The 72,089-nt window shown below is 45.2% G+C and overlaps 1 long non-coding RNA gene across 1 annotated transcript; it reads right to left on the bottom strand.

Annotated features, from left to right (window-relative positions):
* Positions 1-33,360: 33,360 nt before the first annotated feature.
* On the bottom strand, positions 33,361-47,450 carry LOC120753654 (uncharacterized). Its single transcript, XR_005701202.2, has 3 exons — positions 47,332-47,450; positions 45,608-45,758; positions 33,361-33,428 (listed from the first exon to the last, which is right to left on the bottom strand). It is a non-coding gene; the product is annotated as an uncharacterized LOC120753654 (long non-coding RNA).
* Positions 47,451-72,089: the final 24,639 nt, after the last annotated feature.

The following is a 72,089-nucleotide window of genomic DNA, read 5'->3' as shown; positions in this document are numbered from 1 at the left end:
CCTTTTAATACTATTCTTTCTTTGGTGTGTGTGCTTCATGAATCTAAACATTGATTAAAATGTCTTTTCTTGAAAATTTCTCCCAAGTTTTAGAAGTTTACCACTACTCGGAATATCACCCCTGCAAGTGCCATGTACAAGCACCTGCAAAACCAAAGGTGATCATGTTGCCAGCTGTTCAGTTTCTTGGGACCCTGTGGAAATATTAACTCCTACTTTTGTTGTCCTTTAAGTTTTCTTTCTTAAGAGCTGTGCTTGCCCATAACACATCAGCTGACCTGCCTTCCTTCTGAGCATCTGAAGGACAATCCCTGGCTTGTGTTGTTCTTCTAGTGTGCCTCATGGCAGGAAAGACGCAGAGTCTGTATCTTAACTACTAGTGGATATTACAGCCGGGACAGGATTGTACTTCCATTAGTGAATCGCAAAAACCTCACACTGAAATGTGATGTTTTCCTTCAGAGGCCCACAACAGGTTTCCCTTCTCACAGAGGGAGCATCAATGGGAATTTCCCTGGTCACTGTGAGTACACCATCTTTATTTGAAAGTAACTCAAGATAAATTTTTCCATGGAAAAGTTTTCCCTGTAACCTAGTGAAAGCTGTTAAGTGTCTCGGACAGTCCTGGCTGAACTTTCTTACACTTTCAAGTTCTGTGCTGCTGAAAGAAGCATTTGCAGTTTTGCCACAAGATTAGCTCTGTCCCCTTAGTGTTAAAGATATGTAACTAGCAGGACACTGCTATGCCAGTTAAAAATGAACATATATTATTGCTCACCTCACTCAGAGAATACCAGCTGTTCAGACAATATACAATGAGAAAAAGATGGAAGAAAAGTTGCACAGATATTATGGTTCCTGAGTGCAGAGTAAACAGTCAAAATTTTCTTCAGGTTCAGATGACTTATTGCCCTCCAATTTACAAGCACAGTTAAAAAAATTTTTAAGTCAAAATTAGCGACAACTCTGATTCATAGACAAAAGCCTCTGGCACGAGGCCTTTCTGGAGTTTCCATGCCTCTAAAGATCTATGAGATAGTCTGATAGTACCCTTAAATACCAGAAGGAGTCATAAGGCATGCCACCCATTTTTCTGCCATCTTCTTTTTCACCTGTAAATCCATGCCACATCTAGAAACTCCATGATATGTTTGGGAGTGGACAGAAGGCTCTTTTAGTGAAATCTTATAAATAAATGTTAAGCCTTGTTTATTCCAACCACTCTGTATTTTGGGAGGTGGCACTGGCAAACTCACTGGGTTTGTGGCACAGATTTTTTTGCATAGGTTCTCTGGTTGCAGTCATAAAAACTGACATTAAGCCACTCCTTTTATAACCAGTGCCACTCGTCACCCAGTCCCACCTACTCAAGCAAATGGCAGAACACCAACCGCAGGTTCATCCCAAGTCATCTCTCAGGGCCATGTCATATGATTACACACTGACATTATCTCCTGAGATGGAGCAAACTTTAACCTAATTTTTTAAAAAGTGTGATTTCACCTTGTTAAGAAATGCATCTTCCCCAAAACTGCCATGTTGTATCAATGTACTGTCAATTTTATCTGACACTACCACTGTCATTACCACCCAGTGGTAATGACAGATAAAAAGTGGCAGCTCATGTGCTGCTTGTGGCTTTTGCTGGCCATAGTTTTCTCCCATGGTTTCCTCGCCTCTGGCCAATATGTTTCTGCGGTCACCCACAGGCTCAGCTGCTAAGCCCAGAGGGGCAAGGGCCCTCCACATCTGGAAGCCTTGGCCAGACCAAGCGCTGGGGCCACAGCAGGAGCCACCACAGTCTTTGCCACCACCTCCTCCTCCCAGCCAGCTGGAAGGAGATGAGAATTTCCATCTCTCTTGTCCTTCTTCCTTCTTAAAGTGGAATTTCAAGGAACTGTGTTAAGTCAACAGTCTGGGACAAGGACAAGGACAAAAAAAAAACCCCAAAAAACAAAAAAAAACAAAAAAACCCCAACACCCCAAAACAACAAAAAAAAGCACATCCAGGAACACCCTGGAATTTCCTAGTGATTGCTGATAGCAGATGAAAGCTGCTGAAGAATGGCATCGATGATTACAATGATTAATGTTTCTTTCCATGTGAATACTACCGAAAGAGGACAGATTATGTGCCTTGAGAGGGCAACATTCCTTTGTCTTGCTCATCTGCCCCTTGTGAAGACCTTTATCTGTTTTTCAAATCCAAAAATGGCTCATAAGAAAATAAGTCCTTCCAGCCTCATAGGCTGTGTCATTATTCTAAGCCTGTCCTCTGAAGGTTGGTCAAAATTAAACCAACAATACTTCAGGTCTCTCCCCTCCCATTTATTGCTCTCACTGCTAAGGGGACCCCATTTTAATTATTATTTAGGAAAAGACAGCTGCTTCCTGTTTGTATCATTAATTTATTTTGTTTCCTGAAGGGAAGCTTCGGTGAAAAGAATCTTTGGATAGCTGGAACCTCTTACAAAATATCACTGGCTGCACGAGCCAAGGTTAAATACAATAGCTAGGTTTATTTTTAAATGATTATTATTTTTCTAAAACCATGCCAAAGCAGAGACTAAATTTCTAGCACACATAACTAAGCTTTTACAGTAAATTCTGCCTTTCCTACAAAACTCCCCAGAAGGGAGACAGACATTCTTAGTTACAACAAAAGCTAAAACACCAATTCCCCTCCAACTATTATGAAAACCAAGGCCAGAGGGAGATGAGGTGCGGTTCCCTTTCTCCAGTTTCTCAAAACCTCATGCTCTGGTGAATTTGATATGCTGAAATCATTCCTGGCCATCATGACAGCCTTCCACAATGAGATGAGTGGCTCAGTGTGCAGTGAATGCTATTTATGCCAATTTTAAAAAGGTTTTCAACACTGTCTCCTATAACATCCTTACAGACAAACTGATGGAATATGGATGACATAAAGGGATAGTGAGGTGGCCTGACATCCGGCTGAAGTGCTGGGATCAAAGGGCTGTGGTCAGTGGCATGCAGCCCATCTGTAGGCCAGTCGCTAGCGGTGCATCCCAGGGGCTGATACTGAGGCTGGCACTGTTTAGCTTCCTCATTAATGACCTGGATGACGGGTCTGAGGATCCCCTTGGCAAGTTACGGAAACAGCACAAGGTTGTGGTGCCATTCACAGGGACTTCAGGAGGCTAGAGGTATGGGTCAACAGGAATCTCACAATGTTTAAAGGGGAATGTGGTGTCCTGAACATGGAGAAGGATAACCTCAGACAAAAGTATGGATAGGGTGATGATCAGCCAGCTGGAAAATGGCTCTGCAGAAAAAAACCTTAATGTCCTGACGCACAACAAGCTGACCGTCAATCAGCAACATGGCCTCATGGCAAAGATGCCAAAAACATCCTGGGCTTCATTATGGAGAGCATTGCCAGCAGGTCCAGGGAGGTGATCCAACCCTGGAGAGTTGTGTCCAGTTCTGGGTGTCCCAGGACAAAACATGGATGTGCTGGAACAAGCCCAGCAAAGAGCCCTAAAGATGATTAAGGGATTGCAGCATCTATCATGTGGGGAGGGACTGGGAGAGCTATGACTACTGAGCCCAGAGGAGAGAAAGCTCAGGGGGATCTTATCACTATGTATAAATATCTGATGGGGGGGGGGGGGGGGGGGGGAAGATGGAAACAGACTCTTCCCAGGGATGCCCAGTGGCAGGATAAGAGGCCATGGGCACAAGCTCTTCTAGACCGACAGTGAGACACTAGTCATACCAACAATGCCATCCTTGACTACGTGAAGAGATGTGAGCTCCACTTTGCACCAAATCAGGTCTGTTACAGCATTTTTGGAGGCTGTTAACCTTATTTTGGAGGCTGTCCATTTCTATGCCCTCCTCCCAACCCCCACCCACCGTCTCACTGTTTTGGCCTCATCCCTTCCATTTGTTTTAGCTGAGAGGCACCCACTGGCCCCGGAAGCCTCTCTGATGTCCAGTCTTCCTGCTGGGAGGAATTATTTGGCACCAGCACCATAGATTTTTCACAGGACCAAAGATTATGACAGGTTTTATTTAATGCACATGAAGTAACCCCTTGCTCCCTGCCCTGTTTTTTCTGGTTTCTTTCTTATATTTGGTTCTCTCCTTCACTAGGAGCTTTCACATGCCAAGGTGCTTTGATGGAAACCACTACTTGAGAAAGAAAAATTGTATGAGCTCTTTCTTCTACTCCCTCTTTCTATGCTGAGTATAACTTAAAATTGAATAATGAGCATTTGTTTTCTTAGAAGAGTATTTAACACTACAAATTCAGCCATGAGAGGCCAGATATGATAAGATATACACCAAAGAATGGTGTTGAAAACACTTAATAACGAAGTGGACAAGGTTTTATGTATAAGGAAAGCTACACTTTATTCCTTGCCCATCAAGTGACTAAAATGACTGACAATTTATTGCACCCTTCCCTGGCTAAATAACTTCATTTTGAAGTGAACACTTAGTTTGGCAAAATTAAAAGCTACTGAAAAGCAACCTTTTAGGAAAAGTACCAGATAACTTCTGGTGTAAGCTAAGATTGCTGACAACAAGCCAGTGTGGGATTTCCAGCAGAAAGTGATTGCTGCACATGGGCTTGCATAGAGGAAGAAAGGTGGAATGAGTAATGTGCTGGAGAAGGCACATCCTCCTACGCCACAGAAACGTGGCACCCTTGGGCTGCACATGACGAGCAGCATGAATGAATGAGTGCCACAATCACACTCAGATTTAACTTCTGTCTCATCCCAGGATTTTTTCCCCCAGGAAAGAAATAATATTACAATGTGCATTAATGAGCATTCTGTGCAGGCAAGAGGCAATATTTACAATTGTGAGTGAATCTGAGGTTCGTCCCCCCAGGACTAACTGCAACCAGTTGCGATGGCTCCCAGTGTTGTCTGGAATTCGGTTAACACATGCAATGCTGCTACAACATTTCCCAACTGTGCCCATGACCAAGGCTGGGCTCCCACTCCTCTGCCGCAGGCACAGCCCTGGAATTATAAAAGACTTGAGCTTTATTTTTTTCTTCAGGAGATGGGCGGGAGACTTTTGATGGTACTATTTCCTGCTGGATGGACAGAATTTAGAAGAAAAATAAAACTTTAACCTCTTCACTCAACTATAGTGAGAAGACAATCTCACCATTGGGCAAGGTTTATTCTGCTGGGAAGCTCAAGCTATTCCCATGCTGGGTATAACACAAGGTCAACAGCAGCAGTCTCCAGGAGTATTAATCTTTCACCCCTCAGACTGTGCCATGGGTAATTAATCACTTGATTGCATAACTTCTTGTAAGACAGGAAAAATAAGCTGCCTTTGCCAGCTTTTTGGACAAGCTATTTCACATACATTTGAACTTTCTTCCAGTACTTGTTGGATTTTGATTGCAATGAATGAATTCCATCCAAAGCATTTCCCAGTCGTGGAAGAGCCAGACAGCATGGAGGCGCACAATGTCCCAATGCAACACTGGGGAGTGGGTCACTGCTGTTTTGAGGGGATCTGTCTGGCCTCCCAGTGGGTGGGGAACAGTACAGCATCCAGCAGAGCAGCTCAGCCCAGGGGGAATAGTAGAGCACCATGTTACCCTGCATTTTACATCTGTATGCAATTGAAAGCAGAAACTGGCCAAGTTGCTGCTGACCCCAGAGAGCTGCAACTTGCTTAAGAGCATGGAAACCAGAGTTTAATCCTAGAAAAATCCTAGAATCCTAATCACTAGAAAGTGAAGTTGCGTTTTGCTATGATCACCTGGGACAAACCACTATGATAGGTCCAGCTGCAGGAGGTCTTCAGGCCCTGGAAATCATGTAAGACTGTGAGGGGTGTTGAGCCAAGTGCATTGCTGGAATGGTCGAATATCAGCTAATCCCATCTCCCCAACATGCTGCAGGACTCTCTTTTCCTTTCTACAGCTTTATTAAATGGCTGTGAGAAACCAAGGTTTTCTTTAAAAACATTTTATATGAGGTGGTAATGAAATGGGAAACAGGGATCCAAGGCTATCTCGTGCCTCACGCTCACAAGAACCACTCTCATAACCGGCTTGCTTCTAATTCTGAGCCTCTAATACTGGGTGAAAGTGAAGGCATTCTGACTGCCTCAATACTGGGGCACCCTTCAGCAGCTCTGAGCATTTCACCACCCCACTGCTGCCTCCCTAAGCAGGCGGTGGCCATCCTTTGGCTCTTTGGATTGCCCCTGATAAATACTTGGTGAATCTTCTCACTGACCATCTGAGTGGCTCAGAACATTTTCTTTCGTTACTGCGTTGACTGACTGGTGATGCATGGTGACATGGAAGCAGCCATGAGTTAAGTGCTCTCCTGAGTCCTAAAATGGAGGGTTCTCAGTCACACACTGAAAAAATATTTAGTGGCCACAAGAACCAGAACTACATGAGACTGATGCAAGCACTATTCCTTAACAGGTCCTCGAAAAGCATTCAGGGAGCTTGGTTTGAGAGTGCTTCTGTAAAAGATCACTTTGTCCTTTGACTCTAGGCAGCCCTTTGGCAAAAACTGAGAAAATCTCCCTGTATTAAGTGTTTTGAGATCCTTGCAGGAAAGATAAGTTAATAAAGTGGGTGCCTTAGATATGGCTGCATAAAACTACTTCTTGCTTCAAGTGCTGCAGATGACACATGGGGAACAGGCACAGTGAAATGCAGTTTTCCCAAGTCACAATGATTGGGGACAGGAGAGTACAGCATAAATCCCATGCACATGCAGTCACACTGCGGATGCTGCCGTAGAGGGTCATGCTTGCAGCTCATCTGCTTAACCTAGGGCCCCCTAAGCATCTCTGGAAGAAAGGAGGCAGAGAGCAGCTCCTCACTTGATCAGGGTGCCAGAGAGCTCCAAGAAACATCCTACATCTTTTTAGCTCATTGCTCTGCCTTATGCTTCATGGAAAAAAAGCCCATCCATTAAGTAAGCTGTGATGAGAGTTCTGATATATTCCCAGCCACGCACAGTAACTTTTGCTCCTCACTGTGCAATGTGTGGCCACCAGTGGGTCACGCTCCATCTGGCCACACTTAAAGGGTTATCAAGAATAGGTCACCCACATGAATTTCCTCCAGCTCTGATGTTGCACCAATGTAATGACATGATGCTGCTGAAATACAGACAAATTAAAACCAAGGCCAGGCACAGCTATTCCCCAGGTACCTTTCACAAGAATAAACAAGATAAAGTCTGGAAAGAAAAGCACAGGAAATGGTTCTATTTACAGCATGATCACACATCTTCCAAAAGCAACTGAGCCAGCTGGACAACTTACTATCTTGAACCACTCTCCTGCTGCAGGATGCTGCCCCTTCAGATTGGTTGGCAAGGAACTGAAAGTAGCTTAGAAAGCAACCGCCCAGGCAGTTCAGACATCAAAACGGATAATAACTTCCAGCAGGCTGCAGTGAGACACAGGTGAGGACAGAATGGAGGGGCTGATGCCTTCAGCCAAATGGGGAATAACACAGCAGGCAACTAGATGATTTTGAGACAGGAGCAAAAGAACCAGTAGGAACCAGTTCACCCAAATATCTAATGGCTCATGGACCATGAAGCATCCCGGTTTCCATCTGTGGAAACCTTGCTGCCAGCTCAGTTTCCTGGAAGGAGAATGCTCTTTAACCACGGTTTAGCTACTCCCATGATGGGCGATGCAGAACCAGCTTAGGCCAGAACTTAGGAGGTTCAAAGTAACTGCAAAACTCCTCAAGAAATAGTACTTCATATTCATTTGAGAAGAGCAAGAAAGCCTTACCCATCATCTTCCTCACTTTCTCCACTACTAATAGAGGAGAAGAAAAGAGGAACAGCATAGTCTGATCACTTGGGGGGATCAGCTTATCGTGACCAGCTACAGAGACTTTGGGATAATATGCCATAGATGAGTACAAATCAGCTAATTTACATTAAAAGAAATGAGGCATCTAAGCTGAGCAAACCAAGGATTTTGTTTTCGTAAGCAAAATTCAAATAGACAGCTGAAGATGAGGTCACTGGTCACTGCTGAGTGGCATTCTTACACTGAATCTTGACCAGTGGTGGACAAAGCTGGTTTTCAGCAAGGTGTCCACCAACACCAGGCCCCTCTGCCTCTTCTCTGAGAGACTGAATATCAGAGTCCCATGATCTGGGTTTGAAGTAATTGATATGGTAAGGAGCAGGTTAAATCACCCCGGATATTGCACATGTGCAAGAGTGTTCAGATGTGTAGGCAGGAATAATTGAGGGCAGCAGGGAAAACTTCAGGTTGTATAATATCTGGAGTCTGTGTGTTAACAGGAGACTGCTCTTGCCTCTTGCAAGTTTTCCTGAGCAACTTTGGTTGCTTTGGTGGGGTAGAGGAAGATTTTGCATTCCTCATTTACAGGACAGCCCAGCCAATGAGGCAACTGAATCAATGGCTTTGGTGGGACACTTGCTGCCCATAGCAGTGTCCCAGAAAGAGAAATATCTGTGGGGTCCATTTTGGATGTGAGAAGAGAAACCTGTGAGTGTAACGCTTGTAGCTAAAGTAGATGATGCAGTGCTGACTTTTCTGACTTTTTTTTTTCTCACCTCTCCCCTCCAAGATGGTTACAAAGAAATTCCAAACTCCTTGCTGAAAATAGTAAGGCACATGGGGAACAGGAAGGTGATTCAAGACAGCCAGCATGGCTTCTCCAAGGGGAAGCCCTGCCTGACCAACATAGTGGCTTCTCTGATGGAGTGCAGTGGACAAGGGAAGGGATACAGGCGTCATTTATCTGGACTGCTCTAAAGCCTTTGACTCGGTCCCCTACAGCATCCTTCTCTTTAAACTGGAGAGAGATAGATTTGATGAGTGGACTGTTAGATGGATAAGAAGATAATTTTATGGTCACATCAATGGCTCAGACTCCCAGTGGACGTGGTAGCAAGTAACATCCCTCAGGGGTTTATGTTATTTAATATCTTCATTAATGACACAGGTGATGGGATTGTGTTCTGGGATTCATCAAGATAATCATGGCCAGGAGGTTGAGGCAGGTGATTTTTCCCCTCCACTCTGGTGGTATCCCACCTGGAGTGCTGCATCCAGCTCTGGGGTACCCAGCACAGAAAAGACATGGACTTACTGGAACAAGTCCAAAGGAGGGCCACCAAGTTAATTAGAGGGATGGAACACCTCTCCTGTGAGGAAAGGCTGAGAAAATTTGGGTTGTTCAACCCAAAAAGGAGAAGGCTTCGGGTTGAATTAATTTCAGCCTTCCAGTACCTGAAGGGAGTCCACAGGAGAGATGGAAAGGGACTTTCTAGAAGAGAATGTAGGGGGAGGACAAGGGGCAATGGCTTCAAACTTAAAGAGAGTAGGTTTACATTATATATTAGCAAAAATTTGTTTACTTAGATGATGGTGAGACACTGGAACAGGTTGCACAGGGAAGTTGTGGAGAAGTTGTTGATGGGGCTTCACTTCTAGCCCCATCCCTAGAAGTATTTTAGGCCAGGTTGGATGGATTCTGAGCAACCTGCTCTAGTGGAAAGAGTCCCTGTCCACAGCAGGGGGGTTTGGAACTAGATGATCTTTAAGGTCTCTTCCAACCCAAACCATTCTACAATTCTATTATTCCCTAGGTTATTAATGTGTAAATACCTCCAAAACATTCCCATTGCTACCTGTTTACTAGGGAATGGAGAAGAAACATCTCAACATTGTTCCTAACTCAGACAAGATGAAGATGGGTAGCCCCTTTTCAGGACAGTGTTTTAACTGGGTTTTCAGATGGTATTTACTTTCTATACTAATTTGCTTGCTTTGTTTGGTCTTCTAACAGGCACTTTTCCCACTCCTCCTAGAATTCTGGCATTTTGTGAAGGATTTGACATAAAAACTAAGGAGGATATGAAGACTCATCAGCTACCTGCTATAACTAGACTGCATGGCATCGTAAAAGTTCTCCTCTCCCATGGATTGCCCAGAGTGGAGAAGTGAGTTATGTAGCTGGACAGCAAAACCTTCAAGAAAGTGAATGTCCCCATGAAACAAACACGCAGATAATTTAAAAGACCTAAATAAATTGTTCCTTCAGCATGACCTTTAAGGTGTTACTATACCAGCAAAGGAGTGTCCGGGTCATGATTGTCACTGTTAGTTTCCTTTTTTTAGGCAAAACTTACCACTAGCAGTGGAATTCATGAAGGTAGAAGAGGATTTCCACAAACAAACACATCTTTCCAGAGATCCAATAATTTTTTTAACCACCTATATATTCTAGGCCAGACAGTTGAAAATAATAATAAAAAAGCCCCTCAAGGAACTTTGCTCAAAATGAGACAGTTGCTGTGAAGATGTCAATGTACTGGGCTGGGTGGATGAGCTGTGAATTTGGCTGCAAAAATTTAATAACCAAGAAGAACCAATATTTTGGTTAGGAAATATTGAAGTCACACACTTCATCGGAAACACCATCCCTCCAATTTTTCTGCTAGGTACTGTTAACCCTGTCACTCTTCAGACCCCAGTCCATGTCCATTTGAACTGGAGGCCAAGTCTGCAAGTTGAATGGAGCATAGCTGTGCAACAGTATGAGGGATTGGCCAGGATGCAGTGTCCTCTGCTAGCTTGGCCATGTGTTCCTAGTTTATACGTCTCAGCTATAAGTGACTCCACTGGCTTTAGCAATGCAATCTTCTGAAAAAGGAAACGTATTTAGCCCACCATCATGACCTTTACAGTGCAGCTGCTTCCAATCTCCACTGCTTGCTGCTCACTAAAGGGCTCCAGGATGAAAAGAAACCAACACCTGTTTCTTGGCCCAGGGCTTTGGATGTTCATAAGAAAAAGTTTGTCACAAAATCATTGTGATGCCAATCAAGGGAGACCTAGAATCTAATTGTAACCCTGGCACGTGTTCCCACTGTAATAGCCCTCACCACACCAGGGTGCGGTGTTTTTGCTTTCAGCCATTCATGTGCCAGGAAAAATTGAGGCAAGAAGAGTAAAAATAAGCATTAAACATAGGACAATTGCTGTCAACGCACGTTAGCAACTTTACTTCCCTGCTGCTGTGGAGATGGCACATGGAGGAGACTTGGACTGTCCAGCAGCCAGTTTTGGATCACTCTGTAGATGTATTTTCGCTAGATTGACACCCATGATTTTTCAATGAGACAATTTCTGTTTGTCAAAATGCTTCTGGAGCCTGTGCAGACCATCCTGTCTGCCCCAGTGCCCACATATGTGCTCACACTGCTACTCAAAACACCTTGCAGGCAGCACAGCTCCTGTAGCACCAGGGAGAACTTGGTGTGATGGGCTCCCAAAACATGAAACCCAATCTGAGCAGCCTGCCTGCCAGCAATTAGTCTTTGACACAAATGACTATGGGTTGTCCTATTCAGTCAGCCATTTTCTGCCTATCAGTGCACAGTGTATCTGCAGCCACTGAAAGAAAGAAGCTCTGAATTCTTTTCGGCAACTGCAAGGAGTTGGAGTGGCCAGCAAATGATGAAATCTCTCAGTAATTTTTTTTTTTTTCTTTTTGCAAATCATATTAAAAATGCTTTCCTGCCCAAGGAGACTTCATCTGAGGGAAAAGTAAAGCTAAGTTACAACTTCTTAAAAATAGGACACAGCATTTTATATTTTCTTCACTCCCCTAATACTGTGCAAAGCCACCCCACCCACATGAAACTGTTGTCTGATTCACTCTCGTGTCTCACTTGGGGAGAGACTTTCCACCAATGGGGGCACCTGGTGAAGAACATGACATTCAGGGTGGTGCTGCCTCTTTACACTTCAAATCATTTCAAATGGCTTTATATCTACGACTACGGGGACCTTTGCATACACATAAGCATTGCCAATGGGAGAGACATGTTGTCACGTCTTTGCAGTAAATAAAGAGATCAGATCTGGAAAATTAGTCTTCTTGGGCCAAGCTGACACAGTGGCCCAAACAATCAGACTTCTCTCCCATATCAGTTCATTTGCAGTGTGACGCTCCTCAGGCAGCAAGTTACCCTCTGCTATTCTGGGAACACACATTTGACCTCTGTTACAGGGAATTATTGTCAACATCTGTCCACTGGGAGCCTCAGCAACTTCTCCCATTGTCTATTGTCTTATAAACAGGCTTATAAAAGCACTGCAGCAAAGTCAATAATGCACCAAAGTGGAAATTGCTGGTAACTCAAAAGCTTAACTTTCAACCTCTGTGTCTTGCAGTGCTAGGAGAGGCGAGCCAAGGGGGAGGAACGTGCAGCTTGCTTTTCCTGATGTCCCTATGCCTTCACAGTTGACTGTCAGGACGTAGAGCTGCCATGCTGCTGCAGGGTTGCTTGATGTATGGCAAGGAGGAGTACATTGATGCCAAAAGCATTCTGTGAACTGGGGTACTTGGTCTTCAATAGCTTCAAGGGGAAAAACTGGAAAAAGAGGAAAGCTGGTGGCAAAGAAGCTTTTCTGGCTGATCCTAAGCGAAGTGTAATTTCTTCTTTTCAAAACTCCCAGTCTGTGGCTGAGCTATTGTAGTAAGCCCAGAAAAAAATTGTATTTTTGCAGTTAACAAGAGTGAAGTCACTCAATTTAATGCATGAATGAAACAAACCCTTGGGATCGTGTTCACCCAAGGGAAGGCAATCTCCCATGAGATCAATTTAGTCATCTGCAGTTTCATAATCCTCAAGCCCCAAACTTTGCTGTGCAAAGGCAAAATTCCCTCTGATTTTTGAGAGGGCCCCACCACTTCCAATTTGGTGCTGTGGCCAAGCAAACAAAGGACATGCACAGTCATTTTGGGAAAAAGAGCTAAGCTCTTCCCCATGCAGAGCAGCATCTGGCATCCGAGCAAGACACAGCTTATTTCTTTTTCTGGGCCACCAGATATGACAGAGAGAGCAGGAAAGGACAAAATGGGAAAACCAAAGACTTACATTACTGTTGCTGCCAGAGGCATCCTCTCCACTCTGGTGACAGTGAAGGGGACATTACATCCCTCAAAAGCCATCAGTTCCAGGGCCAACCATACACCAGTGGTGGGACACGCTGTGCTGTAAACCACTAACGCTCAACCATGGGCAAAGGGAAGCTATCCGTGTAACAGGGCTACACAAGCATGAGAAGGGCAGAATAATAATTAAGAAAAAAAAAAAAAAAATCACTTAACAAAGAGGAAGATAGAGTGGGAAGATGAAAGAGACAGACAAGACATTGTGGACTCCACTAGACACCCCTGTTGCACCTCTTCCCACATGCCACCAAAGGTGATGAGGTCAAGGGAGAGTTTTGAGTCCATCTTTATATTTTTAATGCACTTTCGCTGTGTCCTCTCAACTCCTCCAGAACTGTTTACCACCCATGGACATGCCTCTTTCACCAGGAAAACAAAGGCTCCCATCCCAACTGAGAACATTCAGAAGTTGCTCAACTGTCTGCAAAGGTTATGCTGCCCTGTTTTCTGAAGGCAAAGCAGTTTTATCTGGAAAAGGAAGAAAAACATTTAACAGCAGCAGCAGAAAAACTGAGCAACCCATGGCGTTTGTTCACAAGAGCTCATTCATTGGTGTCTGAGGGGCTGACTCAGTCCAAAATGAAAAGGGGTGGCACCAGGCAAACTCTGCTCATAAACAAGTCCACCTCCCACCATGAGGTGGTCCGAGAGCTGGCTTTCCTCACCTTGCCAGGCAGCCTTAGCCTTCTCCCTCAAGGGACCCTTCCCTTCCATGAAACCTTGTAGAAGGATGGCTTTGGGGTACTGACGGGTGAGCAGCTGCCACCCTTCACTGCGTAGGTCCTGCAAGGTAGAGAAGGGTCTTGGCAGGAAAATCTGGAGTCCCTGCCTGCTTGGGCATCCCTGTAGAGGAAATGGAAAGGTCTCACACCCACATCCTCCTTGCTCTGCAAGGACTGTGTCCCTCCTTGGATCCTTGCATACCCGGACTACAAGAAGGAGACCTTAGCTTGTCTTACTTGGCACACAGGAAGAGCAGAAACTCCCACAAAGGATGCCAGTTATCATCCAACTCAATCTGCAGCCATCTCACCAACCACAACTGTCTAGGCAAGACAGAAATGTTGTGCTTGAACTGCTCCTGGTACATAACACGTAATCAGATCGTGCAGCCTGATTCAGTGATCAAAAGGACACAGTAAAGCCATCATGATATGTGCTAAGATGGGTGCAACATATGTATAAGGGCTAAGTCTAAGTAAGGCTAAGTAAAAGTCTCAGAAATAGAATCTGTGATTCACTGGCCATCCCAACCCAAGTTGTAAAGTACAACTCACCCAGCAAATGCACACCCAAAACACCTCCAAAAGATTATCAGTCACGCACTTTCACAAGTGTCATTTTTATCTGTGATTAATACCTGAATTTTGGAGTTACTAATACTATATTGCTTCTCAAAAGCAGGGTCAACTTCCTTAAATTGAGCAAATTTGAGATTTGCTCTGAGCTCTGGAAAGGAATACTTTTAAAGGTGCAGAGTCTCAGTGTTGTAAAAAAAAAAAAAAAAAATCAAATAAAAGGATCAACTCTTTAGAGCCATCAGCATCTTCACATCTCACTGTACATACAGAGAGGAGGAGAGAGGAGTCCATTTCCTCCTTAAGCCCAGAGAGTGGGAGTGTACTTTGCTTATACGCTGTCCTCTAGAAAAATGTTTTCTCCACATCCAGGCCAACAGAATCTGTGTCCATGTCATAATGCAGGTGAGAAGGGCTTTTGGAGGGGAGATATTGCTCGGTTTCGGGACTACCCAACTATGCATGACCCTCCAGTAAATGGGTATCCAGCTTTGGTTCTACAACTGCATTACTCAGCTGATCCTCCTTAAGCTCTGATTTCACTTTTCCTTAAAAGTGTTTTGCTATTAAACATGGAAGTAAAGCAGCTGTTTGGATCCTAAAGCTTAAAAACCTCAGGAGTCACAAATCTTCCATTTATGCCTTTCTTATGTGGTCCAGACACATTTTTCAAGCTTGTAGCATCGTCTGAACCCTATTTTCCTTCATTTCGCCTCTGAAATTGGCACTGAAGTCTGTTTGCACTATGTAATCAAAAGGTATATTTGTCGCCACAGTACTACATCTCGTATGGAAAATGGTCTCTCTCATTTCTTCCCCCTGTAATTCTCAGAGTGTCTTGGCACTGTCAGGGACAGGTGCTTAGGAAGTGCTGATATACAGCAATTTTATGTTACTGCATGAAGCTGAAACTTGTTTGCAATACTGATATAACAGAGAACCCTGCTTCATCTAAATTTTGAATTTATTAACAGAGCATGTAGGCTGGGAACATGAATAGCTGGCAAACCTGCATCCTCTAGCATCTGTAGAAAGACATTATGAATTGGAAACCCCTTATTCCATTAAGAAATTATTTCAGAAACCCAGAGCACAAGTGGCAAGTGCTGATTGGCTATTGGCGATGTCAGACACGTCAATAATATTACTTAATGAGTTTTCCTTGTCTTTATTCATAAGTTCCATTTCATGTAGCCATTGCCCCAAAGGGTAATTATGACACTTTTTGGGTGGCTTTGCTCTTTTGGCCTTTGGCCTCATGCCTCAGAAAACCACCCAGGGTATCCAATCTCATAGAAAGCCCTTGTGGCCAGTTGTGTTTTCTGGAGTAAGTACCCTTTTCTTTTTTTCCCCCCAACTTAAATAAGCCATGTAAATGTTTCAAAATATCCTTAGTTTCCATCAGTCCTATGACATCATTGCCCACCCCAAAGGAAGAGCTACACCCCACACCTCTGGCCAGCTGAGGAAAACACCACTGGTAGGATGCTCATTTTTCTTGGACCAAAATAACACATACGAGAGCATGTTCTACGTGAAAGGACATTTTGGAGCAACTGTTTTACTTAATGTTTTATATTTACACAGTTCTCGTGTAAATATGTCTTCAAACATATGACGCAGTTGGGAGCCTCAGAGCTGATATTTACCCATTTTAATATATCTCAGGATATATTTGGCTTTGGATATTTTTTTGAAGATGAGTGACAAGACTCTTTACCCATGCACTTTCAGTTTGCTTCAAATTTGAAGTTGATTTTTATACCATATTATAACCATATTTATTTAAGTTTCCCACATTCTGTCAAAATCTGTTTACACAAAGAACATTTGTTTTCACTACTGCTTGTGAGGAATGAATATAATAAGTGCCAAGGGATTTTAAGAAGTTGAGAGAATTAGTGTTTGGAAACAATACATTCAGATATTTCTTAGGGGAAGATTCATGGAGCACAGACACATTCTCCACTAAATCTATCAGAATGAAGTAGTTCTCATGGAGACAAAGCATATCCAGTCTCTTCTCAAGTTTCAAACATATTATAAAATAGAGAGTTTCTGGGAAAAAAAATGAACAGGATTTTTCTTTTTTTTTTTTTTTTTTTTTTTTTTTTTCCTTTTCTTTTTTTTTTTTTTTTTCCAGGGGGGGAAAAAAGCATAAAGTAGGTTAAGATCATCTTGCTTGTTGAAATTGAAATCTGGAGTCTGGCACTGAAAGCTGGTGTCCACTTCTACCCAATAGCATCCTTTTCCACTTACATTGCTTCACAATAATGTGTACTGAAATAAGAGTTATGACAAAATTATTTGTCTGAGGTTGTTTGTCACAGCTTTAATGCACCATTGTAAAATTCAGCATGTACTGGACTGGGTAATTCTGGTTTTAAGACTATCATAAAGAATATTTTAGCCCATCAAATGCTGCTTGCATGTAGGGATTTGCTTCAGCATTTCTGTATGTCAGGGGCTGATGTTGATAAATATCAGGGATAATTCTGAAGCTTTGATTTGCAAATAAGGAAAGGTAAAAAGGAGGCATCAATCTATACCATATTTTGTAGTATTATTTAGAAAATGAACAGAGCAGCTTCTTATAAGGCAATCCTTCTCTCATTTGCTACTGAGATGCAGATCGAGTAATGGCTCCCCAAAAATCAGCATTAGCATTACCAGTTGCAAATGCTGACAATTTTTCAAAATTGATGTAATTTGATTTTAGATATTATACTAGCCTCTACATTTTAAATATTCCTAGGAGATTTCCTCTACTCTCTGGAAAATAATGAAGCGTGCAATGGGTTATTCCCTTCTCGACTGTGTCCGAACAAGCTAGAAACATGGGGGTGTTTCCAATGAAGCATAAAACAAAAACAAAAAACAAAACAAAATAAAACAAAATAAAACAACAACAGCAAACAAACAAACAAAACATCCAGAAAGAAGACAAGCCCTTTTTACCAAGCCTTTGATTACAGATTTACTTGGATGCAAATACATAGTTGAACTGATGTATTCAAGGTATGCATGAGTACCAGACAGTACCCTATTTTCTGTATACTCTGTGGAGGTCTTTAAACACAGCTGTAAAATAGTTTGATTCATTTGCATGCCTTCTGAAGGAGACATCTCAGTTATTTTGTCTTTTGAAGTCCCTAAGCACCAATCACCCAAAAGTTGTTTCTGGAGGTTTGTTGTTAGAGGGTCAGCTAGGATATATTTACGATCTACTTAGTTTCCCTGTTGCCTTAAACCTGGCCGTCCATCATGAGCTGACAACGTTTTCCTGCACAAAAAGCTTTCTAGCAATTATAATTTTCCTTACTGCTCAATAACAAATTATTTGCTTAATTACTAAAAGCCCTGCAGCCCTCTCTTGCCCTGCAGAACACTAATTCCTACCACTCCATCCAGTGCCAGGTTCTCCCATCTAGAGAAGCTTTCAACTTGGACTGCACTGACCATGAAGCACAAGAGCTTGCAGGAGACAGGCAGTGCGTCCCAAATAAAGCACCTGCAGAAAAGTAAATTGTTATCTTTTATCCATGGCTTTTCATGGTTAGAGACTTTTCCCTTCCTTTTGCCAGAGCAGCTTCCTGTTCTTGCTGTCAGCCTTAAACCCGTGGAAAAATATGTCATCCCTGTGGGGTAGCCTCCAGGAACACAGGTACTGCTAGGGAACTTCACAGTGTAAGATGGCAACAAGAGTCCTCAGCTGTCCAGAGAAAAGTCACCAGAGAGAGGGCCAAGTCCACAGATCTTCCCATTTGAGATATGCTATGATGCTGGACATCATATTAAATATTCAGTGATCATTGCTACTGATGGAAGACTGTTCCTCTCTGTGCTCAAGACTTGGCCTCTCTCATAATCAACTTTCCTGAGGCAAGAAATTGGCAACAGTGCATGTGTTCCATATTCTTCGTAGAGAAGAACATGGAAGTTTCAAGGGTTCCTCCCTTCACTGGCAGGGTAAGACGCCAAGTAGATCCTGCTAAAGCCTTCACCAGGATGTCTTACAAATCTTGGCAATAAGCTTGCTCCATGCTGTCCTTATCCTGGCATTAGGTCTGCAGCTTATTTGCTTTTTGTTTCTGGAAACCATCTCTTTTAAGAGGCCTGGGCAGATATCTTTGACTTTTTCCACCACATATTCAGCACAAGACACATGAGGGAGAAAGCCTTTTGAGATTACAGATGGTGCACAGAAAAATAGTGCAACCTGTGTGAAGTGTCGACTGAATTGGAACTTGCTGGGACTTGGGACTTTGGGTCCCAAAAGCGACCACCAACCCTTGGAAAGACAGTGGAGAGCCCCATTACTTAAGCCAAGTCACAACATATTTGTCTCATGACTAGATTGACATGATCCAAATTCAGGGATTTTTTTTTCCAGGTCGCAAGCTGGTGAAAAGCAAACATAATTGTTCTATGAACAGTTTCCTGCATTTGTTTAGGGTTTGTCATTTCCATGTGCCTCTCATTAATAAATGAGTACACAGGAATATTCGTGTAACATTAATGGCCAGGGGGCATTTCACGGAAGATTTGAAGTGACTGGTCACAGAAATATCATGTGAAGTCTTTCCATGGGTTAAGCAATGAGCCTGCTGGCTCCATGAGGTGGCTCTAGTTTGTTCTGCTACCTTGCTTGAAATGAACAGCTGTGCCTAACCATGACAGCCACAGGAATAAAGCTGGGCAGATGCTGCATGTCCTGGATCAGGCATAAAGCTCCATGAGGTAGCATTAGGGAAGGCTCCTACCACGCTCTCCGAGCTCCATGCACACATCCCTGCCCTCCCTGATAGCCACAGCCCTATCTCATCTGCTGTTTATTTTTCCTAGATTTTATAGTGTAAAAGCCATAGAATAAATAGCTCATGTGGGGGGAAAGCAAAGCACCAAGCTAAAATAGGAAAAGTAGTCTCAACGAGGAGAGGAGATTGGCAGACTCCTGCAGCTAATAATTCTCTGCATGGCCTAGAATAAGCTAAATCAGGACTGTTGGGAGGCGTCCCCAGGGATCTGCACTGCCTGGCTCTCCAGATGAAGAGCTGGTCTGGCTGGGCAGATCCCATCACTTCATTAAAGGACAAGGCCCGACACTGCCAGAGATCCTGCATTGAAAAAAGGAAAGAGATTTGGGAAATCCCCTGGTGATCTTCGAACCTTTCAGCACCTGAAGACTTCAGGATCTTTGGCAGCCTAAACCAGGACAGCCACAGCAGAAATGTACATTTGTACATTTCCCTGGACTCAGCAACCCCACCCCTACCTGCCACATTTCATCAGCTGCAACTCTGTCCCCCACAATGCCTGTTTCTGCAGGGCCAGTCCTGGTTGAAATGCCTTGGGTTACTCAGGTAGTAAGTGAAGCAACAGTGCCGGAGGCAGCAAGGCAGATGCCAAGGGGAGTGCACACTGCGATTGGGGCAGGTCATGACACTGGTGTTCCTCGAAATTGGAGGCAGCCACACCTCTTCCCACATGCGGCTGGACCACGGGGCAGGCAGGGCGCCACTTCCTGTTATTAGAAAACCTCAGGATGCTCTCGCAAGAGGAGAGCTTGTCAGCAAGCGAGTCAGGAGAAAAGGAAAGAGCAGTGCCCTGTGCAGCCCCGGCAGTGGGCAGTGACCTGGAGCTGCCCAACTCATCACACTTGTGGGTTCTTGCCCAAGGAGCCGAGAGAAAGACAGCATGGGCAAAGAGCACTGGAACCACCACAGCTAAGCGTGGCGAGTATCTATCTTCATGAATCCATCTAAAATTCCCAAGAATAACAGGAAACACAGCCGTTAATTTTCTGTTTCACTTGCTTTGGGGAGAGCCCACATCCCACAAGGCTCAGAGCCAAGGAGCCCCACAGAGCCTTGGGGCAAGGGACATTCAGATGAGATAATCATCCACTCTTGAGTCGTGAGCAAAGAAAATAATAATGATAATTACAAAAGGAAGCAGCCACCATGGCAAACAAAAGCAGGGAGGACAAGCAGACACTCAGCAGCCACAGGGAGGGACACTGCAACCCTGTCCTCACTGGAAGGGACTGGGCAGGCAGGAAGCACCTCGGCTGCTGCCGTGCTCATCGCGCGCTCACTGTGCTCGCTTCTCCCTGCAGCCACGCATTATCATCATTTATTCATTCCATGACCTTGAAATCCCTCTCCCCTACCAGAAAAACAACGAATCCCCATCAGAAAAGTGGGCTCTACAAAAAGTAGGGAAAAAGGAAAAAAAAAAAAAAAAAGAAAAAGGCTTAAAAAAAAAAAATCACACAACCTCCCATGTTGCTTGTATTAGGTCAGATGGGAGAACTTATTTAATTAGTGACTTTTATAGGGCTTTATTTTTCGATGCCCAGTGGAATAGTTAAGATTGGTAATAAGAAAGAAGTCTGGTCCCGTGCCAGCCCTGCTAAGACAATGGTGCAGGGAGGAAAGAGCTGAGCAATATATTTGAATGTTTTCAATGCCTTGGGTATTTGGTGTTTTTTTTAAAACCTTATTTTTCAGTGCCATATTCTAAAACCATTTGAAGGGTGTACATGGAGGGGAGGAGAAGGAAATTGTTCAGGGTGGCCTGAGGGGAGAATAACAATGAATAATGGAACAAACCCAGGGAAACTGCTTCTCTCTCTGGTTTCTACAGGGGCGGGGAATTTTCCCCTGAATGAGACCAGCTCCAGCACAGAAAGAGGATGGCTGGCAGGTGGCCAAGAGCCAAATTTTTGTTGTACATGGAGGTGGATGCATCAGGTGCAAAGTTATGAGGGATAACTAGGAAGACGGAGTAAAAGACAAGTGTAATCGGCTGCTCTGTTCATGCTACTGTCCCTTCTCACAACCTGTTTCTGTTGCTCATCCCCATCCCAAGAAAATACTGCTGGCTTTCTCCTCCCATGCTTTCCACTGAGGGAACAGGGAAGGGGTTCAGCTTTACAATCTTCCCATCAAAGGACTATGCATTTCTCAGCCTGCGGGACAAGCTGACAATGCCAGGGAAAGGGGCACCTTCCCCAACAGCCCTGGCCCATGCACCGCGCATCCTGAGCAGCCACTCTCCGAGGCTGAAATCCAGTACACAGAGTGTAAACCAAAGCAGATGTTGTGTTACAGATTTTATGGTGGTAGTCTTTTGCTTTCCTTGCGCCCAGAATCTGTGCTACCCACTCACCTCCCACTGATAGGGGAACTTCCAGAGGCTGATGGCAAAGCTCTTCAATGCCAAGTGTTTGAAGGACATTCATAGACCACCATCTAAGACAGTAGCCTCACCAGTGGCCAAAAAATTCCATGCAGCCTAGTTGCTCAGTAGCCAAACTTTGGGAGGGCAGTCAGCCTGTTTCCTGACAGCAAGAAGAATAACGTAACAGCGTTCAATAAATTCCTAGCAAGCATTAAAAAAAAAAAAAAAAAAAAAAATAAATTAAGCCCTGTTGAGCTTTGTCCTTTGCAAAATGAAAAATATGGTTGTTTTGTTGCATGGGAGAAACAGCAGAATCAGCTTTAAAATGGACATCAGATTTGGCCAGATTCCACAGCCCTTTTGGCTTCAGCTTCCCTCCAATAGTCGTCTCCCTTCTAATTTGGAGTGCTCAGGACACAGCTACACACCTGATGATACGCTGAGAAATGGCGTTGGCTTGCAGCTATCTGGTCCATGCAGCAGGGAAGTGGGAGGGTGAATAATTATCAGAGGCCTTCATCTGAGCAGTCCTGCTACCACACGGCAGCTCCCTGGTGTGAGGGCCAGTGCTGCATCACACCAGAAGGGATGTAACTGATGGTACCTGAAGGGTGTGTGGTGGTCCCCAGGGTTCAGCAGGTGACTGGTTGCAGAGAAATAAGCTCAAATTGTTCATGGCTCTACCAGCATCATTCAACTTCAGAGTAAAGCAAAATAGATGTTCTGGAATTTAAAAGTTAGGTGAATTCGCAATGTAGAGATGGTGTTTGGAGGACACATCTGCAGAGTGCCAGCTGAAGTGTCCAGGCTTCCAGCACCCAGCCTGCCTTTTCCTGGTTTTCTGCAAACCCTCATCTTCTCTTACCTACCTCTCACTCCATCCTCACCGACAGCAGTTCTGTTGTGAAGCAGCGCCCTCCATGCCATCTCCTGGTTCATAGGGAAAGGATTTTCTCAGTAGGAATGTCAGGAGCACTGCGCTGCAGCAGCAGCTGAGAGGCCAGAAGGGCCCTTGCGCAATGACAGAAACTTTAGGAGCATGTCCTGGTATCTATATGGTTATTTGTATCAGTGCTGACAAGAAGGAGCTTTCAGCACCGCAGCTTGGGTGACAATATTTCTTTCCTCACTGTTCCTGCCTTGACATCAGTGAGGGAGTAGGGGCTCCACAAGGGCATTGTAAGATAGAAAAGACAATTAAAAGAAGTTAGAAACGGGAAAGGATATGTCATAAAAATCATTATTAAGCCTTGTCTTCAGTCCCTCCACATTTTTCATGGGGATAAATGTTCCCTCTGCAAAAAGAAATTTGGAAAATTTCCACCAATTCTACTGACTGCATCCATGAGAGATTTTCTGCCTCTGGCAATAGATTCTGCTCAAGTCTCACTATGCCGATGAGGCATACGGCTCCGACGTATGGCTCCAGTATATTTCTTGAGTGAGGAGGGCTGGTGTGAGCAATACAGCAGGAGGTGCTACAAATAGGCAGAAAGTTTTGCAAAAACACGGAGTGGGAAGAGTGTGCTGTTGCAGCTAGAACCTGTGCTTTCTACATCTAATGCAAACAGTCCTCTGCTTCCAAAATTGCACAAAGCCGGCTGCTAAAATAACTGCTTTTTGACCTTTTTATCTTCTCCCATCTCTCTGAGCCTTGCCAATCTCCTTCTGCTGTCCCCAGCCACCTGCCTTTGTCATTAGCAATAATCAGTAGCAATAAATAGGAGGCATTTCATTGCTGAGGAAGCAGCCTGAGATATTTTGGGCCAAGCCATCCGGGCTTGAGCTTACAGACCACACTGGCCAGCAGAAAAAGACACCGCTAAACTTACCTTGCTTCCTATTGTGGAGTTACAGGTTCCGCTGTGAGCAATGTGCCCACACACAGCAGTTGAGAGGGTTGGGTCCCAGCTGGAAGCTGGCTGGGCTGGGGAGGAATTACCACCTGGCAGATGTTTCTGCAAAAGCCAATAGAAGAAGGGCAGCACAGCTGGAAGCAAAACCAAAGTAGAATGTATCTCTGGTGGGACTGCTGGAAGGAAAGAGAGGAGATCTCTGATGTGGGATGGACAGAGAAGTCTGTGCAGGTCCCTATAGGACTTGCAGAAGAGACAGCCTCCTGTTGGGTGTGAGAGTCTGAAATGATGTGACTGAGAGGGGATAGGACCCCAGACTGGGGAGGATGGGTCATCAGGGCAGTGGGATGGAGGTGCTCTTTTAGGTGCCCAGCTCTGAAGAGCTATCTGCAGAGGTACCTTTAAAGCTCTGGGTCTCACGTGCTTCAGTCACATCTTAAAAATAGGACAGGAGGCTTCCACGTCACTTAGGTATTTTGGAAAATTTTACTCAGCCTTTCTGCAGCTCCTGTCAATCCTTCTCAGTGTGGTGCTGAGATGCATTCATGGCAGTATACAAATAGCACACTTTCCTGGCCTCTCTCGGCCACGGCTGGAGACACCTTGAAGGACTTGATAGTTGTATTTGATGACCTTAAAGGTCTTTTCTGACCTTAATGATTCACTGATTCTATGGCTCCCCCAGCTCTCCTTCACACCTCACCAAGAAGTGTTGGGGGGAGGTACGATGCATCTGCCTCTCCTGGCAGCAGTGCCCCCCTCTCCTTGTGGAGTGGGACAAGACATCAAATAGCATGAACACCACAGTAGCCAGAACAAAGGCCATTTCAGCAAGGAGATGCTTTTACCTCCAGGGCAGAGGCGATGTTCGGGTAAAACTTCCTCCTTGCTTCCAGGGACTTTGACACCATGGCCAGGGGGGAAGCTGACCCAACACAGAGCCTCTGAGGTCTCTGCTGCAACCCCGTAGAAAGATGACAGCACATGACATTTGCAGACCCCTTCACCTGCCCTGCAGTCACTGCTGGACAAAAATATCGATAAAGAAGCAGATCAGGGTAAGGACACTGCCCAGTATGCTGCCAATTACAGGAGTTAGCAGTGGGGAAGGATATTTCCTATTTGGGCTTTTTCAGATTGGAAAACTCTACAAAGTTCAGCTCAGACAGTCTGATCAAGATTGTAGGGACTGTTTGTTCCCAGTTTTGGCAGGGTCATGAATGATGCATGAATAACAGCATCCCTTAATTAGTGTAATATGCTGTACCAGGTTAGAAAGCATTCTCTAGTTCTGTTTTTCCTCTGTGTGTGTGTGTGCGTATTTCTCTTTAAAGGAAAAGGGAAAAAACTGAAAACATTGCAGTTGTGTTTTTGTTGGTTGGGGCACTGATGAACCCTGCTCCGATTGGGCTGGTTATGAATCACTGGAGAGCCATATCCACACCAAACAGTGCTGCAGCCAACCTGATGTCTGCTTGGCAGTTGTACTGAGCAAAAGCTCCTTAATTACTGGGTTTTTTTGCTGTCTGAATCCTAGTGGAATAAAGAGAAATGAGCAAAATGCCTTTGAACTTAGGAGACTGGGTGCATAGGAGGGTGTTCATGTGTGCACCTGCATATGTACACACGTACTAATACACCCACTGTTCTCTTTGACTCTTGGGATAAAGAAGAAACTTCCCTCACTGATTTTATTTGCCTTTGTCTATCTAACTCCCTTTTTTCCCTTCCCTGGCTGATTTTGTTTGGGGCATTTGCAACATGCCCATCTCATCCCAGCCATCAGGAACAGTGTTTTCCTTACTGTGACCACAAAGGATACCACCTGCCCTTCCACAGTTCCTCCTGTGGCACATCCCCCCAGTGCTGCCATACCCAGGAGCTGCTCTGTCACTCCCCAGCCACCACCTCTGCCCACTCTTTGAGAAGGAAGGCTTCATTCACGTGGCAGCAGCACCTGTCCTCTGCCCTGAGCATTTCTCCCATTCCCACAGCAAGAAAAGTGCTGACACCCTCCCTGAAATCCTGGGTTTACCCCCTTCTCCTCTGACTCATGCTTTTTCCAGAAAGAGATGCTTTGAAATCCCCCTCCATTTTCTCCGTTCCTCCAAGGCTTGTGGGAGCCACCAGAAAGGTGCCACAGGATGATGCTGAGCTTCAGCTCTGGCCAGCACCACCACTGCTTTTTCCCACAGGACTCTCTTGGCACGGGGGAACTCGCTGGCATCGAAGGCCACGGAGCAGAGCAACACCAGGATCTCGGACCGGTGTGGTAAGAGAGAGCTCTCTCCCACTGGGTAACCCGGCAGCAACTGCTATTTCAGTAAACATATCATTTTGTGCTCAGTAAACACACATTCCAGAGGAATGCTCTCATTGTTTTTTTGCTCTGTAATGCATTAATGAAGAAATAAAGTTTAGGTTGTGTAATGGTGACAGCTTGAAGTCATTTTGCCTAGTGTTATTTCTCAGCAAAGGCTCAGCTCTCCCTGGAATGGGAGAAAGAAAAGACAACCAGATTCACTTCAAACTCACCAACATGTGCAAAAAACCAATCAAAAAATGACAGCAATTAACTCGCTTCCACATACCCCAATAAAACTACCTCTCTCACTCACTCCGAGCTTTGTCACGTATAGGGTTGTTTATGGAGGAGACAATACAAAGTGGGTTTATACAAGGCTCTTGTTTTAATTTTTGTTTTATATCCACTGGAACCCTCAAGTAGTGAATTCATTTCCTGATGTAGTAAACATTTCTGATGGCCAGGATTCTTTCTGTTTTCCCAAATGAACACAAACCCCTGGTCTAACTCACCAGCAGTGCAGTCTATACAAACAGACCTATCAGCTAAATTTTCAAAGAATGCATCTTAAGCACACAGCTAGGAAAATAAACAAACAGCAACACCTCCATGAGAGCCCAGCAGACCCTGTTGCAAGCGGGAAGCTTTTCTTCCCCAGAATTGCTTAAGCCCTCAACTACATGTGGAAAAACTATCAGCTTTTCCCCATTACTACAGAAAACAACCTCGTCCTCATAGCTGCACACCGATGGGTGCTGGCTCACTGCTACATGATCTCCACAGCCCCTCTGATTTGTGACCCTATTTGCACTATGCAAATGTCTTCTGACAGCTCTCTTTTCCGGTCATTAAAACAAACAATGGCCCCTGAAACCAAAGAGGAAATCAGTAACAGGCAAAACTCTTTTTTTCTGTTTTTGTTTGCCTTTTTTTTTTTTCTTTTTTTTTTTTTTTTTTTTTTCTTTTTAATATCTTTTTTCCTGGGTCTGGGACTAACTGTTTGTAATTATCCTGAAATATTCACAAACCTTGTCTTCTCCCAAGCTGTTTTACTCATCCTAGTGGCCAGCCCAGCATGTCTAATATAATTGCACTTCCAAAAGACTTAGAATGAAAAAAAACCAAAACAATGATCAATCAGGTAAAAAACACCTCCTGTCTTTCTTTGGGTTTATGTATCTCTATACTCGTGCACATATGAAAAAAAAAAAAAAAAAAAAATTCTATTACTAATTTGAGAAGCTTTAAAAATAGATCCTAGTGTATGAAGTAATGAGATATAAGAAGGTATTTAGAACTGGGGGAGGAGCTTCTCAGGGAGGAAGACACACCTTTCTCTTTAGTCATCTCTCTACTTTCCAGAGCATCTATCCTGTCCTACACTCTACATCCAGCCCCAAAAAGTGCATTGTTGATGGCCATACCTTGCCAATGGCAGGTAAAGGACATTTGATTCTACTCCTCCCAGTGCACAGATGCTCTGCTTTTGATTTCAGTGGGAAAAGCCTACATTCAGAGACTTCAGCATACTTACACACTCCTGGGATTTGTTTCTTTGTCTTTTAAATAATACGATATACATAATCCTAAACTGGGCCAATTTCCCACCCCATCACACAAGCTTTCTGCCTGTAGGGCTCAGCTGAAGTCAATGGTGTTAATGTTGACATAAAATAATGGTGACCAAGTGGGAAATTAGTCCTGTAACACTTGATTGTCTTTTGCAAAAATTTTCTAAATGGTCTTAATGGTTTTGTTTGTGGTATGTGTTGCTCACTCCTGATTGTACTTCTGCCAAGTTGTACTTTTAACTATAAACACTGGCCTCTCAGAAAATCTGAAGTAAAGCAAACCAGAAAAGATGTTCAAAATAATGCTACAATCTAATTTAGTTTATCCCGTGGTAATTACATTTTTTTAGATAATGAACAATGCAAACAAAACAGAACCCAAGCCCTTCCAGCCTTGCAATTGCTTTCACATGTGGACATACCAGTTACAGCCAGCATATGGTTAAGTCTCCGTCTGCATCAAGAGAAGTGTTTGGAATATGGGGGTCAATTTGAGGTGACACCAGCCTTGGATGTCTGCTTGTAGGTGCCACCTATTGAACATTAGTCCATCTGCCCACCTTGGTGAGCCCACATGGTCAGCTCCTCCTTTTTCTGCAATCCCCATCCTTAATTCTTCCAGTATCAATCAATCCTGGAGGAAACATAGCTGGGTGACTGCTTGCCAAATTCAATTAACCATGCACTTGTAGTCCTGTCTCCTGGCACTGTTCCAGTAAGATATTTGCATGCTCACTTGATTTTGGTCTCATGAAGTGCTCCAAGTAAATCCAGTTGAATTTAGGCTGCTGTTTGCAAATGCTACAGGAACTTCACAGATGTGTTTGACATGCCGTTATTATGTGAATGGTTTCTTTGGCTGTTTCTCAGTCTTTGGGCTGCTTATAAACTATGCAGCCTGACTGTAGTTCAACTATTTGTTGTTGCCTTTTTTTTTTTTTTTTTTTTAATTTTCATTTTTACTCTTCTTGGTGAGTTTCTGTGTGTGTCCCTGTTTACTTCTGTCATGTGGCAGAGCTCCCTCTCCACTTTAATTCGAGGAGTCTGGAACCCACAAGCAGCAATCAAAACCCATTATTCAAACCCTTCACTGCATGGATTTGCACAAGAGTTTGTCTCACAGTTCACGTTTACACAAGTATCTTCAACATGTCCCCATCCTGTGAATATTTCAGCAAGTGTTGTTGTACCTGCCTGAGCACTTGCCAGAAGCAATCACAAGGATAATCACTGCCAGTGCCAAAATAAACTCAGGGTTTTTATTTGAGGGAGGACTTGTAAATAGTATTTTTCTAGCATTCACCCATTTCTAAGTGGAACTCCCTGTGTGATGAATGCTGTTTACAGCGCAGCTCTGTTGTGAAACAGGAAAAAAAAGGCAGATTCTTGCACTTGCTGGCAGGACGCCAACGCAGCGGAGGAAGATACATCCCCTCCTGCTGTCACTCTGTATCTTGCCCCATTTCTTTCTCCGCTTTGCACTCAAAGCCCACATAGATACACAGATTTTCATGCTCTGAGAATGGCAAATTTTAAGAAAGATGAATGGGGAAGTCCTAATCTGGGTGGAGAAATTTTGACATTTTCCCTACAAGCCCGGCCCTGTTTTCACCACTCAGAGAGCCGTTAATGGAAATGCATGGTACGTCCTGCAAAGAATGATGAGCCAAGTGGAAGACAGGGAAAACTCCTCCCTAAATAGGGGAAATTCAGGTAGCAGGTGAATTTCTGATAAGCATATCTTCCTAGGTCAATAGTGAAGCTGCAGTTACAGGAGGGGCTCAGGAGTGGGTCAGGACCTGGTGCAGTACAGGAGGAAAGCAGGCCAGAGAGCCAGAAGCCCCATCTACACCACTTTGTCTCTCCAGGTAATTGTGGATTCTCATACACACCCCAAGAAACCCACACTTTGCAGTGATGAAATCACACATTTCTCCCACAAGTAAAAAATTTTCTTTCCACTTTTTCCCATTTTTACTGTGTTTACAGTGAAAGGGAAGTCTCTTTGCAGATGGAGCGTAGGAATGGGAGAATTGTGTGTCTCTGCAAGAGACATACAGTCCTTCTGAAACCCTGCACCTTCCACCATTCAAGACCTGCTGTTTTTCTCGCTATACCATCCTCAGGAAGGATGAAAAAAACATCTGGAAGCTACTGGTGGCTCCAGGGTGGTTTGGAAAGTTAAAGGATGGGAAGGATTATACAGGAATGCAAGCCCAATTAAGGCCAACACTGAAATCGAGAGCAACTCTGGCAGTGTGAATGGCATCACTTCATATTTCTAAGACTTGAAGCTGCTTTTAGTCCAAGGTCTGATCACTCCCCATGCTCCCTCCATCAGTCTTAAATGAGAGCTAGGTGCAAGTGTCTTTTTCTCCATGGATTCCATTGGTCCCCAGGCTGGAGAGTAATTGCAAGCTTCAGAGAAACTTTAACACTCTTTTTCCATTCAAGGTATGTCCTCTCTTTACCCACACTTCTTTGCTTTGCTTTTGGGTTTTTTCATTCCCATATTTAAAGCTGATTACTCCACTTGCTGCATTAGCTGTTCACCTGTTCCTCTGACTGAGGAATGGCTTAAACACTCTTCTGACACAGACCCTTGAAAATGGGTTGCACGGCTGCGGTCAATGAACATAGCGTGGGAAAAATGCATTAATACTTTCACCAGTAACACTGAGGATGGCTATAAATAAACATTTCATTACAGTATTTATATATTATTACATCATATAGCCACTTAAAACAGAGAGCAATTGGAAGTGTTGAATAATGTAAGGATAATCGCCTCTACATTAGTTCCACTGTCATTGGCATTATGTATTTCCTGGTGACATTGCCATGCTCATTGCTTCACCCAGTGTTGCGTGACATTGGTGCTGACGTTAGAGCATCAACGGGCCCTCTGCAAATGACAGACAGCACTTTGCACGACACATGTAGCCTGGTATTATATAATAAGGGTGCTTCACTGGAGAGTTTTGGCAGCACATGCTCTTTTTCAGAGTGTTTCATTCAAACCAAGCGTCTGTTTCTCAAAGCTCTTCTTTAAAGCAATGGCCCCGTGGTGCAAGGGTCCAGAACCCTCCATGCATAAAGGAGGGAAATTCTGCATCACAGTGATCAACCATGCATCTTATGAATCACCCCATGCTGTGCTGATGAGACATGTTGTGTCCCAGGTGGGTCCCGCCCACTCTGATGCCTTCTCCATCTAGAGCCAGAGGTATAGCCGAGAGAGACAGCGGGAGCAGGAAACTGGAGATGCTCAGAGCCTGGCAAGAAGGAATTCCAGTGGTGATACTCACACTCATATCATCATAACTGAATCCAGTTATGGCGTATACAGAGTATTTCCTCCCAGAACGAATCAGATTACTTAGATGTGTTATTAAATGGCACAGAAGTATCATAATTCTTCTGAGATCTTTGTGTTTTTGTTGTTGCTCTTCTTCCTTTTCCAGAGCAGGGGAGTGGGGTGGATACATGGTTGGTGCGACTTTGCTTAGACCATGGCTGTGTAAGCTTGCTTGCTGACTATGGATTTCAGATTTCAGTTTCCTCAGTTTTGACATGCTTCCCCTTAAGGAAGCCCACAGCAAAACAAAACCCATTTCTCTTGACTTGAATGTCTCACTGGTGGTTTTCATGGCAGGGATGCTCATCTCAATTACACTGTGGTCAGCAGCATTCAGTGCCTCAGTGATCATCACTTGTCAAACAAGCTCCTGTGTGGCACAGAAGACTAAGTCTGGAGTAGGATCTCCACCACGGCGCTTGGAAGGGGCTGCTTCCAGAAGAAGTCATTTCAGATGTTGAGAAATCTCATCTCCGAACCTTGTCCTCACATGACACATGACCAATTTCTGCACAAAGATCTGCAGTTGACTTTTATTACAGCTCTGATTTAGCTGCTTCTTTGATTTATCGCAACAATACACATTCAATATCTTTCTTCTGATGTGGAGGCCAGAAATATAACTCTATTCATATGTTTGTATTCTCAGGACTTTGGATTTTGCAGATTCAGAAACTCATTCATAGAATCACAGGATTTAAGACCAGAAGGAACCATGAGAACATCTGGTATGACTTCCTATATTTCAAAGCCATTCAGTTGCAGTCAATTAGCCCAGAACTGAGCCCAGTAGTTTTGCTGCATCTTCCAGAAAAACATCCAGCTCCGGACATACCAATATATGGGAATATGAATGCATCAGAAGCTGGAGACTCGTCAAATTACTTGATTTCCAGGTTCACATTAATTTAAAAATGTGCTTCATTTCTAATCCACTTTTGTTTGGCTTCTCATGTAGCCATCAGCTTTACACTTTTCTCTGCTTCAAAACTGAGCGGCATTGCCTGGCACGCTACATTCTTCAAAGTTTGGAGTTGGGTTTTTTTTTCAATCCTGGCATCTGGACAAAAAGCTGATATATCAGAAGTATTTGTGAGTCAACTTTACTGCAGTTTTAGCTATTTAAAAACTTTTTGCGCTGTTGTTTGCATTATCATTTGTCCTTAACTAATACAGTAAAAATTCACTTGGGATATTTAAAAAAAATATTTTTCAAAATACTTTCAGTTAGAAAAATGAATAGAAATTGAACTTGCTGATGTAAAAAACAGACAGACATTTCTTGCTGAAACAAGGGCTCTGACCAGCCTTGCCAAAGGACTTCTGGACACCTCACCCATCTCTCTGCACAGATGCGTTTACATTATTACATTCTCCCCAGCCCCTTTTGACCTGGAGATGGAGATAAATCTGTGTTTCACACCATGAAGACATATCTTCCATCTTTGAAACTATTTTTACAGCCTTATTCTGCATCCTTTCTATTTTTCAGTAGCTACACCATTCACTGAAACCCCTGATCCTGAAGGGCTTGATCATGGCAGTAGCTTGTCCTTCTGGCTATTTGTCAAGGACATACTTTTCTCACCATTGAAAATTTACACCAGAAGCTTTTAAGTTTTGCTTCCTTCCCCTTTCTGAGTGGGCAGAAATTTTAATGATATACAAATGGTCTTCTGAAAGAGGCTTATTGCAATTTTTATTTTCTGAACTTTATGACTTTCTGCACTCCATTCAAGTGTCTTTGGCTTTCATTAATTTTAGTATACTCAATAAATAGCAGTGGAAGAGCTGGGAAGCATCAGATACTTGTCTTACATAGATTTCTCCATCTTTTGCAGTACAAGAAATTCAAGAAAGCTGCTGTTTGGGCTGAGGAATGCAATAGCTGGATAATGGCAGGGAGAAATGCAAGTGGAATGTGGGTACCACCTATCCACTGTGTTACTAATACTGTAGGTTTTACCTCTGGGCCTGAAGAGCTGCGTCATCTGTGTCATGTCAAGTCATGTTCTGAACTTGTTTTGGAGAGGTGGTGGGTGATTCTGGAGACTTACAGCTAAGGAATGTGGCTGTGTCTCACACAGCACTGTTTAAAGCATCCAGGCTGGGGCTGTTCACCCCCCAGGAACCACAGAGCATGGAAGGGAGAGAAAAGAATTAATATTAATACCACCAGCCTTGGAGGAGCACCCCAGGGCTCCATCAGTGAGCACAATACCAGCATGCAAGGTGTGGAGCAAACCAGAACACTGTCCCTTTGCTTGAGGACAGCCATGACATAGACCTGCCTGAACACACAGGCATGGCAGTTACTGCACCTTTTGAAGGCTTCTGGAAACGAGTTATCACTTCTGTGGGGTCATTTTGGCAACTGAGGGTATCCAAAAGGCTTTCTCTGAGATTATATTTTTGCTGGTAGGAGCAGAACATTTGGACAGAGGCAGTATAGCTGCTTGCAGAAAAAAATAGAAGGATGTAAAGTCTGTGGAAAAACCTGTCATTTCTGGAAGATTCTGACTTCCTTCTTTCTGGGTCTTAACACCGATCTATCATTTATGAAATAGTTACACATCCCATGCTGCTGATATATGACACCCCCCATGGATTCTGACAGTTTTACTGGGAAGGAGCTGAAGTCCAAAAGAAAATTAAAGGAGCTGGAGGATTAAGCCACCGGGAAAGCCTCTGCTAAAGTAAGGAGTTACCCTGCTTCCCTCTAGCCACACTTACTGTCTCTTCGAGTCTTGCAGCAGCCATGGTAGACAACAGCAAGCTGGCCAGAGTAGCAGCCCGCTCCTGCAGATCTCCAAATGTCAAAAGCATCTTGGTGTGGGTGTGCAGGCTCAGCTTCTCCTTCACTAAAAAAAAAAAAAAAAAAAAAAAAAAAGGGAAAAAGGTATAACAAATACTGTGAGGGAGCCAAAGGTGATTTTTCTTTTTTTCCTGGCCCTCTTGCTATTTCTGTGGGAACCCAGCAGTATTGTTTCCAGAAGGCTTGGTCTCTGTCACCCAAGAGTTTGGCATGTTTGGGGACACCCTTACTACTTCCCTTTCCTCCCCTACAGAAGAGTCCAACTCAGCTTTGACCACAAAGCCCAGGAGGCCTTGAGTTTGTCTGAAACAAAAGAAAAAGATTGCGAAAGGCAGTGGTGTCAAATAATGCTTCCATTTAGTAGGAATTTTGCTCCCCTTGCATTCCCAGGCAGCACCTGCTGTGTGAGGCTCTTGGCCAGCTCCTCTGAGCCTCTGTGGTAAAACAAACAAAAACAGCAGGGAAAAAAATTCCTCTTTATAACGCCTGTTATCCTCAGGCTACCTTCCAACACTGCCTTGCCTCCCCATGTTGACTGTACTCTCCAGGGAAACAGGCTACTACGGGGCCAGAAAGCCTTGTGCAAATGGGCAGTTGAGCAACGGAGGAAGAGACCCTGTCTTACTGAAAACAAGACTGTTTTCCTCATCTTCCTTCATGTCTAAATACAGAAGGGTCCTGATTGCTGTCTCTGCCAAAAGAAAAAAGGAAAACACCCCAACATGTCATTACTTCCATAGTAAAAGCAATTAGGAATCATCCTGCATTAGTGGAAAATAGGGCTGGGAAGGGAAGGGATAGGTATCCCGGCTGAAGGGGCAGGGGAACGTATCTTTGTAGAGGTTTATAGTCCTCTGTTCAGCCCTTTTTATCCACTATTCCTTCTTGCATGTCTTAGCATTCCAAGGCTCTTCAGAAGTTGTTTTCTGTTTTGAAGCATGGTGGAACTGGCTGTGCTGGAGGTTATTCACGTTTGTCTGGGGACTGGCACAAATGGCTCACCTGCCTTTTACCTGCTCACCCTTCAGCTCTACCATACCACCTGTGTTGCTGGTAGGGGCTTGTGCAACCTTCAGGAACCAGGTTAATCTCTCACAAGGGTTTGACATCACCTTTCTCACCTCACACTTCCCCTGCAGCCCCAGCCTGCTCTGCATGTGCTCAGCTGAGGAAAGAAAAAGACTTTCAGGACTTTAGGGTTGATCCTACATTAAGGCAACATCTTGCAGATAATTCTCCCGAAGCTAAATAGCCCTGGGACAGAGATTTCACAGGCTGTTGTGATCCCCTGGCCTGACCTTAAGAGTTTTAGGCATCACTTCAATTTCTGTAGCAGAAAGCTTACCTCTCTCTTTAATACTGGAATTTCCATGAGTGCCACTGCTGAAGAAAGTCCCAAGCCACCTGCCATAGTCCACTGCTCGTGCTCACAGAGGCAAACATCTCAGCCCTAGAGCATGTCCCCAGCACTGGGGTCTTCACTAACAACCCCCTGGTTGTGATTCCTTCTCCCAACCCCCTCCCTCCCTCTATACCCCTAAAGCTGAGCACAGCACATCGGCTTTTCCCGGTGACTTTGTGATTTCAGGCCAGAGCTAGCATTTAACTGGCCAGAATGGTGCAAGGAGCCTGGATAATTACTGCTGGAATTGTGCTGCTTAGGCTCCGTGTAACAAACTTGCCTCAAATAACCCAGCTTGAATGTCAGAGTCCGTGCTGTATTGTGTTTCACATTGTGGCTCTGGGAGCGCTTCCCCAGCAGGAATCAGGGTAACAAATCCCTTGCTCTCGCAGGAGGGCCCCATAAAATGAATGATTCTGGATCTCACGCTCCTGAGGAGGTCTCGGTTACTCCAGCAGTTGCCGCTCTTAGCGGGAACGACCATAGGGGACAGAATGAGGGAAGGGTGGTTTGGCAGGCTTTGCTGTATCATCAGCCCAGTGTCAGAGCAGGAAAGAGCACCAGGGATCCGCTCTCCCCTCCAATCTATACTTTTGCATAGATGTTAAATTTAAAAGAAATTAAAAGAAACCCAAAAAAACAAACGGAGAGTGGATAAACCCTGAGACTTAGATTGAATCAAATATATCTGCATAAAATCCTGCACAGCTGCTGGTGCAGGAGGCTCCTAATTCCTCTCAGCCCAGACTTCCCTGCGAGCAGCACCAACGTCAGTATGTTCATGTGGTGGCAAAAAATGAGACATGCTTGCTCCATGTGCACTATCCAAACCCCCCACTCCCTCTTGGAGTAGCTTATGGCATCCCCTATGCCAAGTCCTGTGTCTCAACATCCAGCAGTCACCTCTCCATCCATATCAGAGAGCTGAGCTCCCCCACTTCTCCTTGGGAGAGGGAGGTTGTTCCTTGAACTGTCTCCAGTCTCTTCTTATCTTTCTTTCCTTGTCAGCCAGTGAACTGTGAAGCGACAGCAGAGAAAAAAATGAACTCTGACCTCATTTTCCCCCCTACAATTAGCCAGAACCTTGCCTTTTATTTTTTTTCCTCCCCACTTTTTAAATGATTAATAAGACAACTTGGTCCTTAGCTTCTGCAGTGAGGCGAGTGTGCTGACAAAGCACTGCAATGCCTCTTCCAGGTCACCCGGCAGCAGGCCATGCCTTTATGAAAACATAAAAATTGGAGGGACTATTTGAAGAATTTGGAGACTGAGACACAGGAATTTCACCCTTCAAACCCTGGCATCTACACGTCTGTGGTGTCTGAGCCCCAGCAACTGCCATTGAAAGGAGTCACTACTCAACAGCAACCTGCAAGCCATGAAAAACAGACTTTTTTCTCCTTTTATTGTGGTTCCTTTGAACATGCAGCCACTGCCCTTTACCTGTTTCATGTGGTGATGGCCTCTGGCTGTGCAGCAAGCTGGATGCAGTGGCAGAACACAGATCTGTAAACACCATCAATAGCAATGCACAGTGAGATCCTCACTCCTGCTCGCTCTGCACCTGAACAGTGCTCTTCCATGTGTGCTCCTCTCTTCAGCTTCTAAAGCTCTTGTTGCAGTGGGGAGTAGGGAATTAAGGCCAGGTGGAGTTTATCCTTTTAGATCATCCTTCCTATGTTTGTGCCTTCTTTATGCCACATGTTACACCTGGACACAGAAAAAGCCTCTGTGCACTCCCAGGATAGGAAGAACTTATCCCAGAAGGATTCTCCTGAGGGGGCAGGCAGGCAGGGGAAGGACCTTCACCAGCATAGGCATAAATGGACAAAGCATTGGAAAGCAACACTGGGGGGAACAATTCTGCATTGGCCTCTTGATGGATTAACAACGGGATTGGCTTTCTCCCCTAACAGCAGGTAGTGCCTGCCCTCCAGTCCTGTCAACTGAAAAGCATCACTGTCTTGGTTTGAGAGACAGGTATCTGCTAGGGAGGGGCGGGGCCTCTCTAGGAATGGGGAATTCCAATCCCTTCCCTCCAAGTTATTATAATTTAGAAGATTAAACAGGCTTTTCACTCAGAGCTATGGGGAAAGGAATAACAGTCCTTTACTAGTAAGTATAACAAGGCAAACAAACAACAACAACTACAGCATTAATAATAAACAGAACCAGGAACCTCAAGGGGCTTTGTTTCACAAAGCCTGGGGCAGTCTGATCCCTTGGGACCCTGAGAGCACCAAGCTGGAACGGTGGAAAACTCCCGGGCTGGTGGCTGGAGTGGTGGGTGTCCCCAGCAGGCAAAGGGGGAATGTCCTGGCAGGCAGGGGAGTGTCCCAGCAAAGTGAGCAGTACTGAAGAAGCCGTGATGGCTGGACAGGGCTGGCCCAGCTCCAGCAGGACAGGCGAAGGAGCTCAGAATTCCTAGGCACATGAGCAGATGATGGATGATGGTAGAATTCCCAGGACCATTAACAGTGGATTCCTCCCGCAGCAAGCAGAAGCCTGACCATCCTCTCTGATGCCAAGAGCAGGAAGCGAACCCTCAACTCCCCCAGCCCTGTCCTTTTCCCTACCCAAGACTTTGTGTGATCTACTCCCTCCCAGCCACGTCTTTTGTGTGGATCAAGCACCATCTAAGCACCAGCACTTTTTTTCCTAGTAATTCATGGGGAAAAATTCTTAAGGACAAAACCCCCCAACATTATCCACCCCGAATTTTTTCCCATACCATACCTTACATTGAATTTAAACCTTTAAATTATATACATATATACATGTGGATATGGATACAGACATAGTCGCAGTGTTCACCGAAAAACAAGGTCCCCTTGGGGTATGCAGCGGGTCTCTCCATCCTTTTGCATCACCCACCATGTGCAACCAGGTCCCTGAGCGAAAACAACCCCACGGGTAGGATTGTCTTTGCTGGAGGCAGAATTAATCCAGTTTTTCCCAGCATACCTCTCATGTGTACCACTGGAACTTTATCTCCATCTCTTGTTCCCAGGGGCTCAGATTGGGCGGGGCCTGCTCGGTTGGTGGAACCTCGAGTGTTCACTAACCAGGTGGCCTTTGCTAAATTAATCTCCCAGTTCTTAAAAGTCCCCCCACCCATTGCCTTCAAGGTGGTTTTAAGCAGGCCATTGCACCGTTCAACTTTCCCAGCTGCTGGTGCATGATAAGGAATATGGTACACCCACTCAATGCCATGTTCTCTAGCCCAGGTGTTAATAAGGCTGTTCTTGAAATGAGTCCCGTTGTCGGACTCAATCCTCTCAGGGGTACCATGTCTCCACAGGATTTGCTTTTCAAGGCCCAGGATGGTGTTCCGGGCAGTAGCATGGGGCACAGGGTAGGTCTCCAGCCATCCAGTGGTGGCTTCCACCATGGTCAGCACATAGCGCTTGCCTTGGCGGGTTTGGGGAAGGGTGATGTAGTCAATCTGCCAGGCTTCCCCGTACTTATACTTGGACCATCGCCCGCCATACCACAGGGGCTTCACCCGCTTGGCCTGCTTGATGGCAGCACACGTCTCACAGTCATGGATAACCTGAGAAATACTGTCCATGGTTAGATCCACCCCTCGGTCTCGGGCCCACTTATAGGTGGCATCTCTACCCTGGTGACCTGAGGCATCATGGGCCCATCGAGCTAGGAACAACTCTCCCTTGTGTTGCCAATCTAAGTCTATCTTTGACACCTCTATCTTTGCAGCCTGACCTACCAGCTCATTGTTTCGATGCTCCTTATTTGCCCAACTCCTGGGGACATGGGCATCTACATGGTGGACTTTCACATGTAGCTTCTCTACCCGAGTGGTAATGTCCTTCCACTCATCTGCAGCCCAGATTGGCTTTCCCCTATGCTGCCAGTTGGCCTTTTTTACCTGTCCAGCCAACCCCACAGAGCATTGGCCACCATCCACGAATCAGTGTAGAGGTAGAGCTTTGGCCACTTCTCTCTTTCAGCAATGTCCAGGGCCATTTGAACAGCTTTGAGTTCAGCAAGTTGGTTTGACCCACCTTCTCCTTCAGTGGGTTGTGCAACCTGTCATGTGGGGCTCCATACAGCTGCTTTCCACTTCCGGTTTATACTTACGATGCGGCAGGAACCGTCAGTGAAAAGAGCATAGCGTGTTTCTTCTGCTGGCAGTTGGTTGTATGGTGGAGCTTCTTCAGCATGTGTCACTTGTTCCTGTTCCTCTTCATCAGAGACCAAAGTTTTCACCTTCCAGCCGGTTTGTAATTATCTCCAAAATCCTAGTGCAATTTGGGTTTCCAATGCAGGCGCACTGAGTGATGAGGGCAATGCATTTGCTCCATGTGGCGTCGGTGGCGTGATGGGTGGAGGGAACCTTTCCTTTAAACATCCACCCCAGCACCGGTAGTCGGGGTGCCAGGAGGAGTTGTGCTTCTGTGCTAATCACCTCTGAGGCAGATTGAACTCCTTCAGAGGCGGCCAAGATTTTCCTCTCTGTTGGAGTGTAGTTGGCTTCGGACCCTCTGTAGCTTCGGCTCCAGAATCCCAGTGGTCAGCCCCAAGTCTCCCCAGGCACCTTCTGCCAAAGGCTCCAGGACAGGCCATTGTTCCCGGCTGCTGAGTAGAGAACGTTCTTCACATCTGGTCCCGTCCTCACTGGGCCAAGGGCTACCGCATGAGCGATCTCCTGCTTGATCTGGGCAAAGGCTTGCTGCTGTTCAGGGCCCCAGTGGAAATCGTTCTTCTTGCGGGTGACCAGGTAGAGAGGGCTCACAATCTGGCTGTACTCAGGAATGTGCATCCTCCAGAAACCTATGGCACCTAGGAAAGCTTGTGTTTCCTTCTTGCTGGTCGGTGGGAACATTGAGGTGATCTTATTGATGACCTCAGTGGGAATCTGCCGCCGTCCATCTTGCCACTTTACTCCCAGGAAGTAGGTCACTTGCCTTTGCTCTTCTTGATGGCAAAACCAGCTCCCAGGAGAATCTGGATGATCTTCTCTCCTTTCTCAAACACTTCTATTGCTGTGCTCCTGTCGGGGGCTTACCCCAACATTGAGGTGGTTTCAGGGTCCTTGCTCCCCTGCACAGCTCCGAGCCGAGCCGAAGGAAGAGACGGAGTTCTCAGGTTTAGATTTCTCAAGGTTGCATACTTCGTTTATTGTTTCTTATCTTACAATTTTCTCGGAGTCCGACAAGATGTTCGCAGCTGCATGGATTCCTCACGTCTCCCCCCGAGCTGGGCTGTCCTTATCTTTTATACTAATTACTACGTATTTCTTATTTACTATTTCTTACCAATGTCTATCACTATTACTAAAAAGGTCATCTTTACTTTGACCCAATCCTCACTAACTACTTTGTGCCACGTCAATGCAGCAATGGAGTGAGGGAAGAAGAAGGAGAAGGAGAAGGAGACAACGCCCCAGATTCTCCATCTTGTCCCCATTCACTTCAATGCTAGAAACCTAAAACTATTATTTTCTCATTCTGTGATAAGCTAAACAACTATTTCTCACATTCTTGTGGCATGTAAACCTTCTCTCAGTGTAGGAAGTTTTTCCCATGGACAGAAATCAAAGCCAGTGTCTCTCTGAGCCCTGGGCTGGGGTCCCAGACCCCCCTGCCCAGGTCCCTGACCCTCCAGGGCAACCAAAGGAATGCCCTGGACTCCAACATGCTCCCCCACACAATGATGTCATCAATGTACTGTAGATGTTCTGAAGCCTCACCCTTTTCCAGTGCAGCCTGGATCAGTCCATGGCAGATGGTGGGGCTGTGTTTCCACCCCTGGGGCAGTCGGTTCCAGGTGTACTGCACGCCCCTCCAGGTGAAAGCAAACTGAGGCCTGCATTCTGCAGCCAGAGGAATGGAGAAAAAGGCATTAGCAATGTCAATTGTGGCGTACCATTTTGCTGCCTTGGACTCCAGCTCGTACTGGAGTTCCAGCATGTCCGGCACAGCAGTGCTCAATATTGGAGTCACTTCGTTTAAGGCACGGTAGTCCACAGTCAATCTCCATTCTCCGCCAGACTTGCGCACATGCTAGATGGGGCTGTTGAAGGGTGAGTGGGTTTTGCTGACTACCCCTTGGGTCTCCAGCTCACAGATCATCTTGTGGATGGGGATCACGGCATCTCGATTTGTCCGATACTGTCGGTGGTGCACCGTCGAGGTGGCAACTGGAACTCGTTGCTCTTCTACCTTTAAGAGTCCTACTGCAGATGGGTCCTCCGACAGTCCAGGCAAGCTATTCAATTTCTTAATGCCCTCCGCCTCCACAGCTGCTATTCCAAAAGCCCACCTGAGTCCCTTAGAGTCTTTGTAATAACCATTCTGGAGGAAGTCTATGCCCAAAATACACGGGGCCCCTGAGCCAGTCACAATTGGATGTTTCTGCCACTCCTTCCCGGTCAGGCTCACCTCGGCTTCTAACAGAGTCAATTCCTGTGATCCCCCCCGTCACCCTGGCAATGGAAATAGGTTCTGTCCCCACATATTCCGGTGGTATCAGGGTACACTGAGAACCAGTATCAACTAAAGCTTCATATTTCTGTGGCTCTGATGTGCCAGGCCATCGGATCCACACCATCCAAAAGACTCGGTTTTCCCGTGCCTCTTCCTCCTGGCTAGAAGCAGGGCCCCTCTAGCACTGGTCATTATTCCCCTCCTGGGCATACATGATAGAGGTTCCTTCACAGGGATCTGACATATCCTCACTTCTATAATACCTGGCAGCTTGGTCATGGCATGCTGAGCTACCTTCATCTTAGTGGGAGCCCCTCGGTTAGTGTTTCTCTCCTTGAGCTCACGCACCCGTGCTACCAGGGCAGAAGTGGTTTCCCATCCCACCTTCCCATGTCCTCCCTATGGTTATGCTGAGAAAACCACAGGTCAGCTCGTGGGGTGTACCCTCTCTCTCTAGCTGGGGGCTGTTGAGCTCTGACTCTGGGGCCTGTGACTCGCACCAGTGCCACATGGGAACTGTTCCTCCTTATTTCCTCCTTCACCTCCCTCATCTCCTCTCTGAGTTCCTTAATCACAGCAGAGACCTGAGCCTGCATTGGGCCACTGATCATACTCTCATAATTTCTGAGCTTGTTGGCTACAGAACCCACCGTCTCTCAGTTGTTATTGGCATAATTGTTGCAATGAATGTGGCATATTGAGATGGTCCTAGAGTTGCCAGATTCCACAGCATTTGCCCTGTGCACCTGACTTTGTCGGGGTCATTATCATGCTGTCCACCCCTCCCAAAGAGTACCTCCAGTACTGCCACTTCTCTCAGCTGTTGGATCCCTTCCTCAAGGGTCTTCCAGCGCATTCTATGATGGTGCTCCTGCATTCTGTCTCTGTGGACAAACCTCTCCCGTACACCCATTAAAAGCCGCTCCCAAAGGGAAAGGGGCCCTGGCTCCCTTACGAATACCTGATTCACACCTGAGTCCTGGGTCAAGGGTCCCAAATTCCTTGCCTCACTACTATCTAGCTGCACGCCTGTACCTATAAGGTCCCAGACCCGAAGTAACCAGGCTGTATAAGCCTCACGTCCCCGCCGTGCAAGATCTTTTTGCAGATTACGGAGACTTTCATATGTCAGGGACTCAGTGATGATTTCAACCTCTGACTCCTCCCCGGGTTGTGAGGGCCCTCCTTTCTTATCCTTGTTGCCTGGGTGCTCTGATTTCACCTTATACTTCTTTGTTTCCACAGGGGCCACTGCTGCTGGCTGTGGCTGCCCCTGTGGTTCAGCTGGAACCTGGACGGTTGTAACGTCTGTGGGTTCTGCTGCTGCACCATCAGACTCTCCTTTGTCGGGGCAGGGGGAGGGTTTCCCAGCAGCTGGGGCTAATGAGGCTACTACAGGGGAAAGGTACTCCCTCAGCAGCTGGCCCATCTCATGGATCTCCTTCACCCAGTCTGGGTGGTTTACTCCTGAGGCAGTCTGTGGGACAGGGTCAGGCTGTGGGGCAGTATCCTTATTCTCTAGGGTAGGTATCAGGGTGGTTATCCAGGTCAATCTCCCCTTATCTCTAAATGCTAAACAGAACAGGCATACCAGCAACACCAGCTACTGTATGATATCATCAGCATTCAGAGATTTGAGCCCTTCAAAAACTGGTGGGGTAGACCCAAAGAGCTTGGTGAAGGGTTGGGAAAAAATTTCCACCGGTGTCATTTCCTCACAGTAGGTATCACTGTTAAAGTAACCCGAAAAACACACAGTTTGTGTATGATAGTTCTGGATCCATGTGACTGCCTTCCAGAGGAAATTAAAACTCCACGAATTCCTCACGTTGTTAACCCATATAGCAAACTGGATGACAGCCACAGTAGCCTTAGTTATAGGGCCCATGTTTAGGTAAGGGCCTGCAAATGGGAGAAATACGGCCACACCCACATGCCACCCAAACCAGGGTAAGCCAGACCATATGCTATCCAGTACACAAGAATGTAGGCACTGAAGAACTGTTACTCCTTTTTTCTCTCAATGCCTCACACTTGGGCAGAAAAATCTGTCTTGGTTTGAGAGACAGGTATCTGCTAGGGAGGGGCGGGGCCTCTCTAGGAATGGGGAATTCCAATCCCTTCCCTCCAAGTTATTATAATTTAGAAGATTAAACAGGCTTTTCAGTCAGAGCTATGGGGAAAGGAATAACAGTCCTTTACTAGTAAGTATAACAAGGCAAACAAACAACAACAACTACAGCATTAATAATAAACAGAACCAGGAACCTCAAGGGGCTTTGTTTCACAAAGCCTGGGGCAGTCTGATCCCTTGGGACCCTGAGAGCACCAAGCTGGAATGGTGGAAAACTCCTGGGCTGGTGGCTGGAGTGGTGGGTGTCCCCAGCAGGCAAAGGGGGAATGTCCTGGCAGGCAGGGGAGTGTCCCAGCAAAGTGAGCAGTACTGAAGAAGCCGTGACGGCTGGACAGGGCTGGCCCAGCTCCAGCAGGACAGGCGAAGGAGCTCAGAATTCCTGGGCACACGAGCAGATAATGGATGATGGTAGAATTCCCAGGACCGGATCCTTTGTCAACAGTGGACTCCTCCCGCAGCAAGCAGAAGCCCGACCATCCTCTCCGATGCTGAGAGCAGGAAGTGAACCCTCAGCTCCCCCAGCCCTGTCCTTTTCCCTCCCCCAGACTTTATGTGGTCTTCTCCCTCCTGGCCACATATTTTGTGTGGATCAAGCACCATCTAAGCACTTTATTTCCTAGTAACTCATGGGGAAAAATTCTTTAAGACGAAAAGAAACAAACCTAACCCCCAAAAATCACTTAAGGAGCTGCTTCCACACAGCTCCCAGCAGACCCCTCTGCATCTCAGGGGCTTGAAAAAACTAATGACAGGCCAATACATGCAATACATTCAAGATATTTTAAAAGCAGACAAGCGTTCCAGTGGAGTTTGTCAAGCTGCAGGGCTGCTGCCGAAGGGGTAGTGGGGTAAGAGGTTTTTTGAAAACATCCTTGGCATGTTAGAGAAACAATTTGCTCTTAGCTATATCTGTGTAGTGGCGTGTAGCACAAGCGATGTGATCCTTGCCCTATCATGATGTCCTTGTGTACCAGTTGTGGATGACTTAGCAGGAAGAGAAGGCCATGGTCTTGGCTGAAGGACAGCAGTGGCACTGCCAGGGGGACTCTGAGCGGAGTAGAAGCCAGTGGGTGAGCATGGAGTCTCCTCAGGGGCCATGAATGCAATGCCAAGCCCTTCATTACACCTTTTGATATGGTCCAGAGGGTAAAATGGATTTCAAAGCTGCAGCACCTGCCTGAAAGAGGTGTATTCTGGAATTAAGGCTCATGCGGTTGTACCTAAAGATGATCTGCCCCTTAGGCATTTGGTGGCCTTGGTTTTGTCTGTTTCATCTCTGACTTCTGGGTGACAGAGCCTGTGTTAGCCCCCGCAGCCTCTCACCAGCTTTCTGCCCTTGGTTCTAACCAGCTCCAAAGTGGAGCATTTCCCTGCCCTTTCCAGGAGGCCTCCCCAGCTCTTTCAACCTTTCTCACGAGAGCTGTTATCTATCCAGATGTTTGCAAGGGGGAGGACTCCAAGAGAAGCCTTCTTCATTACCTCCAACAAACATTCCCTTTTCTTTGGCAGATGCTTCCCACTCCTCCCACTGTACAGCTGGGATAGGGAGAAGATGTCAATATTTATGGGGCTGGTAGATATGATCTTCACTGTGGTCATGGGAAAGAAACAAAAACAGTTGTTGTCCCTGGACAAGCTCTCTGAACTGTCAGAGATGTTCTGCTATGTATGCCACTTAATAAGCAAAAACTCTCATACAATTGTTTAGCAAATGCTAGTTTCTAGTCATCATTATGAACTTTTTTACTGTGGTACCTCCCAGAAACAAGTCTGATTGGGCTCTTGTCATGCTATGCAATCTTCAAGCTGCCACAGAGGCTGAATTCCTTTCTCTAGGAGTTGACAGTCCATATAAACAAGGCAGACAAAGGAGAGGAGGGGAAACAGAAGCTCAGAGGAGGTGAAGTGAGTTGTCCAAGGTCATGCAGCAGGTCAGTGCCAAAGCTGGGAGCAAAACCCATGCTGCCAGCTCTTGGTCTCAAGTCCTGTCTCCTGGGGAAAGACTGGGCCAAAATAATTTATGAGACAAAGAACTTCTATCACATCCCTCCTGGCACCGTGAAGTTCTTCAGCTTGTGAAAATAAAGCACAGCCAGATAAAGAGGCAGCTGGGCACTAGTTATATTTTGGTTTGCTAGGTCTTTGTTTCTTCGTTACGTTAGAAAAATTCTTTACCAGCTAAAATGATCACCTGGGTAGAAGTATCGGAGCCAAGGCGGAACTTGCTTTGGAGCACTGACCTGTAGATCTGGATGGTGGAGGTCAAGGTTGGATGGTATCTGCTGTAGAAATGTGCTGACTCCCACCTCCTAATCCAGCATTGTTCAGAGATGAGATCCCCTTCTGCTGCACACTGGCACTGACACTACGGTGGAGGTACCAACGAACAACCTGGGCAGTTGCAGGGAGGGAGAAGGGAGAAAAAGAAGTCAGTTGAGATAAAGAAACAGCTGTGCTCCATCACGATTTTCCTACAGAGTGAGATGAATAAACTGATGAGGCTTCTATGAGGCATCTTCTGTGAGGGCAACCAGGCAATGGACCTGGAATCTTCATCTGGTTTCAGAGCATGGTGGAGGTGATGTAGCTACTGCTTACAGGGAGATGATAATCTTGGGACTCACCTCACCCTGTCTCCCCTGAGAAGTAGGAAAAGGAAACAACAAGGAAGTAAAGTAGCCTCCTTAAGACTCACTTGCTCTTTGCCTGTGGCAGAGCTGTGGAATCTAGTGCTCTCTCAGCCTCACGAGAGAAATCACTACTTTCACGCCCCCTAATTGATCCTTCATCTCTTTCTCAGGAAAGAGAGGGCCCTGCATCCATACAGATGCATGTACTTCAGCATCAAAATGGTATCAGCCAGCTCTCACTTTAAGCAATAACTCTGGCTCGTTTGTTCTTATGCTGTTCTGGTAGGAAAGGAGGGCTGGAGGCTGGACTAGGACATCTGACATGTGTAAGGGGAGCTGTCAAGCCCAGACTCAAGCCCTGAATTCCTTGTATCCCCTGTGCTATAAAGCAATAATCTGCTTGAAACTAAACTGTTCTTTCACCCTGGCAGTGTTGTCCGACAGGGAGCGCAATTCTGAGAAGTGCTGTGGCACCATGAGTTTGGGAAGCTGAAGTGGTGACCATTCTTGCTTTTGCAGTTGCTTACATGATCTTTCATTAACAGATGTTAAACACAAGAACATTCACTGCCATTTCCCTCTTGCCCCTCAATTACTTTTCCTCCCATGCATGAAGAGCCTTATCCCAGTGGCAGGGCTGGGACAGTGGAAGCTGCTCAAGCCATTCTGGCTGGCTGAAATGTCATGGGCTGATTTTTTTTAATTGTCTGCAAAAGGTTCATTATCTCCTGCACAATGTTTTGGTGCTCAGATGTTTGAGTGCTATAAGGACATGTGCCAGCCATGCACTGGGTGGTCCTCATGCCCTCATACCTCTCTCAGCCCATCCAAGGCTCAGTAAATTCTCAGGGCAAGACAAGGACCATTGCAGATTTTGCAGGAGCATACGGTAGTAGATAAGCAATGGAATAGGAAAGGCAGCCCAAGAGAAAATATTGCTTGTCTTTGCATGGAAGAGTACTCATATCAGCCCACCTTCCCAGCATACTGTTCTGTGAACCACGCTGACTGTCAGATAAAAGAGCAAGAAGGAGGGGGGAAAAAAAAAAAAAAAAAGCAGCACAAAGCTATTTACGTGTCAACCATTTAGCAATGCACTCCCAGACATTCTCAGTGTTGTCCTCTGTCTCAGAGGACAGGTTATTGAGTCCCACATCTGACAGAGGGGTTGTCACATCTGTCCAACATCACCTCACCTCCGGAAGAGCTCATCACAAAACCTCTGCATGCTGCCAAATTCAGGCGGTGAAAAGTGGCAGGATTTGCTCATTACGTCCCACTTCAGGCTTTACAGTGGTGATGTCAGTGTGGTCATGTAATGAAAAATGCTGTACCTTTGATGTCAGAGCCACCAAATTCAACAGAGATATTTCTGACTGATCACTTGTAAAAGAGATCATTTGAAACTGCTGGCCTGGATGTTTGTTTGAATCTTGACCAAGCCGGGTTTTTGGCCTGTAAATGATCAGAGTTAACCTGAATCAGAAAGACTGATTAATCAGCAGGTGAGAAATTACTATAAGACAGTATTACCCAGGGTATTTTGGTGCCTCTACGTCTAGTTAAATCCCAAAGAGGGCAGAGGAACGTGAAAGTTGAAAAAAATGTTGACAGAACTTTTTAAACACAACTGAAGAGTCAAGTTAAGTTTGGTTGGTTCAAGTCTGAGGCAAAGGTTGGGTATGGGTCTTCACCTACCAAAGGAGGTTCATCCCTGGTTCAAACAGGATGTCATTGCCACTGGGCAGGAGTAGGAAGTGAGGAAGTAAGAAAGGCAGTAGATTCGGCTTAATCCTTACTAAACATCTGTTTGCAAGAGGAAAAGTACGTGGTTTAGCAGATCTTCTACTCTTAGCAGTTTCAGTTTGGCGAAGGACCAAGACATCAGTGGGTGAGCAGGGCCATGAGTTACCTGCCACAGCCCCGTGGCCAAGGAAAGCCCGCATGACCTCAGCTGCGCCCTGCATGGGCAGCCACAGGGCACCCAGACCGAGGGCCTGAGGCCAGCGCAGCCTCAACCCCTCCCGTGCACAAAGGGCAGGGGCCCAAGGACAAAGGGCTGCTGTGACATTTGAGGTGCTCTAGAAGGACTTCATGGTCACCCACCTGCCATGCCAACAAATCATCAATCCTCTATGCTGCCACCAGTTTCTTGTGTGGCTTTGGACAAGTTAATCAGATTTCATTCTTTTAAGAAGTCCTCAGGACACCGTGGAGATAAATAAGCAGAAAACTGAAGCTCTCTGATACTGTGGAGATAAGGGAAAGATAACACACAAGTACTAAGGATGTGAGTTAGGCACAATACGCATTCACCAGTCTCAAGGCAAGGTTAAGAACTCTGCTCGTTCATTCCTTTCTGAATTGTAATAAATGTCCCATAACAGGAAAGAAAATGACTTATGGGTAACCTGAGGGGCCATTTAATTGGGTGTCTTGTAAAATACAAAAAGCAGGCCTTTGGTGTTGGTTTCCCTCCACGCTTCACTCTTCCTCCCACTTGAAAGAGTTTGAATTGGCCAGAAACAGCAAACAATGGCACAGAGAGTGTTTAACCATTAATAAGGGTGAAGAATGGTTAGGGAAGTAGCTAAATACACTACTTACAACTAACCAGCTGTCTTCTTGTCTCTATGTTATTGAGCTTGGGTTGGGGTTTTTTTGCAAGCTGTGTCTGGTTAAAGTCTTTTCAGGAGTTAATGAGCCAGAGGAGAATCATCTTCCCCATGGGCATGTTTCAAGCCTATGGTTCTTGCAGGTTTTCTTGGCTATTGTGTGCAGGAGCATGGCTGTGGTCAGGATTGCAAATGCTGGCTCTCTGTTGAAGGGCTGCACAGCTGGGCACAACCCTGCCTCTTCTCTCAGCCTGGCCTCAAGACACGCCTTAGATCTTGGCCAAACCAACTGGTGCCTGGGCAAAGGCAGTGTCTGGTCCAGTGCACCACCAGCTCCAGCAGTCAGCAGAAAGAGACATTTCAGGGCTACTGCAATGCACAGTAATCCAGCTGCATAGCTGAACTCAGCTGAGGACTGCTGGGGACACAGGCACATTGCAGCCTCTTCTGCCATTCTCTGCCTCCACCTGGTCAGTCCCTCCTGGGAAAAGGACTCAGAGTGCTCACGGCTGATCCTTTAGCTGCCTGTGTGTGGCTGCACAGGAAGGACAGCCAGCAGAACTGCTCACAGCAGAACCATCCCTGAGACTTCCCTCATTTCTCAAAGAAACCAGTTCAGGAACATCCCAGGGTCCACATAGTAAAACTCAGCACTAAAGCTTGGAGCCTGGGTTTGTTCTTCACTAATCTGTTTAGGAACATCAGCCTGTTAGTAAAAGAAAAGTAAAGAGGGTACTCTGAGGTGCTTCTGGATTGTACGTGTATTGATAGTTACATAACAACAAGAGAGATTATTGCATAAATTGATTTAAAAATAAGAAAAAGAGTTGCAATATCTACATTTGTCAAAGAGCAGGGGTAGGGATAGGGGAGCTGAGCAACCCTTTTTGGGTTGGCACTAGAAATTAGCATTTTGGGGAGGGATCAAAGTTTGTGGTCAGAGAAGTGACTTTAACCAGCTGGAGCGTACTGCCTCTCTGCCCCTTGAGTAACAAGCAAGCAGCTTTGAATACTGATAAAAACAAGTTTTCACTAAAGTCAGCACTCCTAAGCTCAGGCAAAGTTAAAATAGGGAAGTTCAGGCCAGTTTTTGCTTCTCCCACCAGCCAGGCCACCAGCTGAATCCTGACCTTAGCATGTTTTTGGCAGGTGACAGTTTAAAACCAGGAAGGACAAGGACAGGAATATGAATGCACCAAATGCACCAAGAGTCATCTGAATCCTCCTCTCCAATGTGAACTGAAACCCATAATCAACCATTTCAGAAATTCCAGCAGAGTTCAGAGCTCTGATATGGTCCATATAGTTTAGAAAGTTAAATAAACATCCTGACTTCTGAACTGCGTAGAAGACTGGAAGCAATCTCACTTCTTGCTCAGATACCCATGTGACACTTTCAGTAGTGCCAGACAGGGGGAAAGAAGCTACTTTGATTTAACCTGTAAGCAGTGTTCAATCTGGGAAAAGCAGGAATCATTCAAAAGAAATATACATGTGAGGCAAAATAGTTTTGATGAGGTCCCCTTTACTGATTCTGATCTGCCATGAGGGATGTTTCAGGTACCAGCCCAAACCAGTTGCTATGAGAATTGTTTTCTAAACTTCTGAAAATTTTATTCCCAGCTTTTCTGTAAGCACTTCAGCTCTGCTCCTACTCTTGCCAGTGTTGCTGGACACGGTTGTTTCCTAATGAAGCAATGGAACTTGGGAAGTTGTGCATAAAATGCAAAGGGGGCGGTAGGAAAAATCCCAAACTGGACTGAGAAAGAAGAACGAGCAAGCCACGTTACACAGGTGGAATGGTAGTTTTGTTTCATCACCTTCCCATAAAACACTTAAGATACCTGCAAAACCTAGAAAAGAACACTCAGATGATTTATTAATAGGGTCTCAGGGTCCTTTTACTGCATGTTCTCTATATTCATAATACTGTTACTGAACCTAAAATATTTTTGGTGCAGGATTCCCCAGAGTTGAAACCACTGACAAAGGACTATTTGCATTAACTGACATTGAAACTCTTTTTTCCCCCCCACAGACAGTTTTATTTTGGAGAAAGTGGTATTTTCAAGTTACAAACCTGAAACTCTTTCAAAGGAAAACTTCTGATCACATTGAAGAATGAGCTCATAAAAGGGCCCTGTAGCCTGCACACTGAATTAACCTGACCCTCTGGCATCTGCTGGCACCCAGGCAAGCCTTGGCAGGTGGCTCCCTCTCCCACACCAGTGTGCCCCTGGAAACTTTCATTTGCTCTCTCTCCCTCTGCTAGCTGTACTTTGGGACATAGAGCAGGAGCTGGGGAATGTGCTGGAATCCATCTTTCCCCAAACCACAATGTTTGCTGATGCTGTTTGGTTCTATCTGATAAAACACAAACAGCAAGACCTGCTCCGCTCTCTTCCTGCCTGTGACGGAGGAATGAGCTCAGCACACCCTGGCATCTCAGCCAAATCCCGCAGGGGTCATATAATTGCATTCCTGCTCCGTCTGCCTCAGTTACCCCACTTGGACATGTTATGTCTCCGTGTTTCCTGTTGTGGCATCCTCGGCATTCCCCACCACACTCCCAGCCACATTGCTCCTCCGAGTACGTCACAGCCCAGGACTCACTGCTGGTGCACATGCAGGCTGGCAGAGGCAGTGGGATGCATTCCTGGGATAGACAGGTAAAAGCTCCTTCAGATCTATTCTGAATCCAGGACTTCTCAGTCATGGCATATCTGGGGATGTGAATGCGTTTGATTCTTGCCTTGGCACCACACTGACAGACGGAAACCACAGGGGAGTCTGGATTTAGGGCTGATTTTAGGGTATCAATGGGATCTACCGAGAGGGCATTCGACTCCTCATGCAGTTTGCTATTGGAAGTTTTGTGAGTGTTTTAGAAAGAGCACAAAACTCATGAGTGCTGAAAGCCATTGTGAAAACACCTCCTAATGAGCAAATTAACACCAGATTCCCAGACCTCATCAGCCAGGGTGCTGAATGAGACCCTAAATGATGGGAAAATCTATTTTGAGAATGTTTAGGGAACGTCTCAAGATGTGATAATTTTAATTTTTTTAGTGTGCTGAATATAATATTTTGTGCACAGCTGCAAGTACAGCCTCTATTCAGTACAGAGTACCTGTGCAGACACACAAGGTGGTGAAATATGGTGGGTAGGGGTCTCTTCTTTGGGGAACTGTGAGAGAGGAAACTCACTGTGGAAGCATCCACTTTCAGCCAATATCGCTGTCTTGTTTCACAGGGGAAAATATAATAAATATAAACCCCTTGATTTTCAAGGTCCAGCTGATCTGTATCCTTATCCATTCAAATTTGCGGCTGAATGAATGAGCAATTAATGAGTGATTGGGATAAGAGATGGGAAATGATGCAAATAAGGACATTGCACAGAGTACAAAGAATACGATCAATAATGTGATATAATTGCCTGCCTTGCACATAAAGTCACATAGATAAAATGCAATATTACCAACTTGCAGAGTATCAAATATTATTTTCCATTAGAACTTAAAAATGTTTTCAGGTCTGTCTGCAAAATAGTAATGAATTGTTGGTTTTTTACTTGCCTGGTTGCAGCCTGTCCTGGGGCCACATACTTCAGGCAGAGAGGGCTGTTTGTGGATGGGTAGGCTGTTGCCTCATCCCATTCCCATGCAGAACTCTGGTCCTGTTTCTGTGCTTCTGGTCCTGTTTTTGTGCTGCACAGATGATGGGAGGTGTAGTGATATTAGCCTGGAAACAGGCAGCAGTGTTCTGTGTTGCAGCAGCAGTGATGCTCCTTGTGTCGTCTTCCACCATGGAAAATCTGACAAATGAATTTAAAAAGGGGAAAAATAGTCAAATAGAGTGGATAGAGGAGGTCTGGCAAGGAAGGTGCAGCTCAACTATACCTGCCACGGACATGCCTGAGGGTTGCCAGGGACAGACACATGAAAATCACAATAAATATTGGGCAGAAAGAAGGGAGACTCCATTGTTTGGCTTCTCCTCCCTCCCACCCTGCTCTTATTTGTACAGTCCCCATAATGACACATGTATCTTGGCCTGCTGGACTTTAGACTCTGGTGTATGTGTGTTTTGGGCACTGAGTTCAGAGCCCAAAATTAGAAAGAGGATGAAAACACTTTCCTAACACCACTTAGCTGGAACGAAAGCATTCCTGCTACCCTGCCTTATGCCCTGACTGGCAGGAGCACCCACTGGGTCCCAGCCCCACTGCTCAGGCATACAGCCAGTCTCTCCTCACCAAGGAGAGCAGTAAGTTATTACTTGTATAGCACAGCAGGGACCCAGTCCCACCATGCACACTGGAAGAAGCAGACCCTAGCCCTCCTACTGGCCATGCAGAGTGGCTGGGAGACCTGGAAATATAAAAGCAAGCTAGAGGCAGGCAGAATAACCTTCTCCCAAAACCACAGTGAGATGCTCAGCCTCAAGAATGTGCAAACTTTAACAGTCTCAGAGCTGTAAAGTGCTGGAAGAGAAAGGCTTACCTAGACTGCGGGTTCACCAGCTCCTCAGTGCTGCCCCAGCAAAGCCCTGCCATGCAGTGAGAGCTGGCCATAGGGAACCTCACAGTAGGTGAGGAGGGTCTTTGGGAGGCTGTGGGACCTGGGAGAAGCTTCTAACTAGCTGCCATGCATTAAGAGTAGCAGAAGTCATTGCTCAGAACTTCATTTGTACCTTGAAAGTGTTCTGATGCCCAAACTGATCATCAGTGAAAACCTGTGCCAAAAGCTGAACCAGAAAGGAGGACTTTGGTAGGAAGGAAAAATTAAAACCAAGTCTGTCCCTTCCACCAATGTCTCCTGGAAGTGGAAGTGAGAAGCTGCTAAAGGGCTCAAGTAGAAGTGTAGCTATTGCAGAGAAGTTTGACTGGACCCAGCAGCGTGATGAGGCAGGGACCATCCTCCTGTCCCATCTCTTCAGCCTGCAAACTCCCAGCAGATGGCTGAGGCTGAGGACACATGCAGATGGAGAAGGCTGTAAGAACTACATGGATTTTGCTGACTTGGGCTCCAGCAGCTCTGGTTTTGCTCATCTAAAACCTTGAGAAGAGAAAACACATTGCTCCACAGTTGCATTGCATGGGTAGCACTGGAACAATCTGTGTGTTTTGTGGAAGGTGAGGGAGACGTAGGTACAATTTAATCTGATATTTCTTTGATATATTCCTTTGATATAGCCAGTGATTATAAATCTTTCAAGATAGTGTAGTGGCCTAATTAGCCTTACCACAGGAGTCTTTGAAAAGAACACTGCAGGGGTGATGTCAGCTTTACTTTAAACTGAAGTGTTATACTGAATATCTGTGGCATGAACAGAAGCATCAGGACATCAAAAAGGCAATGTCAAGCCCTCACAGGTTAGGGAGTTAGAGCTTTGAAATGTCTGTTGCATATCTCTCATTTCAAGTTGCCAAGCGCAAGACGTGAGAGATTGGATGTGCCAAGGTTGTCAGCCTTTTGGACTGGATCTGGGGCCAGCCAGAGCCATGCTGAATATGCATAAAGAGCCACAAAAAAGCAAATCAGGAAAATTGAAACATATATGGTTCTTACTAGGTAACACAAGGAGTGGTTACACTTTGCTGCTAATCTCTTGGTGCCTTATATCCCTCGCTCTGAAATTAGGATGATGGTTTACCCTTATCTCACAGGTGAGCCATAAGGATACATTCATTAAAGTCTGTGTAATATTTGTAAAGGATGAAGACTCTGGGATGAGACCCTCACAGAAACACCCAGAAACGAAAGCCTCAGTTAAGACAATATTTTCTAAGTGGACGACATCCATCTCGTGACAGTGTTTAATTACAGTGACTTTTATCTCTTCAACGCCAGTCAAGACACTAAATCATCGCATTTGATGGATGCTGGGGCAGCACGGCCAGCCGCAATTGCTCATTGTCAGGCTGATACAAAGGTCACAGCTTTGCTAAGCTTTGGATCAAAATCCAAAACAGTCCCTGTCATGTCCCCTAGGTTTGAAAGAACAATAAATTTACTCATTCAGCTTTAGTGTTGGGTAATAGCTGGTGCCACCTTTATCTGTTTCTCCTGAGAAAATAAACCCAGCATCACTACCCCCAAAGGAGCAACATGACACTGCAACATGCTGTATACCTTCACAGACTAAGACAAAGGCTTTGGGGGCAGGGCGGAGGTGAAGGAGGGCAGGAGTTTGTGGAATGACTCAAAGGCTCTGCAACACCTCCCCTGCTGAATGGCTTCATGGAAGTGGCTGTGTGCCCCTGAGCTTCGTGAGGAGTGATGGTGCTTGTGAATCAGACCCTGGATGCCCACTGGAATCTGCCACAGCTGTGGCTCAGTGGCAAGGACACTGTTATTGAAAGAATAGAATAAGAAGGGATCACTCTTTTGGGGTGATCACGGTAGAGGGGATCACCCACTATTGTGGCTCACCCTCAATCCTTTAAAAACTAGTATACAGTCTCCAGCATTCTAATTAGCCCAGATGGTTTCAAGAAAGATATAAGTAGGCACGAACAAACCTTCTCTGATTCTAGCTTTTAATGCCAAAATACCTTTTTTGTTGTTGTTTATTTCCTTTCCCAACTTGGTTAACAGGTGCTACTATGAGGTTTTTGACACCACTGTCACCTAAACACACACAATCCCCCATTTCCTGTTGAATCTAGATGTATTCTTGGAGAAGTCCAAGGGAATCAGTGAACCACATAACACACCCAGATTGGAGATGGGCAGAGGGGGTGAGAATGAAGCCAGAGGAGGAGTGGATAGGATGGGGGTGATATGAGACTGAGGCCTATGAGAAGGTACAAGTGTGGCAGAAATGGAGGAAGCGGAAGCACTGTGGACTTTATTCTCTGTCTGCAGGAACACCAGCATTGAAATCTCTGCTTGGATCTGGATTTGTTGACACAAAATCCACTGCCCAAATGGGGGGCGGGGGCTGGAAACAATTTACCTATTACATTCCCAGAGCTGTCTCAGGAACACAACTGCACGGGCTGGAGCAGTTGTAGTATATCTGTCTGTCTCTTATCTAGTGTGTAACCTCCTGGACTGAAGACATAATGTACTGTCTATCCTTTCTGTGATAAAAATAAAGCATATAAAACACACACACATACACACACACACACACAATCCCAGGCCAAAAATTCCCTTAGGGGAACATACTGTGACTAGATAAGAAGGTACTAGCTGGCACGTAGTTACCTCTTTGCTTCCTAACTGGGACATTCAGGGAAGGGTGGAGTTGGTTCTGGTGTGGGGCCACAAGAGAAGGGGGAGAGAGATGTCATGGGATGGATAGCAAGATAAAGAGCCAGCTCAAAGAAAAAGAAATCAAAAGCAGACTGGACTTATTCCAGGTTTTCATAACCCCTCCAGCCAGCTGTAAAATCTGAGAATTTTGGAGCCACGGGCAGCAAACCCATGTCCTGAGGAACTGAAGAGGAGGTCTTTGGGGCTCAGAGCATCAACTTCTATATGAGATAAAAACGGGAAAGCCTCCTGAAAACTGGAAATGCTCCTGGAAAACTCCTGGAGAGTTGGCATGTGTATCGTGCATGACACCACATGTTGCTGGTGCTTTACACACCACATCCCCTGAAGGTCAGTTTTACTGCTGGGAGAAATCTGGTCTCTTCTGGGGGCTGATTTTTCCATCTCTCCTCTACTACTGGTTCCCTTCAGGGGTCCTGGTAAATTTGTGGGCAATATCTTCTGAATGACAGGTGTGACTGGCATCACTTCCAGGGGACATGGGGAGGCTCTGCTGCCAGGTCCTGAGAGCTGTGTCCAACACATCAGAGGCTGGTGGGATTTGGGAACCACTGAAGGAAAGAGAACTTTGAAGGAATGACAGAAGTGAAAGAGAGGGAAGACCAGAGGCTCAACATGTTTATGAAACAAACCTTGCTGGAGATCCTGAGCCCAACTCAGCATCCAAGGTCACCAAACTCAAACCCACTGCTGAAATTTTTCACTCATTCTGGGTTCTCTTTGTAGATCCAAAGTAATTAAAATGGATGAAGGAGAATTGCAGTTATAATCAATCCTTATCACCAGTGTTTACACAGTGTTTAAAAACTGTCAGAACCACACCAGTGCTTCCCTTCCTGTCAACAACTTCTGCTGGCTCCATGACTTGGCAACCAGCAAGGCAGTGGCAGCTCCCACATTGTACTTTTGTATCATTCTTCATCCAGGAACTGCCCCCTCTGCTTCAAATATCTCCCTTCCTCAACATCCCTTGCCCTCAAGCACCTTCAGGGGAAGAAATTTTTAGAAATCCAGCTGCTGGATGAGATTTTTGATTTATCTTTCTTTTGGACAAGGTGCTAGCCTAAGTTGTAACCTGCTTCTGCCTTGACACTCCCTGCAAGGGAAGGGCAATTGTGCTGGTGCCCTGCCAACGATGCATTTTACAGGTGTCTCCTGGCTGGAGGGCCAGCAGCCCACAAGATCACCAGTCATGGGCAGGGCTCTTTGGAAACATTTTCACAACTAACTGGCTTAGATAGTGGAGTAAAACATGCATTTCCCAAAAGAGGGCATCTCATTTTCACTTTGATGGATGGGCTCAAGTGTTGAGTCAGAATGAAAAGATAATATTTGTGGAAAGCCCACATACTTCAGAAGAACTTAAACTTTCTTTTTCCTTTGGTCTCTTTGTAGTATTTTTAAGAAAAAGTTAACTCAAATTTTAAGAACTGTGCTAGGATGGAATAGGAAAACATTTGGTTCTGAAAATGTCAATATTACATATTTGGACATTTTCTGTGTTTGTTTTTTTAAAACAAACAAAACAAAACATTGAAATTTGTACTGGCTTTGCTAAAAATGTCAGTTCCATCAAAATGACATTTTGCAAAGAGAAACTGGTTTATGCTTCCCCCCTTTTTTTGCTGACTGCTTGCACTTTCTTCAGAAAAAGTGTCTGTCTGGGTTTTACTGGGAGCAAACACTTTGTGTGCATCCAGGGGCGTTTGCACATGCAAAAGTGCCTTTGGTTGTTGGTGCCTGCATGGCAATCCACGCACCAGGAAAACATTCCTGCTCATGGAGCTTTCGCCTGCAACTTGCTTGGATTGAGGGAAGAATTGAGCTGCGGCCAGCTCATGAAATAAATTCCAGCATCCTCTGCCTCAGCCTTCCCAGGAGGGAGATGCAGCCCTTTATTCCTGTGCTGCCAGATCCAGCACTGGTGCCAGCCAGGCCCTCCTGCTGCCCTGCAAATAAAGCCACTTGGCCTGCACCCTTGGGCATGGCCAAATCTGCACTGGCCCTGGGCACCCCAGCAGGAGGCTGTGAGAAAGGACAGCTCAGGAGCCATCATAAACACAGGTTGCACTGTGAACACCAGTCAGTCTGCAAAGCGTTTGAGTCAGTGAGGCGTACTTCCCATGGGAGCTCTTAGTCCTGGCTAACTTCAGGCAGGACCAATTAGAGCAGGGAGTAAATACACTTAGCATGCTCAGGAAAATACATCTAAAGCTGTTTATACACATTCCTTTGGACCAGTCAGCAACAAAAATGTCCTTACAGCTGTTTCCTCCTTCCTTTCTTCCCTCTCTCTCTCTGTGCTGCTTCAAAAATAAAGCTCGTTGGCCTCACCTAACCCTTGCTGGGTTTACTCCTATTCACTCCCAAGTCTGTCAGGTCCTGTGTGCCACCAGCCCCTCAGCTGGTGAGCTTCCAGCTGACTTCTAACTGTGGCATTTTTCTGGCTCCCCTCAAGGAGTCAAGAGGAAAATGCAGTGCAATGGAAGCCAAGAGTAAAAAGGTTTGCACGTTTCCTTTATAATCAAGGAGCTGATAGCCAGCACCAAATCACCTTCATCACCTCGGGCCACCTTCGTCATCAGGCTGGGGCTTTGCGCACACGGTGCACTTGATAGGTCCTAATGGCACATTGAGAGCCACTGCCAAAGCCATAATCGCTATCTAACAAGGATGATCTCAGGTGATGGGGCCACGGCTGAAGAGACTGCCTCCAGGGAACGGGGATTCCGGATCTCCTGTCTGAGACTACTGTCCTACCCACAGGGCCATTCTTTTTTCCTCATTGCTACCATGCTTGACTCGATGTGCGTGTTTCATGATCGGTCACATTAACTACATTAACACAATTAACTACATGGGGCTTTTCCTGCTTTCCAGGTGAGGGACTGAGGCTTTTGTAAGAGAACTCCAACGGAATGATTCAGTTTTGCAGCATAAATAGGGCTTGATCCTTCAGAAAATTCTTCCCATTAAGTTTTACCTGAACCAATGTTTTGTTTCACAAAAGAAGCAGGGTACTGTAATTTGGACTCATTCAAGATCAGAAGAGCTTTCTCTTCAAAGCCAGGATAAAACCCGAATATGACTAAATTCTCTATGATAAAAAAAGAAAACACCTTACTTTTTTTTTTTTTTTTTTTTTTTTTAAATCTGGACAAGACTTGTTGGACTTACTTTATATTTCATATAACCCATTACACAACATTTTAAAAAGTTGTTTCAAGATTTTAAAAATAGCACTTTTCATACTAAAAATGTTTCAAGATATTTGGAGTTTTGACATTCTCCAAAGAAAAACCCGCTCTTCCTGTGTATGGCCTACCAGCTGTTAGGTGATTTTTTATGTGGTACAACTGAGGTGTCAGAGTGACAACACCTCCAAAGCTGGGCAGGCAAGAGGGAAAGATTGATTTCCCCCAGCCAACAAGGATGGGCAAGGCTGTTTGGTTTCCAAAGCTTTCTCTTACCAATCCAGCTGTGGTTAAATGGCCAGCCAGTATGTGCCAGACAAACTGGAGGCCAGCTCAGAGGAATCCACTAGGCACTGAAGTCACAAGTCCAAGTTTCTGGAAAGAGCTGTCTGCCAAGCTCAAGGAGGCTGAGCTTGAACACCTGGCTGAAACACACACGTGTGCATGCACACACACAGAGCAATTCTCAGAGCTCAGCTAACACAGCATTTAGACAGAGTACTTTAAAGCTTAATTCTGGTGATCACAGTGGCTTTGTGAGCACATCTCACTAATGGAGCAGTTCCAGGATTTATCTGCTCAACACTCTCCACCTTCCCTCATGCTTGTACAGCAGAGCAAAGCCTAATGAGCTGGATGTGATGCAATGCCTCACTTTCTGGTCCACAATGTAGGAAGCCCATGGCCTGGATAGAAACAAAAACATGATCCCGTGTGTGTGTTTAGGTCTGGAAGGTTAACGGTAGGTAAATATCTGATGGGAGGGGAAGGCAGGACCAGGTGTGTTCAGATGAACAAGAGAGGATCATGTAGTCATCAAAATGCAAGATACCTGTGTAAACTGCTTGGTTTTGTCAGAGATTTCTACACATCTAAAGACTAAGTGAAGTGAAACCCCGTCTTGGGTCTGAAGTGTCTAGGAGAGCTCCCCCTCCATTCACACATGACCTCCCAAACACAAAGGAATGAGGAAGACTCTGGTTATAGCTTATATGACTACACCTAGGGCACACAGGAAGAAAGAAATGGTAACAAGATCAAGATCTTCACCATGCAAAGAATTTAAGCCACACAATTACACCTCTCTTCCAAACAAAAAACACTCCTTCTGAAACAATGCCTGAAAGCCATCTAGATGATCAGACAGCCAGCAGATTTCATCAAGAAAAAAAGATCATTTTTGTCTGTCAAGTCAACCAGCAATGCAGGACAATAACGGGGGTGGTGAGAGGTAGCTAACACTGCCCCAAAGAGCAGGTCGCAATGAGTGCTACAGCAAGCCTCAGCACCATCCCACAGGAGAACCTCTGTAATGGGAAAACCACCCAATCACTAGTCAGTCTAAGCAAAGAGTCTTTCCAGTCTTGCTGGAAAGCTGAGATTCAGTGAAATCTATGTGTTAACAAGTGATTACTGCCTTTCCTTGAAAATTTTCAATTATTTTTCTTTTATTGGAAATTTGAAAAGCCTTAAAGTGAAAGATCTTCAGCAGCTGAAAACGTATCTTTTGTTTTCCAACAGAACCTGTAAATTTCCATGGAGTAAGTCAATGAAAACAAACATTTTGTCACTCACATCAACATTTTCCAGGAAGGAGGGAGAGGATAAGGGGAAACATTATTTTTGACAAGGTCTGCTGATTGGCAGAGCACTTTAATAAATAGATCAGGCCAGAGCACACGGCTTCAGTCCACATGGCAGAATGGTTGGTCCTTGAAAGGCTGATAGAGATCTTGTTGGCTTAGCTTCCCCTGTGGTTGACAGAGCATTAGCTAAAGACAGGATACAGGCAACCAGTCCTGCTGAGAATGACTGGATGCCAAACCAGTGGCTGGCAAGATCTCTAAAGGCTTAATGATACTACTCAAATGCTCACATAGAGACCTGACCAGCAGAGAATTTGCTAGCTGGGGAACTGCAGACTACCACATACTGTAACAGGAGCTTGCTCTCAAGGAGTGAGAAAAAAAATAACAAAAAAGAGAGAAGGTCAGCTCTTCAAGTATTTCCAAGGTGGTTATAACCTTTCTCCAAAGAGGCAAATCCAACATTAAACACCAGGAGAATAAATCAGCTGCAGCGACTGGCAAAAGGCTGAGAATCTAAATTACAGCAAGGTCAATAGGAAGCAGGGGGCTGCTCAGAGGGAGTCAGAGTGAGAAATTCAGCACATCTGGTAGGTACAAAGCAATGCCCTTCGGGCAAACTCAGCCCCCAGCCCACCCCTATGCAGGGTCTAGAACTCAGCAAAGGGAACAACACACTCAGAGACGGCCACAGTGAGGTCCTGTCTGAGGGAAATCCATCTGCAAGAGGGTGGAGGGAGAAAAAGAAAAAAAAAGGCAGGTGAATAAATGAGAAGCAGCAGTGTTAGGCTCACGTGGCCGCCTGAACAGATGTGAGCTGCTGACTCTGCTGGCTCAGGGGATGCTCTCCTGTTCAGGAGACATGGGACACTGCTCTGCAGAGTTTTCTTTGGTGTAGTTGCATGCATGCCAGCAGCAGGGCTGCATGGCCCCTGGCACAGCCAGCCCTACCACAGATCTTGCAGGAGGGTTCCATGGCAGCCATGTGCATCCCCACTGTAAGGTGCAATGCTCTGAAAGCCCTCTGCTTCACACAGCTCATATGACATAAAAATCAATACAGGGAAGCCTTAAAGCTCCCCTAAATGTCCATGGGGAACAGGTGGGCCTGAGCATTGGCACAGCACAGGGGGGAGTCCAAGCAGATCTCTGGAGAAGAAAATAAAAGAGTGGCGTGTAGCTGATTTTTCTGTTGATTTGGAGAGACTTGTCAGTCAAGCACCCTTTGAATGTGCAGAGGGTGTGTTGCACCCCAAACCCATATTTACAATAAAACATTAATAAAAGCTGCATGAGCCTTGAATGTATATGCGGAGGCATGGCATGGAAAGCAAGCTGAAAAACAGGGCAAAGAACATGAAAAGTAAGAACAGAAAAGGTTTTGTTGGACACAAAAGTAGATCAGAGACTGATGGTGTTTTAGGGGATGTAGCACAGAAACACAGAATATTCTGAGTGGGAGAAGGATTCACATGGACCATTGAGTCCAGCTCCTATATGGAGGCACAATGCTGAGCTTATTTGGGCTGTGGAACCAGCAGAGGTTTGGTGGCCAGGCTCTCCTGGAAGCATCACCACTGTCTGCACATCAGTGGGGCAAGCTCTGCTCTGCTGGATTCAGTCAGGCACCCCTGTGGGAATGCTTCCCAGTATGGCAGCACTTTGATTTGCTCTCAGTTCAGATGGTACCAGATCAACCCTCTGACCTCTGTCTGGGTTCAGATTTGGGTTTGCCACAACATATAATAGATAAATTCAAACTTTGACCTCAAATACCCCCAAGATAGTGTTATCAACAATTATGAGTATTCCATTAACATTTTAATACTTTACAGTGTCATTCCCTTTTAACAATTCATCATTTCTTGCTTGCATTTTTTTTTTCTGCTATTTATCACCATATCTAACAAGATTGCCCTTTGTAACTAATGCAGAAGAACCTGGGGAGATAAATAGCCTTTGAAGGTCACATGGACAGCACAGAAAAGAAAAAAAGGACAATAGCATATATTCAAGCTGAAGTAAATCTGGAGTTCTAGAGCTTCTACCTGATGGTGCAAGGAAATTGGAGGGAACCTTGCAGATGGCAGCTCCTATATGACCGCTGTCATCCATGGTGGTGTCACTCAGAACAGAACACTGTGGGAAGAACACTGGGAATGGGTCCTTTCTCCCCAGCTCTTCAGCCTGGCTTGGAACTAGTTCAAGGTATTGGAACACCAGCATGCGAATATGTATATTTAAATATATATAAACATAGGGCTATCTATGTATTATTTAAATGTGAACAGACATGTACATTTACATTACCTTTTTGTTCAGCTGCCAAGCTCTGCTTAGCCCAACACAGAGTGACCTACTGAAACAGTGGCTCAGGTGACTGCTTTCCTCAAGGACTTGGAGGAAGAGAAGTGCTGTGGCCATGACCCCGGAGAAATTGCAGCATGAGCCCAGAGAAATGGGGAAGGAAGAGCAAGGAGGCGAGCTGAGGTGCTCAGTGTCACCAGGACAAAGCCAGTCAGGGTCAGAGTACAGCTTGAAAGGCTTATAAAGAGGCGTTTATAAGTTCTCCAGAGTGGATTTAAAACTGGCTGTCAATGTAGTGACTAAAGCTGCAATCCTTAAAGGTATTTAGGTATTTGGTATTTGTGTATTTAGGTATTTTGACCAGAGATATGGTCAAACCAAACCTTTGAGGGTCTGGGCTCCAGTTCAAGGACTTTCTATCTATAAGAGCATGAATAATAGCTTGGGTGAAAGTACCGGCCATGTGGCCCTCAGGCCAACTCCCCTGATGGACGTGGTTCCAATAATGGCTTAATCCTCAAGAGGTGGGTCTCAATTCCTCAGAGCCTCTCTGAAGAGTGTAGGTTTCACACAGTCTTGATGTAGGGTAGTCTCTGCCTTTGCCAGTGCTGCCATCCCCTTGAGCTCCTGTTGCTGTGGCAAGGCTGAGGTTCTGCAGCACTAACGAGGAGGCAGGGAGCCTTTCTGGGAAGATGGAAAGACGTGGGCAAATAAGGAGAGTAAGGGAAAACCAGCACAGTTAAAGGACTCAGTCAAAAAGTCACCATAAGGTAGGATGGTAAGAGCATCTTGGAGGTGGGAAGAGACACTAAACTACACAGACAATGGAAACATTCTAATTAGAGGTGGCTATCACCTCATCTAGTCAAATATACTATTCGGCTAAAGTTGACAAATCCCTGTGGACCATTTCAGCTTCAATCAGTTTTAAAAGGAAGGTTTTCTTGGTGAAAAGGAGAGAAAGAGACTGACTGATGCTGTCTAGATGTTTAGCTAGTGTTTAGGACATTGGCCACACTTCAAACCCCTATTCTGCCTGATTCAGAATGATCTCAAAAACCTCTGCAAGGAGGAAAAGAAAAGAAAAAGAAAAAAAAAAAAAAGAGGTTGGGAGGTGATGGTTTTAAAAAGCTGCATTGGAATGTTTAAAATATGTCAAAACTTTTTTTTTTTTTTTTTTTTTTTTTTTTTTTTTTTTTTTTTAATGGGAAATTCATCAAACCTGACACTTCCCATGAAGAGTTCTGGCTCCAATGATTCAGTATAATTGGACACCCCCTGATTCCACCCCTCTTTCACCACCATTTCAGCCAAATATTCTTGGCTGGTTCTAATTATACAGCCATATATTTTTGTACACACACACAACCAGTGTGTTCACGTGAAGGCTCAGTAATCACAGATCAGACGGGGAGGAAAGTGTTGATAAGACCTTAGCTGCTCCACAACATAAAAAATTGTCTGAGAACCCTTTTCCCCCTTGCCTCTTCACCTCACCCTCCCAGGAAAAGCCCAGCAGAGGAGGCGGTGGGCTCTGCAGATGGCAGCCACATGCACTGGCTGGCTGAGTCCCCATCTTGACATTTCTGCACTTCTCTAGTGCCCTCCTCAGGTTTTGCAGAAGTTCACCTTCCCCTGCATGAAACGTTCACCTTCCTCTAGATGTGAGACTGCATCTGGCCCTGCTGTTCCACTGCCAGGCATCCGGCACCCTTGAGGGAAGATGAGAATTGGTGCTTTCCACACCCAGTGGGAGGCCGGGGAAATGGAGAAGTCCAGGGAATGCCATATCCTCAATTATGAAACTCAACATCAACAGCTTCCACACTTCAGGGTGTGCTTACAGCCCTGGAGAAAAGGGTCCCTGTCTTGAGTCCTGGCATTTCCAGTGAGAGCCAAGGGCACATCAGCATCCAACAGGCCTGCAGCACCTCTCAGGATCAACCCCTAGTGCAGGGCTGCTCAACACAGCTGGCAGGGGGCATTACCTGGGCTCAAAGCTGCTGACAAGGTTTCAATGGGGGCTCCTACACCGCATGAGATTGACTCTCTTAAGGAAGGGGAGGGAAGGAAAGGGTTTTCTCTGAAAATGATGAAATAGTTAAAGTTGAAAGCAAACAGGCCACCCAGCTCTCCCTTTAACCCTCCTACAGCAGAACAGACCGGAGGGCCAGCCAAATCTACCAGTTCTAGGAAATTATTAAAAAAAGGACATACACACATTGGGGGGTGGGAAGACCAATCTATTTTCACAAGAATCTGTCCTTGATTAGACCAGAAACATGGAAGTGGGGGAAAGAACCGATTATTCAGCAGAGAGTTCAGAAGAACAAATAAAAAAGAAGAAAAAAAAAAAAAAAAAAAAAAAAAAAAAAAAAAAAAAAAAAGCATATTTGTTCAGGGTGTGATAGAGAGACTTCCAAAGCGCATAGAGACAATTGGAAATTAGGTCTATTGAAGCAGAGGCATTCGCTGCTCAGGGTGAGGAATCAAAGGGCAAGTCCCGGGGAGGCGGCAGGGTGGGGTGGCCACCCCCGGGTGGGCAGTGACAGGCAGGCTCAAGCATGTGACCTCTCATAAAATCCTTCCAGGGGGGCTTTCACATATTGTGTGGAGCACAGGCTGATTTCCACACACAGAGATTCCCAGTGTAGATGTCCTTCAGGAGGCGCGGGGAGGAGACGGGGTAATGAAACCAGCCTGTCTGCCAAGCAGACATTCACCCCCACCAAAGGTGACACAGATGTATAACAGAATATGTAAAGGGATGGGAAAAAATGCTGTTGGCCTCAATGCCATGCAATAAAAAAAAAAGAACTCCATGTGAATTAAATCCAAACTACCTGAATGCTGTAGAGGCTTGAAGAAAGATCAAGAAACCCCTGGTTTCTTATTGCAGACCAGACCATGGCAGCTTCAGAGAGTGACTCTGGTTAAGAAGCAGTTATCATCTGCCTCAGACTGACCTGGCCAGAGTTTGAACCAGTCTGAAGAGAGATTTATTAACCCTCGAAGTCAGAGATCAATAAATAGCTTCCTCTCAAGCAGGCAAACTGCCTGGAATACAAAAACATGCAATGAGCCTGCCACCAATCTGGTCTCCCCATATCCAATAAAAAGATGCTCTAATTCCCCAAAAGACAGTAATTTATTATTTCTATAGTGTTCTGAAGCCAGCTGTAATATTCACATCTAATTACAGGGCCCTGGATCCCTGCCATGTCGAGTATGGTTGTTAGCAACATAATTTGTACACTTCTCTGGGGTCATTTGGAAAATATCCGTACTTATACCCTCCTCATCTCCTCTGCTGAGTGTGTACTGGTCACTCAGTCTTACCATGCTGCAAAGGGCAAGGTGCACCAGTGAGATTTATGCGCAGGAGAAGACGCTCTTCAGGGTCAAAGCCACCCAGTGCTTCATCTCTCCAATTAGCTACTCTGCTAGGCAGAGAGATAAGGTTAAAAGTAAGGTGGAATAAGAGATTCAAATTGCAGTTTGACTTTTTCTTCTTTTAATTGAAACTTCATTGGAAGAAAGGGCGAAGGCTTACTATACAAAAAAAACCCCAAAATATTATTCAAGCAAAAGTAAAAGTCAAAAACACGGGACTGGCATGACTGTTCTAGAAATCAAACCATGGATAAATGAAATGTGGGGAAAAGAAAGATGCTCAAACTAACAAGGTGCCACAGGATCTTTTCCATCAGCTCTGGTGAGCAGTTCCACTTGACTATGAAAAAGTTACAATTACTAGATTTTTGTCTGTATTCACACTGTATTTCAAGATACACTAGCCATGCCTTTAAACAAAGGGATGAAGCTCCTTGCTCAAGGAGTCCCTGAGCTGCAAATTTCTAGAAGCTGAAGTCTCTACTGGAGATAATCTCCTGCTTCAAAGCTCCCCTGTGCATTTTCTGTCAGTGATGGGTGATTGCTTGCTGCGTACCTTCACACTGAGTCATCCCTAACTTCTTTCCCAATTCTTTCCTACATGTCATTATTCTTATTCATTGACTCCTGTCTCACATAATTCTGTTTACAAATCCTTCTGGCTGTCTCCAAACATCTTAACACATCTCCATCTCCAAAACATGATATACTCTGTTTTAGAAAATTTAAGAGCTCAGGCAGGTGGAAACTGTCAGGAATAGCTCCCTGTTACTCAGTCTTCAGAGGCTACACAGGGGTGTGACAACATAAGAAAACCCTTCCTGGTAAAATCAGATCACAGCTTTTGACACTCAGTGTTTTCAGAAATATCCAAGCTGTAGCTAAAGCTTGGCAGGGAAGACTTTCCCTTTCTTATAAAAATTTTTGAAACTTCAGTTGATGTTCCTCTCCACACCAGAAAGAAAACTGGAAGGAAATCTCAGAACTGTTCACAGACCATGAGCAAAAAACCCAAAAGTCAACAAAAACAAAGCAAGGCAAAACAAAATTTGGTACGGATAAAAATAATTTTGAAATATTTGATTTGGACTTTTCCTTGCCATTTAATGTCGTTCTCCTACTATAAATTAAAATTTAAAATGAAATGTTATTTCAGTGTAGAAAACCTCCAAGGCTCTAAGCATTAAAAAAAAAAAAAAAAAGAAAAAAAGAAAAAAAAAAGTTTAGAAGACTTGTAACAATTTTGCAAGTTGAAAAATTTTTAAAACCATCCCATTTACCACAAACAATTACAGTTTGAATATATTTGTTTTTGTGACAAAAAAAAAAGAAAGTGAAATAAAATTTCCAACCCTTTCTAGCAGTGACCTCGTGTTTTTGCAACACTTTTTAAGGTGAGAGATGCACCTAAATAAAATTCTGACTTTGCCCAGCCCCTGAAAATGCTTGGAGCTGAGGACATTGTCAAAGAAACTGGTGGATCCAAGAGTATTGATGGGAGAAAGAGAGAAGGTCTGAAATGAACAAAAAACACTTGTGCCAGTAAGTGAGGTTTGCCCCTTCTTTCCTGGCTGATTATGCTGCAGAACACATCCATCAAGGGACTGAGGCACAGAGCCAGGAGCCAAAAGTGGCCAGGTGACCTTGAACAAGCATCAGATTCAGCAGGGGCTCAAAGGACTACAAGGGAGCTGGGAGAGGTGCTACTTGACCTGACGCCGGCCATGGAGGATAAATAGTGCTGCTTTCCAGCAACCCCCACCCGTTTTTCCAGTAGCTTTTCATCCACATTCAGTTCTCAGCTGTACATCTGACTCTTCGTAAATTCCAAAAATTGATCCATTCGGGGCATAAGGGTTGAGGAAAAGAAAAGGGTCAGCAGATAGCGAGTAAGCCAGCTGCTGTGTTTATGTAGGGGTGAGGTTGCCAAATAGCTGCTGAGGGATGGGACAGTGGTGTGGCAGTCATTTTTCCTTCAGCTGAGCTGGCACATGGAGACAGAACATATCCAGACTTGCACTTGAGAGCTTCCAGGATTCATTGGCCCTGACATCTTCTGCCAGAAATAGAGAGACATTCTGGAAACCACATCCCTGTCAGAAGGCCATTACTGTAGCACCTTGGCTCTGCAGTGTGGGTCTGCTCTTTTCTGCTGCCCTCTCCCATGCCAGACATCTATCCCATCTCCTGGCAGCTGCTCGGGAGGCATCCGTGCACCTTCTCATCCACAACCAAAGGTGACTAGGATCAAAGCAACAATTAGGAAACGACTTTTTCAGGCTGGTTTGAAAGTTCAGGTTCTGTGATGGTAGCAGCTCCTTGGGCCATTAAAAATAACCAGGATTCCAGAATCTGACATGTTTTTCTTGTACAACTCCTATTTACAGTACTGGGAAAAGTAGTTCTATGTTGAACACAGAATATATACCTGATAAAAACCTTTTGGGGAAGTGGTAGAGAACTCAGTCAACTGCCAACCCTGCTGGAGGTAAGACTGCATGGAAAAGAAAATGTCTGAGGGACACTGACATCAAATTTTCTGAGGTTGTTTTGCATGCTGCCCGCTCAATGGAGACCACAATGAAAAACAGAGAAGTGCCCAATTCTCGTAAGAACACGATTGCTAATTATGTACAGCCAAAGGTCCAGGCAGTGCAGTATTTTGGATGTGGCAGTAACTGGTAACAGGTATTCAGGGACGAATGTAAAGAACAAGGCAAGGAAAGATATTTAGCCTCTAGGAAACAGCAGTATAGAGACCAAACAAAATGGGTATCTGTGTCCCTTAGAGATACCAGGGCACATGAGGGAACCTTCCACCCTGAAAAGAAAAATAAAAAAATTGGGGAAAAAAAAAAAAAAAAAAAAAAAAAAAAAAAAAAAAAAAAAAAGTCACTGGGGGAATGTGCCCAGTGAAAGTGAAGAAAACATTATAAATGACTTGGAGTCTGCCTCCCACTAACCACAGGGCAAGACATTTCATCTAGCCTGTGCCTCAGTTCCCACCGTGACATAGAGATGTTGCATCACTGCAGGATGGAGAAAATGAAGCCATGTCATGACTGACAAATCCTGAGGTGTGAGGGATGAGGACCAGACAGGACCAGTCCAGATGGGTAGGTTGTACGGGCATCCCCTTTCAGCCACTTTCCCTTTGGCATCTGGATTTTAGTCCCAGTGTCGTGGAAGCATTGCAAAGACATTGTTCATTACACAAATAACTCCTGACTGCCATTCATTGTACATTATTTCCTTTCCCTTACTCACTATTTCTTCTTTTTAAGAAAGATATAAAAAAAGCTGCCCTTGTCCAGGCAAGAGAATACCAGACTATCAGCATCCAGTCAAAAGAGTGAATCATGTTTAGACTCAAGTTGCTATTAATCTGGGCCTGAAACTTGTCTGGAGGAATGATTTAACTGAGTGTTGCACAGGGGTAAATTCAGGAAGTTCCTAAAAGCACCTGAGCACGTAGAGGGAAAAGACATGTAATAAATGGCCACCCATAAACATTTCACTGGGCTATAAGATCAGATGTGATTAAATGGCGCAAGAGCCTGAGCTCTCCCTACCCAGCTCTTACTGGGTAACAAGAGTTAGGTGTGCTGCAGATGAGAAAAAAGGATTTTTCTTCCTCCCAGCTCAGTAAAACCTGGGTTTACATACACAAAATACCAGACTTGAGCATCCTACACTTAAATGTCACACCCAGAGCATATGGAGTGAGCCCCAGGCTCTGCCCAAGTCGCTTATAAGCTGAATAAGTAAGACAGGCAAAGGGAGAAGTGTTTCTAAGTGAGGAGCTGAAGCATACCTGGGGCTTCAGTGCTTTCAGCAAGGTCCAAGGGAGATTTGGGGGACCCTCACCCAGTCTCTCACTGCCATGATGGGAGCACTGGCCGCCCTACCAGCACCAGATTCCCCTGCAGCCATATACCGACAGCACCTCTGCAGGTGCTGCTGGATCTACAGACCCCTACTAGCCCTTTCCCTCCATGGGAAAGCATCCTGACTAAATAAATGTATTTATTTGCTCTTGATGTTGGAAGTTGAGCTGTTAGCATCTTGCTGATAGATGCGGAGGGATCATAAGTTGTGAAGAGCCAAACTGTTTTCTAAATTGCTATCTATTTGTGTCACTGCTGGACCCCTTTTTCCCCAAAAGGAAAAGGGGCACTAGATTAAATTCATCCAGGTATTAGAGGAATCCCAGCTCTACGATAGATAATACCAAGCATCACTTTCCAGTTTTAGGTGGACTATTCTAAGCAATCCCAAAGCAGCCTGCCTCAACATCACAAAATGCATCCTCTCTGCTGAGCATGCCAAGGTTAGCAAGCCAACCCTGTGGTGACTGTGCAGGGGAGGACCCAAGCCAAGGACCCCAGACAATAGGTTCTCTGTTTGAAACTACTCTGGCACTCAAGATCTGCCTTTGTTGAAGAGGTTGTGGACAATCTCAGTATATTTGGCTCAATACAGAGGAATTAAAAGGAGTCTGAAAGTTGTTATAGATAAGGTCAGACATTCTAGGGAGATCTTCCTGGCTTTAAAGTCTGTGAACTTAAAGGAAGTGGCTATGAAGAAATTTAAGAGAACCCTCTGTTCCCCGTTCCATCTCTCATGATGGGATATGCTTTGACAAAGACAATATTAATCTGTACTGGATGCTTTCATGTACCTTGTTTCTTGAATTTTCCCTGAGATTTGGTCTATACAAGCAAATATAGCAGCAATTCTCAAAGAGGGAAGAGTTAATGTTATTTTGACAGTGTACCAATATTTTCTACTTTTCAGAGGTTTAAATTTGCAATAATTTTTCACATTGTGCTGACGATTAATCCTCTATGCATTCTGGAACAATACGAGACACCATTAGGCAATGTTAGCTTTGTGCTGAAGTTTTTTGGCATAAGGTGCTGTATGCTTCAATTTATTTGCAAATCAGAAGCCAACGCTTTGCACACTTCAGTGAAAAGCCAGAGGCAGCCTGCCCCACTGGAAAGGTCACCAGATTAGGACTCAAGGGAACTCTTCGAAGTTTTGCCACTGATTTACTGTTCAATCTTGGCCAAGTAATCTCTTTCCTTTGTGCCTCTAGTTTTCCTCCCATTCTTTGTGCTTTCTATTCAGGCTGCAGCTCTTTAGAGCAGGAGCAGCCCTCTCATTTCGTGCTGGTCCTGTGTCTCAGAGCAGGCCCCCCTCTCCTAGATGAAGAATTCCTACTAGATCCTACCACAACACAAAGAGTTCAGAGCCTAAAGAGTTCAAAAGAGTTTGGCTTTCATTGACAGGATCTTCAGTCTCTCTCACTTGCTTCCTTAACACAAAGCTCTTCCGAGGAGGTACTAGCCACCTACTGAGTGAGTAAATTCCCAGTCAAAGGGTTAAAATAACAAACTTCATTGAATAAAGAAGAGAAAGGTGTTTAAGAGGAGCTCAAATCATATGGTAAACTAGGTATTAGTTAATCAATAGTACTCAAAGGTGAAGGCCATATGGAGGAGCCAGAAATCATTGCACAAGTTAAGCAAAGTTTAGCAAGCCTGATTAAGCAAAGCGTTAACTATTTTCCGTGAAAAGTTCCACCTTTTCTCTAACCTAGCTCTGGTAATATATAACAGTCTTCTCTGGGACTGACTCATGCACGAAAGGCTTCAGTGGAAGTTTTGAGACCAATCCATGGACAAGACTTCTTTATTGTCCAGACA

This window comes from Hirundo rustica, chromosome 6, assembly GCF_015227805.2.
Source record: "Hirundo rustica isolate bHirRus1 chromosome 6, bHirRus1.pri.v3, whole genome shotgun sequence".
In the NCBI taxonomy this organism is placed as follows: Eukaryota; Metazoa; Chordata; class Aves; order Passeriformes; family Hirundinidae; genus Hirundo; species Hirundo rustica.
This window is presented reverse-complemented; position numbering and strand designations above follow the sequence as displayed.